Source organism: Durio zibethinus, chromosome 19 (genome assembly GCF_047325235.1).
Source record: "Durio zibethinus cultivar Kanyao isolate XHJ-2024 chromosome 19, ASM4732523v1, whole genome shotgun sequence".
NCBI classification, from domain to species: Eukaryota; Viridiplantae; Streptophyta; class Magnoliopsida; order Malvales; family Malvaceae; genus Durio; species Durio zibethinus.
This window is the reverse complement of record NC_143180.1, coordinates 19,440,339-19,512,427: the sequence shown is the minus strand read 5'-3', so window position 1 is coordinate 19,512,427 and position 72,089 is coordinate 19,440,339. Positions and strand designations below refer to the sequence as shown.

The 72,089-nt window shown below is 28.4% G+C and overlaps 2 protein-coding genes and 2 pseudogenes across 3 annotated transcripts; 3 read left to right on the top strand and 1 right to left on the bottom strand.

The window, feature by feature from the left end:
- Positions 1-19,112: 19,112 nt before the first annotated feature.
- On the top strand, positions 19,113-23,231 carry LOC111309945 (uncharacterized). Of its 2 annotated transcripts, none has more exons than XM_089748185.1 (2): positions 19,113-22,139; positions 22,675-23,231. In XM_089748185.1, the coding sequence occupies exons 1-2, from the start codon at positions 19,214-19,216 to the stop codon at positions 22,932-22,934; spliced, it is 3,186 nt and encodes a 1,061-aa protein (XP_089604311.1). In that variant the 5' UTR covers positions 19,113-19,213; the 3' UTR covers positions 22,935-23,231. The 2 variants fall into 2 exon arrangements, with proteins under 2 accessions (XP_089604311.1, XP_022764703.2); XM_022908968.2 differs by having other exon boundaries at positions 22,627-23,231.
- Positions 23,232-47,990: 24,759 nt separating this feature from the next.
- On the top strand, positions 47,991-52,113 carry LOC111291606 (uncharacterized). Its single transcript, XM_089748786.1, has 2 exons — positions 47,991-51,134; positions 51,571-52,113. Exon 1 carries the CDS (start codon positions 48,074-48,076, stop codon positions 50,768-50,770), a length of 2,697 nt encoding a protein of 898 aa, XP_089604912.1. The 5' UTR covers positions 47,991-48,073; the 3' UTR covers positions 50,771-51,134; positions 51,571-52,113.
- On the top strand, positions 50,873-51,974 carry LOC111307976 (MDIS1-interacting receptor like kinase 2 pseudogene; annotated as a pseudogene).
- Positions 52,114-54,154: 2,041 nt separating the features above from the next.
- Positions 54,155-60,898, bottom strand: LOC149513494 (DNA-directed RNA polymerase V subunit 7 pseudogene; annotated as a pseudogene).
- Between the last annotated feature and the right edge of the window lie 11,191 nt (positions 60,899-72,089).

Below are 72,089 nucleotides of genomic sequence, written 5' to 3'. Positions count from 1 at the left end.
AAGCTTTTTCAAAAATTAAATGAATCTGATGATGAAGTTTCTTCAGAGTCAGACACTAGTCTTTATTAATACTCTTGAGGTAAAGAAATTATTTTAAATGACTAACAAACTATTGGAGTAATTTTAAGATCATTTTCAATAAGAAAATTACTTGGTAAAATTATAAAAATATTTTAAGGCCTGAATAATTTGAAATCAAACCGTTACTATTCTTTGGATGGGCATTGTGAAGGTACCATAACATTTCTTACATGTAACCACACTCTTGGACCTAAATCTAGTTTCATAGATTAAACTCTACCATTTAAAGATACACAAGTCAAACTTAGGACTTCTCTTTTAAATGAGATAGATTCAATTAGGTGATCAATCGCATCTAAATAAAAAATATTTGTAACAACTCCTTAAAGTCTATGTCTAGCAATAGGTTCACAGATCTATACATTATGACAAGGGGTGTAGGGTAGTGGTTGCTAGCAGTGCTATCTTCAGTTTGCGTTCTTGCTTCTTTTTTTGGTCTAATTTCTCATTTAATTAAAATAGTTAAATAAAATTGAGCCTTTTGAATTGTTGAGCTTTAAAATGTATTCAAAGCCTTCACTATCAACTTTGGGTTTTAAATTTTGCTTTTAGAGTTTAGGCTTTTAAGGCCTTATGACCTAATTTCAAATTGTCCCAAATTGAATTGGACTAAACTTTGGTCCATGTAAAATAAAAGAAATAATTAATCCGAAATAAACCCACACAAAGTAAATTTAATTTAAATGCTTAAGTTACCCCAAATAAGAATGTTGACATCAAACATTAAAAATCAAACAAATTTGAATCGACCCAAATAAAATTAAATGTATATGCACTTATTATTAGCTAAATGTTTATGTTTAAAAGTTTTGTTTTCTTGTAATTATTAAAATTGTGTAATAATCCTAAACAAAGGAATTGCGTAAATTAACACTAACAATGAACCTACTATATTAAAATATTAAAATTTTAGTTTGAGCCTGGTAAATGTTGAAATTTTGTTAAGTTTTCATGTAAATTAAGGTATTATTAAATAAAAAATAATATTTTATAATTTCATTTAGATAAACATAAGATGGCTGAACCGACACAAGCATGAGAAAAACAAGACTTGGAATGATATTAAGAAAGAAGCCATAATTTGGATAGTTCAAAGGAATATATATTTGTTCAAAGGAATATATAAGAAAAAAGCCATGATTTGGATAGTTCAAAGGAATATATATTTTATTAATTATTTAAGTATAAATTACTTTGGCTAGCATGGATAACATGGCTAAACCCGTTTCCGGTTAATTTCCACAAAGACTAATATATGAGTAAATGGGGTACACGCGCGAGTCAACTCAAGACTATAAGTCATGAATGTGGTGAAAACATGTCGGCATTGATTGATTACAGATTAGGGTGTGATCAAATCATTGAAAAAACATGTAAATCATGAATGATGTAAAACACTCCTTGAAAGACTTCTCAAGTCTTCCTCCAATGGACATTGGTATAAAAGATGGTTCTACTTTTTCTTGTCTTTTCCTTACGTTTTTCTTTCTTTATTATGGTGGGAAAAGGAGAAAGGCAATTAACTGGGATGGGGCAAGTAGGGTGTGAGGGATACATATTTTACTCTTATTCCGGTTTTAAATTAGTGCTATGCGCATAATGAATAAATCAACTATAATTTTCATGACATTTATATAATAATGTTTAAAAATTAAATGTATTTTATTAGGATTTAACTCTTCAATAAATAATTTAAATAGATAATTGATTAATGAAAAATAAAAAATAGAAGGCATGATTTGGATATTTCACAGGAATATTTTGTTAATTATTATGTATAAATTATATTGGCTAACATGAATGTTCAGGCATTTATTCAACCCCTTTCAAGTTAATTTCCACAAAGACTAATAGACTAACGTGTTCATGGCACTAATAGTCTAATAAATGTGGTATACACAGGATTCAACTCAAGACCGCAAGTTATAAATGTGGTAAAAACATGTCGGCATCATCATTGTTAATTCATATCCAAATTCTACCACTAATTTTAATTTTTCTCTTATAATAATCAATTTCGTTAAAACTAATTTTAACGACCAAAATGATCCAAAGTGATTGTTTGACAACGTAAATCATGAATAATGTGAAAGACTTATCGAAAGACTTCTCAAGTCTTCCACCAATTGACATCGACGTCAATTCAGATGTTTCTAATTTTCTTTTCTTTTCGTTTCTTTATTATGGTGGAAAAAGAGGAAAGTTGACCGGGGTGGGGCAGCTAGGGTACTCCAAAAAAAAAAACTTACAGTTTTATAATATTAGATTACGATTTTTTTTTAAAATTGTAATTTTTTAAATATTAGATTGGTTTTTTCAAAAATCAAAGTTTTTAGGCATATTAAACTATATCTATATAGACTATGATTTTATAAAAAAATTGTAGTCCGTTTATATGTTAGATTATAATTTTTTGAAAATCATAATCTTTTTGAATATTAAACTATATTTTCCGTACTAAACTATTATATTAAATTATACTTTTATCTATATGGCACATTTTTATTTATTTAATTTATAATTTTAGGTATGAATTAAATTTATCAAATTATTTATAAAATAAGAATAAATTAAATTTAATTAATTAATTATTAAAAATTAATTATTTTAAAAATAAAATAATAAATTTAAATAATTAAATGTTTAATATATTTTAATTTTAAATAATTAAAAGAATTTTAAAAATATATACAAAAGTTATCATTAATTATTATATTTTATTAAAAAAATTCAAATGAAGTTAAAACATATTCTCAATAGAAATAAAAACTTAAGCAAAATAAATTACTATTACTATGAGCGTAGCCAGATGTCCATTTTTATTACACTTGAATTAATTTTTATTTATATCCTTTTTATGCATATTATTGTACATATATATATTAATTTGTCTTGCCAATTATAATTCCTGGATCCATTATGCATGGCAATGAGCTTAATTCAGTTCCAAGTTTTATTTGCACTAATCCTTCTTAAAATTTTATTTTTCTTTCTTTATGGAAGAGAAATTAGCGGTGGTCACATATTTTGGCAAAACAAATTTATTTGGATTCATGCATATTGTATATTTGGCTATAAAGTGCATTTAAAAGAGCATGCAAAGTAAGAAATATAAAAATTATAAAAATATTTTATTAAGTTCATTGATCTATTATTCCTTCTATAAAATAAAATTTGAATCTATTTTTTTAAATGAAAAAAGAACAATGAAATTTAATTATGAATGTAGCTAGGTGTCAAAAGAGGTTCATGGTTAGAATATTTTTAGGTGTCAATTTAGCTTGTAATTTATTTGATATTGAAGCCCTATTTTAGTATTATTGATAATTTTACATTCTTGATACTCGAAAATATTGTATAACCAAATGTAATAATCAAATAATCAAAAATAAAAATATGATTACTAATCTTCTTTATTTGAATCAAACGCCTTTATAAAAATTATGATTATGATGCAAATTTTCTCAAAGTTGGAAAGTTTGCATTTCTTAAAGCAATTGATTTTGTCTACTTTTTCTTTCTTATTTAGTTTTTTTGAAATGTTGGCTAATTTCTTATTTCTAAACCAATGAGTATTAAGCATAAAGTTATGGCTAAAAGAATTAAAAGAACCTAAAATGTGAAAACACTAATATTTCTCTGCATGATTTTATAAAAGCAATATCACCCGCCATTTCTTGCTGAAACTGGGGTCAAGCCCTTACTAAATTCATTTATTTTGCTAAAAAGAAGAAGGAATTTCAAAATTTTGGCAAATTTCAAATGTCTAATTGAATTCAAAGTTGAATCAAATCCACTAAATCTCTTTTTGCCATCAAGTCAAAATCTCGTTGCAAGAAAATGGGGTTTAAGAGAAGGAAAAGTTTAAGTTTTTGGGTTTTTTTTTTTTTTTGGTGATAGAAAAAGAATAGTGATGAGTGTGTTTTCTCCTTGTCAAAATGACATATTTGTCAAATGCAACCTTTTAAAAAGTTTTTCCTTTATAATCAAAATGATTTTTCCATGAAAATTTATTCATTTTTATATAATTAAATAGCTTTGCATAGTATTTATGTGTCAAAAAATCGCATAAATAAAAATTATAATTGATTATAATATTTAATTGTAAATTAAAATTTAAAATTATCAATTTATCCATTTTTAAATTAATTTAATTTTCTACAGTTTTTTTATTTTTAAAATTAATATTTTGAAATAATTATCTTTCTTTTATTATTGCTACTATTTTTTTCACAAGTAATATTATTTATTTATCATATTATTTAATTTAATTTTCTCATAAATTTCTTTTAAAGAAAGCAACCCTATGCAAAACGGATGCAACATTCTAATATAAATATATACTAAAAACAATTATAGAAACAAAACCAAAAAAAGGAAAAAAGTTTAATGCTTTTATTAAATCAACACTTTACCTAAAATTAAAGTTTATATTCTAAGAATTCTATTGTTAGATATAAAAAAAAAAAAAAGAAAATTCTTTTTTTTTAAATTTACCATTGTTTCACACCCTTAGTTTGATTTGATTAACTAATATTGAGAAGTTAAAAAAAGTAAAAAACTATTTAAGGAAAAATGATTTAATGATTTAAGGAATATTGAAGCAAAGTTAATAAATTTTTATCTTCCACAGAAGTTTCACATCTCTCAAACGCATTATATAAGAAAATTACATTTATCTCATATATAAAATAAATCATAAATAAATGGCACAAGTCATGCTAGGTTATTCTATCACAAGTAAATGGTAACACTCTTTTATCTCATATCTTATTTCAGAATTTGAACTAGAGATGTGCAATTTAGAGTTTCAAATTGTAATTAGAAAGATGTCTTTTGGAACCAATATATTTATTTAATTAATATTACTTTAATTTTTTTATTTTGTTAATTATTTCTTTTATCTAATTAAAATTTATTACATATTTTTTTATTATTAATTAATAACTATAATGATGGAGTAATGAATCTTAATTAGGTTGTAGCTTCAATGAATATATTGATTAACTACTAGTTAAATAATGTGAACCAAAAAATTTATGATTGTTTATTTTAACATAAATACTGAAATTAACATTTCGTAAATATTTTATGTGACTGAGTTAAATTAATATACATAATATTATTGATTATTTGTTAAACTTCAAAAAGATAAGAAATTAAGAAAATAATTTTTTTATTACTTATATTTAAGCTTTTGACAAATTAATTATCTTGGTTTTTCTTTTCTCATTTGTAACTTAATACTTTTGTTAATTTCTTTAAACAAATAAAAACATGTTTGACATATTAAAATAAAATAGATATTTAAGTATTCAACAAATAAAAATAATTAAAAGTTTAAACAATAGTATTGTTGGTATTAGCTTTAGAAAGAGATAATAACAATAATGGTGATTGATTGATGAAAATTTATTTCTTTCAAATATTTTTTTTATGAATTTACTCTTTTTACCAAATTAAATACATTAATGTATTTTTCTATTGCAATTTTATTTGAATGACTGTAGGGGAATGATACATATTAATTCATACAGTGAATGATAAAACATTATCTTATACCTCGTGGGTGGAGTTTTTAATAAATAACCATTTCTATTAAAATTAGCACCTAAGTTCTCTATGTATATGTATGTATATGTATTCCATTGCTTTAGTTTAAAATTACCATTTTAAACTTTATTTTATAAAAAATTCAAACTTTGCATTTTTAAATTATGGGAAGAGATCAACTCGCACATAAAAATTTTCAACTTTTTTTAATCATTAATTTTAATAGATCCAAAGGATAAGATTAAATCATTTTTCTCTTTTTGATTTATTTCTATGATCCCTTGGATCTATTGACATCAATAATTAAAAAAATATAAAAATTTTTAATTTTACATTAGTGTAAGTTGATCTCTCTTCATAAATGATTATATTTGCATATTTAATTCCTACTTATTGTTCAGAGACATTGACACTATAATACTTCTCTATTAATTAAATTGATTACAATTACTTAAATGTATACAAATAATGCTCCTTCATAAGAAAATGAAAATATATTTAATTTAAGAAACAAAAAAAAAAAATAGCGTATAGCAATTTCGTAAACCCTATTAGAGATATACTCCCAATTGGAGCTCAACTTGCAATGTAAATACAAGGAGAGGGAGATGACGCAAAAACAAATTAATTAATTTTGATTAATATATATATATATATGTGTGTGTGTATGTATAAACGAATTTGTTACTTCTTAATCCATTGATTAAACCAACATTGATTTTTTTTAAACAAAAAATCTATGATGAAAAGAGGTTTTCCATTCAAAATCGAAATATATCACAGAAGTCAAAGATAATTTATATTAAATTTACATTGAATAACGTTAGGATTAATTCCTTAAAATTTTGCTAGCTTAGCACTCACTTTGTTTTGGTTTTCCGTTTGCAGCAATTTTATGTATCATTTTGCATTTGTTGAAATTGATAACAATTTTATATGTCATAAAATCAATTATAAATCATAGTATTGTTATAATTTATAAATTTCAAACCAATATTATTATAAAATTATAAGTCATACAATTCATATTTTATATTTTTGTATTTAGTTGCTATTATTGTTTTTATTAATATCACATAATACAACCATTTATTTTATTATGAAAAACTCGTTATTTAAGGTCAATTATTTTTAATTCAGATGCCTTCTAAAACCTTTCTTTATTTTTTGCTTTTATGATTTTATTTTAAAAACTTTCTTAATTTGATATATGTAACAAGATTGTTTTAATTTTTATTTTTATTTAATATTTTTAATAAAAAACTTTACAAATTTCATTTACAAAATTTTATCTAAACCTTAATTTAGAATGAATTGGTACTACTATTCAATGCGTTTTAAATACTTTTTTGTTGCAATTGCAAGGTGTTTTGTTGTTTGGATAGTGAACACGGTATGATTATGTTTATGTGGCTCCACCACACCATACTTTTGGCACTTTAAACATTTTTGCTCTCTTTTTTTTTTAACTTTTTAATTAAAATTTATGAAATAATATTTTAATTTAATATAATGAAAATTTTTATTATATAATAAACTTATAAATAAATAAAATTATAATTATATTATGAACTAAAAATTATTATTGTATAAATTTTATTATTATATAAAAAATTAATTAACTAAAAATAAAATTTAGTGTTATATTATATTATTATTTTAACTAAAAATAGATAACTACATTAATAAAAAAATTAAAGAAAAATATCATTTGACATATTATTGTTTTTATTAGTTTCTAATTATTTATCAAAAATTATTATTTGACATAAAAAAATTTACTGATTTTTAAATTATTTATTAATTTTATAAATATTAAATAATTTAAAATTCTTCTTACATTTAATGGTGAGTTCTTTTCTAATTATAATTTACCTCACTTCTGTCACTTGTTTGCATGGAAACACATGTTTTAACAATTGATTTTAGTCTTACTAATACAGTACCTAATCTAATTGCTATTTTCAATCTCACAGAAGTTAATTTTATCATCTATTCAAGTGAATCATAAATTATTTCCATTACACTGGAGATGTCAATTTTATCCAAATTTGATAAAAATTAGAGTTTTTTATTTGAATGAAAATAAAAAAATTTACTAAATTTAAGAGATGAAGATGTGTATGATTTTAAATTTTTACTTACAAAATTCATTTAATTCATTTAATTCATTTAAGTCTTTCCTATTCAATGTTGACTGATTCTTGCATATCCTCTAACCTATAATTTAATTAGCACCATGAATACGTTAGAAATGAGAGGCCAAAAGAATTGGATAAGACTCCATATCGAATAACGAATAGGCTTAAATCAAGTTAAATGAATACAAATTTATATGTATTTTAGAATTGTTATTTTCTAAATTGACTTAACTGTTGATTTATGGTCTTAAGGATTGGTATGTTCATTTAATATTTGAATTATTATTTTATATATATGATAGAGTTTTAAAAGATTTATTAATTTTTATAACTATATTATTAAAAAATAGATGTCAATTTTTTAATTTTGTTTATAAAATTTAAAAATTTATATTAGATCATTTTTAATTTGTTAATTTGTCTATGTACTTAATTTTTTTAAACGATGTGTAATAATCTTATAACATTTATCGAGTTTAAAATTTTGAATTATGTATCATATAATTTTCATTTACAAAAAATTATTATGAAAATTTTATAACCCATACTTTTGATTAAATAAAGCATGAATTAAATTAGAATATTCTTTTATTATAAAAAAAAAATTGTCATACCATATAGATCTAAAAATCTATAGCTAGATTTAACAAATGAAGTCATCACCAATCTTTTTTAACTAGGTGTGATTGGCCACTTAAGGAATTTATCCTTTTAAGGAGCTCCCAAGCTTGATTAAGGGTCCCTAAAAGAATAAGTTTCGGTCTACTAACCAAAACAAGGTTCGGAAGTTCAATTATATATGGGGAAGGTTATAGCACCCTTACATGCGCATCCGAAAGATGGTATCATTTAATTTTAAATTTATCCTAAAGTCTTGATTCTAATCGTTTTAATTTTATGTTAAATATTGGAAATAATTCTTAAGTTCTCTATCAATCTGGTAGAATTCCTAAAAAGATTTTCTCACCTCAAGAGTATTCAAGAATCCCATTTGATTTCTTGAAGAGGATCCATCATCAGAAAGAGGTTTAATCATTTTTATTTATTTATTTATTTGGTTTTTATGATTGAAAATATATTTAATTATTCCACCATTTGGGCCAAATTAGAAATATTTTCTTTTTTGGAATTTCTAAATTTTTTACCATTTGGGCCTATTTAGAAATTCTTTTTATGTCTCTCTTTCTTTTTTTTTTTTTTTTGGAAAGATAATAATATGACCATTATTTTTCTTGAAATTTCATTTAAATTCTTCCACCATTTAGGACAAATTTAAATAAATTTCTCACCTAGAGATTCCTTAGGAATTTACCATTTGAAATTCCTAAGATTCTCATCCTTGGATAATTATCAAATATTTTAAAACAAAATTTTTTATTTTAGAAAGAATACAATTACTTTTATTGAAATTTCATCTAAATTATTCCATCATTTGGGGCAAATTTAGGGAAATTTCTCACCTAGAGATTTCTTAGAAATTTACAATTTGAAATTTCTAAGAATCTCATCCTTGGGTAATTGGTATCTTCCTAAAAATTTAATATCTTTTTATTTTTTTAATTTTTCCCTTTTTTTTGAAAATAAATATTAATTATTGTTATTGAAACTTTGTCTAAATTATTCCATCATTTGGGACAAATTTAGACAAAATTTCTCACCTAGGAATTTTATAGAAATTTACCATTTGAAATTTCTATAAATTCTATCATTGGATAATTAATACTTATTCTGAAAAATATTTTATTTTTCTATTTTTTTATTGTTTCCCAAATTTAATTATGGAAAAATACTAAGAAAAAAAACACATAAATAAAATACTAAATAAAATAAATAAAAAATACAAAAAATAGAAACAACAGGGCTAGAGCGGCTCGGTGTGGCTTGACTTCACACATAAATAATAGCTCAGAGACTCAACTCGGAGGATTAGCTCGGCTTGATTCTGCTAAAGGGTTTGGTTTGGAACGCAATTCAGCAGAACGGGTTGTGCTCAGGTTGAGTTGCTTAAATAAAAATACGCGGATCCTAATGGGTTTCTTAATGTCAAAACGACATCATTCTAGGAGTGATATAAAAGCCTAAATTCGGTCTTTTTCCTTAGATTTCTCCTTTCACCTCTCTCTGTTCCCCTTTCTTTTCTCTTCCTCTCTCTTTAGAACTAGATGAACTCCAATTGAATCTTCACTAGGTTCTAAAAAATGTTGCCAGAATTTGAGTTGATTCGCCAGAAGTTCGCTAGAAAATTCAATCGATGTCAAAAAATTTCATCAGAATCTAAAATTTCCAGAAAATTTCCAAAAAAAATATTTTTTTAACCTAAAAAATTCCCCAACAAATTTCTTATTGGCTTTTTTGCATGTGATTTTTTTTTTCGAGTTCTCTATTTTTGTGATTTTTTTTTCGAGTTCTCTATTTTTGTATTTTTCTTTGTGTCTTCCTAATCTGTGTGATCTGTGGATATTTTTAGGCTTAATCAAAAGAGCTTATGATCAACTCTAATTCCCACTTTAACTAAGATTTATCCTAAGGAAATTAAAACCAATTGCAATTCTGCCAACACCCAATACACAGTAGAATTTGTATTTTTTTATTTTTTTCCTGTTTTTTAGCTATTATCCCATTATTATCTAAAAACTAACGATAAATCAAAAAAATGAAAGAAAAAATCACAAATAATCATCAAAATAAAATAAAATTAAAAATACATAAACAATAAACAGTTTGGACCTAACTACTTGGACCCTATTGAGCCAAGCATGATGGGTTTGGGCCCAAACCAATTAGGGTGTCTACAAAATTAATAATCAATATTTATGAGAAAATTTAAAATTTAATTCACTTAATTTAAATATTAGTATTTAAAATATTTTTATGTTACCATTTTTTATAAAAAAATTCAATGAAATTAATTTAAATGTAAAAGATCCGTCGATATTAAAGTTTCATTTTTACACTTAATGTGAATGTTTCATAAAAAGGGAAATAGTCTAAAATGGAAAGCTAGAGTTGACGACAACACCCTAACTTTGCTCTCTTCTTTGTGGGTTGGAGACAGTCACTGCAATTGGGTCAAAATTACACACAAAAATTAAATAACAACTATTTATTAAATATAAAAAATATTTAAATAAAAAATAAAAACAAATTAAAAGAAATGAATGCCACGTGGCACCTTAAGGAAAGGCCATGCCTTATGAAAATTAATTGTTTATATACTTATCTAATTAAGTTAATCATTTAAAAAATTATTCAAAACTTAAAAATGTATATTATTGATGAATTTGGAAATTTTTAAAGTTTTTTTTTGCTTTTAACGGATAAGTTTATAAAATTGATCAATAATTGTTCATATATTCATTTAAATAGTTTAATTAATCATTTAAAATTATAGCAATTTGATAATATTTGGCACATAAACATATAACATTTATAAACATAGTAAGTAGTGAAAATATAAACATAAAAAATCAAATCCAAAAATGGATCTATTTGTTATGAACATCACAATTGGTATACATATGATTTTCAAACATGATGTTCATACCTCAAATTATTGATTGTCAAAAGTCTAAGAATTACCTGCGATAAGGCTGGAAGCATCACCAACCTAAGCCTTCTAGATTATGGGTCTACACGTAAAAAATTAAATAAAAATATTTATTAAATATAAAAAATCATTAAATAAAAAATGATAATGCCACGTGGCACCTTAAAGGAAGGCCGTACATTATAAAAAATTTATTGTTTAGATACTCATCTAATTAACTTAATCATTTAAAATTTATTCAAAAATTTAAAAAGGATATTATTGGTGAATTGAAAATTTTTTAAAAGATTTTTTATGCTTTTAAAGGGCACTTATATAAAATTGATCAATAATTGTTCATATGTTCATCTAATTAGCTTAAATTAATCATTTAAAATTGTAGCAATTTGGCAATATTTGCCACACAAATATATATAACATCTATAAATATAGTGAGTAGCGAAATTTTAAGCATAGAAAACCGAATCCAAAAATAAATCTATTTATTGTGAACATCATAATTGGTATGCATATGATTTCCAAACATGAGTTTGGTTCATATCTCAAGTTATGGATTGTCAAAAATTTAAGAACTCATGGTACGTTTGATTTGCAGAATGAAATAAATGAGAAATGAAATTGGCATTTTGTGAGAATAAAAAATAAAATAAACAATATAATATTTATTATGAAATTTAGTTATAACAATAGAACAGAAGAGGAATTAGTATTAATACATTTGATTAGTTAAAACAATATGATAGAATAAGTTCAAAAGACCACTTTACCCTTATAATTTATTATAAAAATTATCAATTAAAAAATAAATAAACAATTAATAGTAATCTAATTTAACAAAATTAAATATGAATTAATATTAAATTAGCAATATTAAATATTAATTTAATAGTCTTAAATATTATTAATAATATTGAAAGTGATTGATAAATATTAAAAATTTTAAAAAAGAGTGATTGAGAATGAAGTAATCTGTTATAAAAGTAAAAAAAAAAAAAAGTAATGTGATATTTTTAATTGGAAGATGTAAAAGTATGTTTTTATGTAAATTCTCATAGAATTTTAACTCTTCTAGACAAAAATTGAATCTATAAAATGACTTAAATTTTGAACTATTTAATTTTTAAAATTTAAATTAGAAATAATCTAATTTAATCATCAATTTTTCTTGTACTTAAGTCTATTTAAGAAAATATGAAATATTGAGTTAATATTTATTTTAAAGTTTGTAATTAATTAAAAATAATTTTTTAGACATGAGATTGCCGATGATCGATCCATGACCACTCAAACTAAGAATCCAATTCCACCAACAGACTACATAATTATTGACAAACTAAATTCTTTTTTCGTGCAAATACTTAAAATAAAAAATTATTCTACATATTGATAGTAGAATTAGAGTGTTGATAAGTATTCTACTAAAATGTATTTATTAAATTAAATAAATTAATTATTAAATTAAATAAATTCTTGTCAACTCCTTAATTTCTTTTTTAAAATATCATTATCAATATATAAAATTATCGCTGACTATAAAATGATAATCCTAAACTTTTTACTTCTTTGCATTTATGTCTTCTAAAGGAAGAAGAATATTGCATATTGTGTAAAATGTAAATAAAGTTTTTTTTAAGTGAAATTCATAAAGTTTTTTAACAAAAATAATTTAATAAAAATGTTTAAAAAATTTAAATTAATAGAGTGACAGAATTCATCTATCTAAAAAATATATCAATTTTATTTTAAAATTTTTAAAATTTTACACATTTATATATAATAAGATCTTCCAATTTATGCCATTTATGGTTCCATCAAGGAAACAATTTAATTAAAAATTAGAAACTAACTTTCAGTTCATATTTGTTTTAAAGATCGGGCTGTGTGCAATTCTTGGGGCCTTGAAATCATTTAAATTTATTGTGGTTAAGTATTTTTGGTTAAACTCTTGTAATCTTTAAACTGATTGTTCTTGTTTTTTTTTAAGTAGACTTGATTTGTTTCTTTTGGATGAATAAATTATTCATTTATCAAAGAACCTTTTAATTTATCAGTTTAAAATTTTAATTTTATTTAATTACTTTTAATAAAAAATTTAATAAACTTTACCTTCACAATTTCATTTAACTCATTTAAGTCGTTCCTATTGCACCATAATGTTAACAGCTATTGCATATCCTTCGGCCAATAATTTAATTAGCACCACAAACTCTGGCCAATAATTTAATTAGCCCCATGAACACATTAGAAATAAAGGGCCAAAATAAATGGTTACTGTCATAACGTATAGATCCATGATCTACCAGTAGACATCGATTTTAGAGAGTCGCCACCAATCTTTTTTATTTAGATGTGATTGGCCACCTGATCAAATTTGTCCTATTTAAAAGAGGAGTATCAAGATTGACTTAGGTGTCTTTAAATAGTAGATTCTAATCCACAAAATCAGATTTTAGGTTCAAGAATATGGTTATGTGTAAGGAAGGTTATATCATCCCCATAGCACAATTTAAATGATGGTACCGATTTAATTTCAGATTATCTAAGCCTTAAACATGTTTGTAATTTATCAAAAGATTTAATATTGAAAATTAGTCTTAAATTATCCTAATAATTTAGTAGCAATTTAAGATAATACTTTCACCTCAGAAGTATTTATAGAGATTAGTATCCCACTCTGAAGAGTCTCCGTCATTGGATTTATTACTATATTTTGTTTAGAAAAATTAGTAAAGTCCTCTAATAGTTTGGTAAGATTTACTTTAAGGCAGATATCTCAATAGTTTGGTGAGATTTTATTGAAAGATATTTATAAAATTTTATTTTTTTGAGAAAATTCATTAAATATTCCAATAGTTTGGTAAGACATAATTTAGGAAATAATCTTCTAATAGTTTGGTAGGATAAAAATTATTTTTCATTTTTTTAAAATTTATTTATGAAATTTTCCAATAGTTTGGTAGATTCCATAAATTTAAATCCATGAAAATTCTCCAATAGTTTGGTAGGATTCATGAATTTATTTGAAAAAAATTTTTTATTTTATTTTATTCCTTTTTTTATTATTTTCCAAAAATAAAAGAATTTTTGCAAAATATTTAATAAATAATAAAAATCAGTAAAATAAAATAATAAATAAATAAATAATCAAATCAAAAAATAAATTTAAAATAGAAAAAAGAAAACCTATGATCGGGTTTGGTTGAACCATAGGTGGCGTATGGATCCTAGTCGGGTTACGCGTGGATCTCAGCACTCAGAAACAATGTTGCATAAGGATAGTATAAAAGTCAAGGTCTTCGGTTTTTCCTCAAAAATTCTCTACTCTCTTTCTCTAACTGAAAATTTTCTGACTTCTCTCTAAGAAAGACGAGCTTTCAACTAGAAATTGAAAAGCTCACCGATTTTTAAAAAATAGCCAAAAAGTGGTCAGAAAACTCAAATTTTACCAAAAAATTTAACTGAAAAATTCAAAATTTCATCCCCAAACCCATTTTTTAAAGATTTTTTTCAAATTCTTCAAATTTTTTCAAAAACCAACCTTAATCCTAGAAATCCAAAATCTCAATTCCAACACTCCAGAATGAGAACTAGAAATCCAAACCCCTCTTTAGCACCAAAACCTTGAATCTAGATACTCTAAAACAAAAATCTCATAAACCCAGCACCCAAAAATTTTTTTCAGAATTTTAAACACCAAGCCTCTTCTCTTTTAAAACCAATCCTATCCTGTTCTTAGAAATCTTGTCCAATTTATAGGCAATCCTCAGTAGGGATTTTAGGGATAAGATAGAACCAATCCAGGTTTAAATCTTGCAATTGGATTCTACTCGAGCATGATTTTAGGCTATGTCCTTGCTGATTTGTCTGGGTTGAATCAAAACCTCTAATTTGATTCTTTGACTATACCGATGGGATTCCTCTTATTTGGTTGATTCAAGATTTCAATTACCTTATTCAATCGTGAATCGAAAAAGAAAAAGGAAAGAAAAATGATAAAAATATAATATATAATAATAGAATAAAATATAATAATAGAATAGAATATAATATAATATACCATAATAATATATTATACTATAATAATATAATAATATATTATAACAATATACTATACTATAATAATATACTATAATATAAGAATAGGGTATGCTATAATAATAATAATAATAATACTACGAAAAAAGTCATCGGTTGACCCCAAATACAAATGGGTGTCTACAAATACAACTATTACGTATCTTTCGACCAATAATTTAATTAGCACCTTGGATATGTTAGAAATGAGAGGCCAAAAGAAATGGATGACTCCATATTAGATAAAACATCAGCTTGAACTGAATAAAAATTTATACGTATTTTAGAATTGTTATTTTATATATTGACTTGACTGTTTATTTATGGTCTATAGAGTTGGTATCTTTATTTAATAATGGAATTATTTTATATATATATATCTAGACAATAGAGTTTTTTAAAACTTTATTAATTTTTATAAATGTTATTACAAAATACATGTTAATTTTTTATAAAATTTAAAAATTTTATATTATATAAAATTTAATTTGTTAATTTCTCTATGTACTTAATTTTGTAATTATTACCTATTGATATGTAGTAATCTTATAAACTCATTTATTGAGTTTAAAATTTTAGTTGCTATATCAGATAATTTTCATTTAAAATATTTATCACAAAAAATTTTTAACTTGTACTTTTGATTAAAGTAAGCACAAACTAAACTAATTTTTTTTATTTACTTTGTAAAAGGAAAAGAAAAGAATATCAATAATTAATATTTATGAAAGAATTAAAATTTTAATTTAATTAATTCATATAATTACAATAAATTTAAATTTTAGATATCAGTATTGACAATTTTTTTTATATTGCAACTTTTTTTCCAAAAAATATCCAACAAAATTAATTAAAATGCAAAAGACCCGCCGGTCTTGAAATTGCATTTTTCCACTTGGTGTGGATATTTCATAGAAAGTGAAATGGTCTTGTATTTATCATAAATTGAGTTAAAATAATATGTAATTGGATCCATTATAAAAATAACATGATAAACCCAATAAAAAAGTTCAAACACGTTGGAACAAAATTTAGAATCATTTCAAATTTATTTCAAAATAAATTTATTTTTTCAGACAAAATCTGCTTCTATAGGTATTTTTAATGGAAAAATACTTATATAAAGTTATGGTAAAGTTTATAAAGTTTTTTTTTTACTGAAAATAATTTTAAAAAATAAAATTAAAAATCAAAATCGATAAATTAAAATATTTTATTTCATAGATTGAGTGTACAAAATTGAAAATAATTTGATTTGTTCTTTAGATAGACATTTTTACTGTCGAATAAATATCGATTAAAATTGAACAATAAATGATATGTTTTGTATTTGTTTACATTCTTATTTATTTTTTTGAGCTCTATTAGTTTATCAATTTAAATTTTTTATTAAATTAGTAGTAAAGAATTTTTTAAATTTCATTTTAAAATGTTCATCTAAATTTGTTATGTTTAGCATGTTGGTGAAACTTCTAATAAGTTAGTGTTAAAATTAATAATTTGATTAAAATTTTTCAAAATTTATTTATATTTTAAAAATCGATATGGCTTTTAAAGTTATAATTTCGTTTTAATTATCGAATAACTTGATTGCAAGATATTAAATAAAATATCATAAGAATCAAAACTCCAAATCTTATGTGAAACAAATTCAATTCTAACTTTTTCACTTCATCTGGATTTAGCTTACAAATTAAAGAATATATTTTCAAATAATAAATAAAAAATTATTTTTAAATAAAATAACATAAGAATATATTATGAAAAAGCTCTTTATTTAAGGTCAATTATTTTTAAATCATATGCCTTCTAAAAATTTCTTTATTTTATGCTTTTATACTTTTATTCTAAATGCTCAATTCGATTTATGTAACACAATTTTTTTAATTTATTAATTTAAATTAATTAAATTTAGTTTTTATTTAATATTTTTAATAAAAAATTCACAAATTTTGCTTACAAAATTTCATCTAAAACCTCATTTAAAATGAATTGTGTCACTGTTTAATGCATTTAAGCACTTTTTGATACAATTACACTGTGCTTTGCTATTTGGATCACAAAGGTGTGATTTGATTATGTTTACGTAGCTTCGGTGTAAGACTTAAACTGCATTGATCGGAAAGGGGTACAGGGAGCTTTAGACATTGTTGACATTTTTGCTCTCTTTTTATTTTTAATTAATAAATTATGAAATAGTTTTTTAATTTAATATAATGAAAATTTTTATTATATAATAAACTTATAAATATATAAAATTATTGTTATATATATTCATTAAAAATTATTATTTAATAAATTTTATTATTATATAAAAAAATTAATAACTAACTATAAATTTAATATTATATTATATTATTATTTTAACTAAAAATAGATAACTACATCATTAATAAAAAATTAAAGAAAAAAATCATTTGATATTTTATTATTTTTATTAGTTTTTAATTATTTATCAATAAAATTATTATTTGATAAAAAATAATTTAATGAATTTTTAATTATTTATTAATTTTATAAATGTTAAATAATTTAAAATTTTTATTACATATAAATTTTAATTTAATATATTTAACAATTATTTCTTTTCTAACTATAATTCAACTCACTTGCATCATTTATTTGCGTCGAAATATATATATTCACAATTGATTTTAATATCATAGATATAGTATCCAATCTCATAGCTATTTTTAATCTTACCTAAATCAATCTTATTACCAATTTAATTGGACTTTAAATGATTCCCATTGCATTAGGGATGTTAATTTTATCCAAATTCGATGAAAATTTTAGTTTTTTACCTAAATAGAAATAAAAAGATATTAAATTTTAAAAATTAAGACTAAAATGTGTATGATATTAACTTCATTTATAAAATTTCATTTAATTCATTTAAGTCTTTTCTGTTGCATTGTAATGTTGATGATTCTTATATATCTTCTGATATATAATTTAATTGCTACCATGAACACATTAGAAATGGGTGGCCAAAAGAATTATATAAGACTTTATATTAGATAAAAAGATTGGCTTGAACCAAATTAAATGTAAAAATTTACACATATTTTAGAATTATTATTTTATATATTAACTTGACTGTTGATTTATGGTTTATAGAATTGGTATTTTCATTTAATAATTGAATTATTATTTTATATAGATATATAGACAATAGAGCTTTTAAAAATTTATTAATTTTTATAAATATATTATTATAAAATACATGTAATTTTTTAATTTTGTTTATAAAATTTATAAAATTTATATTAGATAATTTTTAATTCATTAATTTCTCCACATACTTATTTTTTTTAATTATGACCTAATGATATGTCGTAATCTTATAAACTCATTTTTCTAAGTTTAAAAATTTTATTGATGTATATAAAATTTTCATTGAAATTAATTATCATGAAAATTATTTTAACCTTTACTTTTGATTAAAATAAACGTAAATTAACCAAAATAAAATCATCTTTTATTTACTTTATAAAAGAAAATAAAGAAATCAGTAATCAATATCTATAATTTTTTTTTAATTTAATTTAATTAATTTATATAATCACAATAGGTCTGAAATTTAAATATCAATATTTATAATTTTTTTCTATATTGGAATTTTTTTTTATAAAAAACTTCCAAGGAAATTGATTTAAACGGAAAAGACCAGTAGGTCTTAAAATTGTATTTTTCCACTTGACGTGGATGTTTTGTAGTGGCTGAAATGCTCTAGTATTTTGCATAAATACCTGACCATGCCAGCCAATGTAATTTACAACAATTAACAAACAATACTTTTTGAACCATCCAAATCATGGCATCTTTCATGATACCATTCAAAGCCCTGTTCTTCCTCATGCTCGTCCTGCATCAGTCTCCCCCTGTTTTTGCTTCTTCATCCTCCATTGCTGCAAATGAAACAGAAACTCTTCTAAAATGGAAAGCTAGCCTTGACAACAACACCCAAACTTTGCTCTCTTCGTGGGTTGGAGGCAGCCATTGCAACTGGGTCGGAATCACTTGCGACATGGCTGGAACCATCACCAATCTAAGCCTTGCAGATCATATGTTGAACTTGAAAGGTACACTTCATAGTCTTAACTTTTTTTTCTTCCCTAACCTGGTGTGGCTTAACCTTCATAATAACTCACTGTATGGGTCCATTCCCTCACATATTGGGAACCTTTCCAAGCTCACCCACCTTGACTTGTCATACAATACTTTTTCTGGGAATATTCCATTGGAAATTTCCTTATTGAAAAGTCTTGAGTTCATTTCCTTGGCAAATAATGAGATCAATGGTTCCATTCCACAAGAAATAGGGAGTTTGAGTTCAATTTCCTACATCAATTTCCGTGATAACCATCTACGTGGTTCTATACCTGAAGAGGTTTGCAACCTTTCCACGCTCACTTGGCTTGACTTGTCACTGAATAATTTCTTTGGAAGTATTCCTTCTAAAATCGGAAGGTTGAGTTCACTTTCTATACTTACCCTTAATGCGAACAATCTCACCGGTCCAATACCTATTTCTGTTGGAGGCTTGCACAATTTGTCCCGACTTGTCCTCGTTGAAAACAGGCTCAATGGTTCCATACCTAAAGAAGTTGGAATGATGAAGTCACTTAATATGCTTGATCTTTCAGCCAACCAACTAACTGGTCCTATCCCAACATCTATAGGAAACTTAAGTAACATGGTATGGCTCTATCTGTATGAAAATCAGCTCTCTGGTTCTATCCCCAATGAAATAGGATTGCTTCAATCTCTTAACACGTTGCAGTTGTTAAGTAATAATCTCACCGGTGTCATCCCTGCTTCCATAGGAAACTTGACCAGCTTATCTACTCTCTACCTTCATCAAAATATGTTTTATGGTTCAATCCCTGCTTCCATAGGAAAATTGACCAGCTTATCTACTCTCGACCTTGATCAAAATATGTTCTCTGGTTCAATCCCTGCTTCAATTGGAAACATGACGAAGCTTATGGAGTTAAATCTTCAAATTAATCATTTATCAGGGCCAATTCCTTCGTTCAGCAATCTTACTCATTTGGAATCATTCCAAATATCGGACAACCATTTCAGTGGTCCATTACCAGAGAATGTATGCCACGGTGGACAACTCGAAAAGCTTGGGGCTGTTAACAACAATTTGAGGGGTCTGATCCCATCAAGTTTAAGAAACTGCAAAAGCTTATACAGAGTTAGGCTTGAAGGAAACCAGTTGACAGGAAATATATCAGAAGCTTTCGGTATATATCCTAATTTGAATTATATTGCATTAAGCAACAACAAATTTTATGGTGAACTTTCGCCAAACTGGGGGCAATGCCATAGTCTAGCAAGCCTACAGATCTCCAATAATAACATTTCTGGAAAGATACCACCTGAGCTGAAGCATGCAACTCAATTACAGGAACTCGATGTCTCTTCAAATCATCTCATTGGTGAGATTCCCAAGGAATTGGAAACATTGAAACTAATGTACAAACTTTTGCTAAGTGGTAATCAACTTTCAGGCAAAATTCCACCAGAGATTGGAGTTCTTTCAAATCTACAACATCTTAACTTGGCATCAAATAATTTGAGTGGACCGATTCCTATTCGACTTGGAGACTGCTCAAAGTTATTGGACCTGAACTTGAGCAAGAATAAACTTGAAGAAAGCATTCCATTTTCAATAAGCTACATAAATGGTCTTCAAAATCTAGATTTAAGTCAGAATTTACTTATTGGAGAGATACCACAACAGCTTGCAAAATTACATTCCTTGGAAATATTGAACATATCTCACAATATGCTCAATGGTTCCATCCCAAATTCTTTTAATTATTTGCAAAGCTTGACAGTTGTGAATATATCTTACAATCAATTAGAAGGTCCTATTCCGAACATTAAGGCATTTCATGAGGCTTCCTTTGATGCCTTAAGAAACAATAAGGGCCTATGTGGTAACGCCACTGGACTAATGCCTTGTGCTGTCGCTGCTGCTAGCAACGGTCATAGAAAAAGCACCAAAGTCATCATTTTCATTGTGATTCCATTCTTTGGTCTTCTTTTTCTCTTTATCATGGCTAGAAGTTTCCTTACTCTTTGCCAAAAGAATCGAACCAGAAAATCTGAGTCAATGGAGGCACAACTTGGAAATTTTTTCACATTGTGGGGATATAATGGAAGAATACTTTATGAGAACATTATTGAAGCCACCGAAGATTTCAGCTCCAACAATTGCATTGGTTCAGGAGGCTATGGAACAGTTTATAAAGCTGCGCTACCCAATGGTGAGGTGGTTGCTGTGAAGAAACTTCACCAATCTGAAGATAGCATGATTTCCATCAACTTGAAAGCCTTTGAAAGCGAGATTCACGCTTTATCAGAAATAAGACATCGTAACATTGTGAAGCTATATGGCTTTTGTTCACATCCAAAGAACTCATTTTTGGTTTATGAGTTTGTAGAGAGGGGAAGTTTGAGAATGGTGTTAAGCAACAAGGACGAGGCAATGGAGTTGGATTGGGAGAAGAGGCTAAATGTTGTAAAAGGAGTGGCCAATGCCTTGTCTTATATGCATCATGACCATTCACCACCTATAATTCATCGAGACATTTCCAGCAACAATGTTCTTCTGGATTTGGATTATGAGGCTCATATCTCAGATTTTGGCACAGCCAGGCTTTTAAAATCCGACTCTTCTAATTGGACCTCACTTGTTGGCACTTTCGGGTACATAGCTCCAGGTATTTATTGATCTCTTTTCTTAAGATGCTTTAAACATGTCATCATTCAATTAAAGTGTTAGTTTTGTATGCAAATTGATGCGTTAAAACAAAGTGCAGGTAGTACTAAGATTGTAACTTTTTAAATTTAAGTATCAAAGAATTTTACTCCAATTCAAGCATCAAATGTGTAATTAATCTTTTAAGTTTAACACTTAATTTTTCAATATTCAATATATCAAATTGATGAACTAAGTATAAAATCTTATTTAAATCTCTGAATTTCATTTTTCATGTAATCTTCTAAACATTCGAAATATCTTTTCAACATTATTTTATAGTATTCTCAATATTCTTGCATAATAGGGTATTGATTAGATATATTTATTGCTTAATAGGGCACATTAATTAGACATATTTTTCTATGTAGAGTTGGCTTATACAATGAAAGTAGACGAGAAATGTGATGTTTACAGTTTTGGGGTGCTATCAATGGAAATACTTATAGGGAGGTATGATGGTGATTTGATTTCATCTTTGTCATCGTTGTCATTAGCATCGGCATCGGCATCGGCATCAACATCACTTCCAAATGACAACCAACAAATTTTACTTAAAGATGTCATAGACCAACGTCTTTCACCACCAGTAAGGCAAGTTGCAAAGAATGTTGTCTCTATTACAAAGCTAGCATGTGCGTGCTTGAATGGCAATCCCCAACTTCGACCAACCATGCAACAAGTTGCTCAAGGCCTTACCCGTCAATCGCTTCCATTGCCCAATCCTTTCTCAGTCATAAAATTAGGAGAATTGTGAGATCATGAAGTCTGCAGTGGCTAATATTAAGGTGCTAATAATTTGAATAATAATTCTTTGTATTGAAAATGTTTAAGCACTCTAGTAAAGCTTTTGTAGTGAATTGGATGTCATATAGAACAACTGTGTTTAAGCACTTATTTTGTATGTTCAACATTTTTTATTTCTGAAATGTAACTAATGGCCAGACGTAGAATTTTGACTTTCAGTGTCAATTGTAATATTCTGCCATAGTATCGATTTGCACAATACTTTTGCTTTGGAAAGCTACAGCAATTCTGATATCACTTTTTTATTTGTTTGAACAAACAAAGAATACAATTGGTGAGTACACCAAATCACAATAAACACAATTTCACACAATAATTTTTTGATTTTACTATTTACTCACCCTTTAGTCTTATACACATTGATACACATTATTTCTCACAATTTCATCTTTCTAACCTTTCTTCATTCCCTAATTTTTAAATCATTCAAAATTTAATTGTAATTGTATTAAGTATACTTAAAACGGATTTGAGTGATGATTTTAAAGTATATACCTTTAATTTGTAATTTTGTTTTACTAAAATGCTAAAAAATGTTATACTTCTCAAAAATTTCTCAAATAAATTTTTTTATCTAATTAAAAACGTAAAACATTATTTTTATTTAATTAAGTCTTATTTTACATAAAAACCATTAAAATTTGCTATTTTTACCATGTTAACAGTAATAATTGTATTTGTTAAATCTAACATTACAAAATAAAATATTTGAGTTATTGTTTACGAATGACTCATAGAATAGGCCACGTTAGCATCCAAAGAGCTTTTATATTTTCAAATATATGCTATGTAAATGTTGGCATCATTGAAGGAACTATGACATGTATGCTGATTTGGCAAGAAATAATATTTTTTTTTTGCAATTTTCATCTGAAAAAAAGAGTTTAATGGAACAAAATTATATTTTAAAGACTTAATTAGACAAAAATAAAATTTTAAGGACTTAATTGAATATAATAGAAGGATGGAGGCTTATATGAAAAATTCAAGGGCTTATCATCACAAAATATTTTTCCTTTTTACTATTTAATTAAAGCTAGGGTTTGACTGTAATTAAATTTAATCCAAAATTTTAATAATAATAATATATAGCCAATAAATAACAATACATAATTATTAACAAAAATAAAAAAACATTTTTTCCCAAACTAAAATTATAGTTGAATTTAGTCCAACATGTTTTCAAATTAAATATCAATGACTTTTCATAACTTTTTCTCCGGCTTTTCTTTATGATATGGTGAAGAGTACTCTTGTTTTATTTATTTGGAGAAACGATAGGCTTTGAACAAAATTAATGGCAAAAAAAAAAAAAAAGGCTAATTTCATCTACAAGTTTTATTTCAATTTTGTAATTAGCCAATTAAAAAAATTTGTGTAAGAGACTACCACTCCAAAGTGTAGGCTCTACATAATTTTTTTTTATAAACTCTACACAATATTAAAAAAAAAAATTATACATGTTTTGCAATTACTATGGTAATTTTTAATTATACAAATTATTTTTAAAGTTGTTATATCCAGTTAATATTTGGATTGTTATTTATATAGTGTTATTTAAAAACTCATTATATCTATTTAAATAATTAATCAAGTTTGTTAATTTTTTATAAATATACTCGAATAAGACAAGTGTTAAGTTTTTAAAAAACTTTGTTAATCAATATAATCAACCTCAAAGCGCTATTCTATTTTCAAAGCCCAATCCTTGAAATCATGACCAGCTTACATGAATGAGAAACGAAGTACTTAGGTTGATCTAAAAGTGAAGAACTGTTGAGCATCGTTTCACCAGAGGAAGGTTTGTCTGTATCACAATCAGGCTCTATCCCCTACTTCCTCTATGTTTTGCTAACGGAGACTAAGTCTCGCTCTTGCTTGTTAGACATCGAGCTACCATCATTAGGAGCCATGTCCAACAACTTTTTCAAATGTTCTAGTAGCTTATTTTGCACAACTCCAAACATTTGTTCCATCTTGACATCTATCTCCCCAAATTTCTTCATCTTTGCATCGATCTGCCGGATTTCATTTTAAAGCTTAGTGATTTCCTGTTCATTTTGTTGGATTCCCTTTTGCATCCTAGTAGAGACCCCATCTGTCCCTATTCCAAACATCAAGGAATTTCATGAGGCTTCATTTGATGCCTTAAGCAACAATAAGGGCCTATGTGGTAATGCCACTGGACTAATGCCTTGTGTTGTCGTTCATAGAAAAAGCACCAAAGTCATCATTTTCATTATGCTTCCACTTTTTGGTCTAATTCTTTTGCTCTTTATCATGGTTGGAAGTTTCCTTATTCTTTGCCAAAAGAAACGAACTAGAAAATCTGAGTCAATGGAGGCAAAACTTGGAGATATTTTCACAGTATGGGGATATAATGGAAGAATACTCTATGAGAACATTATTGAAGCCACTGAAGATTTTAGCTCTAACAATTGCATTGGTTCAGGAGGCTATGGAGCTGTTTATAAAGCTGTGTTACCCATTGGTGAGGTGGTTGCTGCGAAGAAACTTCACCAATCTGAAGATAGCATGATTTCCAACAACTTGATAGCCTTTGAAAGTGAGATTCATGCTTTATCAGAAATAAGGCATCGTAATTTTTTTTTTTTATTTTCACTTTTATTTTGTTTTATTATTCTATTTTCTTTAAATAAAAATAAAAAAAATATTTTTGGGGAAAAGTTGAAAGTATCAATTTTTCTTAAAAATAAATTTTTTAAAAAGGATTTTTGAGAAAAAGTTGAAAGTATCAATTTTCCTCGAAATTAAAGCTTCAAAAGAATATTTTTGGGGAAAAGTTGAAAGTATCAATTTTCCCTGCACAAAAACAATCATTCTTTTCTTTCTTTTTATTTTGATTTTGATTTTGATTTTTCTTTAAATAATCCGACGATGGAGCCTCTGTAAGTGAAACAATAGTTTTCCTTGCATACTCTTGAGGTGAGGGAATTTTCTCAATTTTCTGCTAAAAGTATTAGAGTTAATTGAGAATAATTTCTAATAACTAATTACTTGGTAAAATTTTAAGGCTCATTGGATAACATAAATTTTAGCTGGTACTATCTTTTGATGGGCGTTGTGAGGGTGCTATAACCTTCCTCACACGTAACCGAACTCTTGAACCCTGTTCTGGTTAGTAGACCTGAACCTATTCTTTTAAGGACCCTTAAACTTAGGTGTCCCCTGAAAGGATAGATTCTTTAGGTAGCCAATCGCACCTAGATAAAAAAGATTGTTGGCGACTCCCTTAAGTCAATGTCTAGCGATAGATCTTCGGATCTAGACGTTATGACACACCCTGATACTAACTTACTACATATTGAATGTGCATATTTGTATTTATAAGCTAAGCTCATATAAGTAATGATTTTCAGCAGTTGATAATTCATCCATTTCACAAAAATCTTTCACGTATTGTTTATCAAATACGTCTTCCTCAGACTCAATGGATATGAAGTTTTCGTCGGTACAATTCTTCAGCAAATATTTTGTTAACTCATCCATGAAAGCCTAGGCAAGGGTCAGACTTTGAGTCTGAACATCCTCTTACAATATTTAATGAAATATAAGTATTAAAACCAAATCAATCAATATAATAAACAAATTAATATTCAAATTATAAACAATATCATACTTCTTGGGTGGTAGCGGATGATGGGATGACTTCCTTACTTACAACGAAAGCTTTTCGTACGGGGACAATGCTATCAGGCTGGGGTATTGGCATTACTTGCTGTATTGCTACCAACATGGACTCTAAAGCAGCGAGTTTTTGCTATTGGTCATTGAGGTATTGCTCTTGGTCATTAATTTGTTACCGTTGTTGCTTAATTATTGCTTTATATTGTGCATTTCTTATTTATGGGATTTTTGGTTGTTTACAAAAATACGTTAATGGTAAGACAAATTTACCAACCTTACGAACTTGACCAAGCCTTTTTTTAGTGCCTAATACTAAAGACAAAGGATCTTCACCATACTGGGTTACTAGTTCACCAGATTTTACTTTAGCAGATAATCATCCTGAAAGACAATAATAAGTTAGGCTATTAGAATAAATCTACACAAGCTAGTATACATTCATGCATACAACCACAAATGCCAATCATACATTATATCAAAAAAGTAGTTATACATACAATCTTTTTTGTCATTTCCTCGGTTGTTTTATCTATAAAGGATCCATCATTTCGTAGATGTCCTTGTTTCTAGACATCCCATCTGGAAACTTTTATGTTTAAGCTCACCGATTCCTATTAAATTACCACAATAAAAGAATCAAAATGTATGAAATTAATGTTCATAAATATTCATTAATGAGTATAAAACAAGTGTGCGAATATATAAAAGCTCATACTTCACAATTGCATATCCTTTTCTTGCTATCCGATGGTGATATTGTTGTTTGGCCCGAATGTCCCGATGTTGTTCTTTGATTTTCTAAAAAATCAAGAAATTACGTCAATCACATATGAAAATCAAAAGCTATATTACATAAAGACTTATAAACTTGGACTAATTTGGTAATGGGTTTGCATACCGAAAAATCTTCTAAAAGCTGATATTGAACAAAATTTGTCCAATCTTCAACATTTATGACATCTGTATATGATGTAGGTGGAACAACCAAAACATCATATTCACCAGCCATCGATAAAATATATTGGATTGTCAATATGCTTTTAAAGTCTCTAAAACCTTTCCTAACAGATTGCAACATAATCTTTTTACACTCAATTGGGATGTCGAACTGTTCTTAAATAAGTTAACACAAATAGTATCAACACATTGAATTTCAATTAAATGACCATATAACAAATTTTACAAAATAGTTATATAAACATATTACAACGGACTGCCATATCTCATTCTTTAGATCATCAGGAACTTGTCGTCAATTGGTGTATGTAATTGAAATCCTTTGACAGACGATGGCTCCAATATGAGTAGCCATCTTGGTATCTCCTTCCGACATAGGCTGCCCATTTTGATTGAAGTCAACATGAATTTTTTTGTCAGTCACTTTGATTTATTTATTTGGGCCCTTTCCTTTTCTTTTTTGGCCTACACTTCTTTCTTTTGCATGTTTATTAGAAGGAGAATGATGTTGTTCGGAGTCCATATTACCTGTAATATTGATCATAATTATACGAATTATATAATATGACCATTTAAATTGATCATTGTACTTAATTTAATACAACCAATACCATACTATGTACAGAAATAGCATTTAGCACACCATTCAGCAATGTGCTCATACACACCCTTCAGCAAACCACTTAGAAATACCATTCAGCCCTCATTCAAACCCATTCAGCAAAACAATATCAGACAATAAGTTTCAGCAAGCCATTCAGCATGAAATATTATTTAGACCTCCAATATCATACAATACCATTCGGTAATACAATATCAGTCAACAAGGTTCAACAAACCATAATTTTAATGCATACTACATAGAAATAATATATTTGCAATATGAATAGAATCTTGGATAACTGTGTTGACGGTGATGTTAATGAAAATATAAAAACGCATATGTCAATATTAAGGAATTGAAAAAACAAAAATTCTCTATTGAAGGGTAAATAATACGTAAACTAAAAAAAAAAAGACTTACCGGTTAAAATAGAAGTTTGCATCGATGATTTGTGGAAGGTCGATGGTGAGGAATGGGAGAAAGAAAGCAATGGTCTACTAGAAATGTGTTTAAGGGTTTAGTTTGTTTAGGTGAATAACACAGCTTTTAATCATTCTATGTGCCAGACCTCTGCAAATTCTATGTTCAAGGCAAGGAAATGAATATAAAATTAATCATTAAAGGCATTTCCATGGAATAACGCCTTCAATAATTACCTGAAAATTTTATTAGAGATTATTGAAGATGTTTTTTACAAAAAGATGCCTTTAATTATAAACCTTTAAAATTGTTCAACCAACTTATTAAAGGCATTTTTATTAAAAAAATGCCTTTTCTATTTCTTAAAAATTATAAAAGGCATTTTTAGTAAAAAATTGGCTTCAATAATTATGGATTTCCAAAGTTTATAACAAATTATTGAAGGTGGTTTATAATAAAAGACGCCTTTAATAATCCGAAAAAAATTTTTTTAGGGAAATTATTAAAGGCGTTGTTATTTGAAATCGCATTCAGTAATTATATACAAACTATGATAAAAATTATTAAAGGCGTCTATCTTAAATATACGCCTTCAATAATAGTGTTAAAATTTGTGTGGTGGTATATAGAAGGTATTTTACGATAAAAGACACCTTTAATAACTACCAAAATATTTAGTGGGAAAATTTTGAAGGCGTCTATTATTAACAAATGCTTTCAGTAATGGATTACTAAGTTTAAACGTATATTGAAAGTGCTTCTTCTAATAAATGCCTTTCATTACCATCGTGGTATATTGAAGGCATGTCATAATAAAAGACACCTTTAATAATCCGAGAAAATTTTTGTAGGGAAATTATTGAAGGCATTGTTTTCTGTAACCGCCTTCAGTAATTAACTACAAACTATGAAAAGAATTATTAAAGGCATCTTTCTTGGATATACGCCTTCAATAACAGTGTTAGAATTTGTGTGGCAGTATATAGAAAGCATTTTACAATAGAAGACACCTTTAATAATTCCTAAAATATTTAGTGGAAAATTTTTGAAGGCATCTGTTATTAACAAATGCCTGCAGTAATGGATTACTAAGTTTAAAGGTATATTGAAGGTGCCTTTTCTAATAAACGCCTTCCATTACCATTGTGATATATTGAAGGTGTTTTATAATAAAAGATGCCTTTAATAATCTGAAAAAAGTTTTTTAGGAAAATTATTGAAGGTGTTGTTTGCCAAAATTGCCTTCAGTAATTATATATAAACTGTGATAAGAATTGTTAAAGGCATCTATCTTAAATATACGCCTTCAATAATAGTGTTACAATTTGTGTGGCGATATATAGAAGACATTTTACAATAAAAGATGCCTTTAATAATTCTCAAACTATTTAGTGAGAAAATTTTGAAGGCGTTTGTTATTAACAAATGCCTTCAGTAATGGATTACTAAGTTTAAAGGTATATTGAAGGCACCTTTTCTAATAAACACCTTCCATTAACATCATGGTATATTGAAGACGTTTTATAATAAAAAACGCCTTTAATAATTCAAAAAAATTTTTTTAGGAAAATTATTAAAGATGTTGTTTTCTAAAATTACCTTCAGTAATTGTATACAAACTGTGATAGGAATTATTAAAGGCATCTATCTTAAATATAGGCCTTCAATAATGGTATTAAAATTTATGTGACGGTATATAGAAAGTATTTTACAATAAAAGATGCTTTTAATAATTCCCAAAATATTTAGTGGGAAAATTTTGAAGGCGTCTATTATTAACAAACGCCTTTAGTAATGATTACTAAGTTTAAAGGTATATTAAAGGCACCTTTTCTAATAAACACCTTTCATTACCGTCGTGGTATATTGAAGGTGTGTCATAATAAAATATGCTTTTAATAATCTGAGAAAATTTTTTTAGAGAAATTATTAAAAGCGTTGTTTTTTGCAACTGCCTTTAGTAATTAACTACAAACTGTGATAGGAATTATTAAAGGTGTCTTGGATAAATGCTTTCAATAATGGTGTTAGAATTTATGTGGCAATATTTTGAAGATGCCTATAATATATTCAAAAAATATTTATGAGGGAATTATTGTTGGTGTTTATTGTTAGTAGATGGCTTCTATAATCCTATCCAATAAAAATCTTCCCAAACTTAGCACATCCAATCACCAACTTCAAGCTTTATCTTCATTATTATACTATTTCTCTTTCTAAACCAAGTACAATTTACTTTCCCTTTCCTTCCGCTTTTAGTATTTGAGCATTGTCTTTTAAAACCCTATTTTGACTATTCATAACTTATTAACTTTAGCTTTTACTTCATTTCACTATTTTTTCAGCTCTTGCAATTCTTGATTTTTTTTTTTGGTGAAATTTTTTTTTTATAAAACCCACCTTATTTCACCTTATGTCAACCCTAACTACAAATACTCTTGGGTACTATCTACGTTAGCAGCATAGTTTTAACAATTATAATATCTAGTAGCTAATAAATTACTTCACAACAAGGAGTTATCATTTTGTGTAAGTACTGTTCTTGTTATTATCTTTTGTTTAAAACATAGTAAATTATGCAATTATACATGTTCGTTTTCATATTAATTATTTATATACATTTGGTCTGATAATGTCGCAACTAATAAATGGATGAGAGTTAAATGCAAAAGTCAAGTTTAAGTCAAGAGTATAGAGATGGAGTGGAAAATTTTCTTAATTTTGCATTTGAGAATACAATTGAAGATAACATGATATTATGCCCATGTGTGAAATGTGCTAATATCAAGTGGTAAATGCATAAAGTTGTTTATGAGCATTTAATTTGTATTGGATTTCTATCAGGATATGTTAATTGGTATTTTCATGGAAAGTCTGTACCATCAAGGTCTTCCACTATAGTTCTTTCAACATCAAGGGCTCCCTATCACCAACATCATACCTTTATAGTAGATGACATTAAAGGTATGTTGCAAGATGCTTTTAACATTCATAACCAAAATTTTCATAATCTTTCTCCCCAAAATAAAGGATTTAATCAGTCCAATGTTGAAATGCATGAATATGGTGAACCTTGGATAGGTGTACGTGACCAACAACCTAGAGGAAAAGCATCAAAGTTTTATAGGTTACTTGAAGAGATGAACGAAAAACTTTTTAAGGGATCAAAGCATTCAAGGTTATCTTTTTGTGTTCGTCTTTTTCACTTGAAATGCTTATGTGGATGGATGAAAAACTCTCTAACTTTATTATTACAATTTATGAAAAAAATGTTTTCTTTTGCAAAAATCCTTAAATCTTGTAAGGAATCAAAGAAGATGATCAAGGATTTAGGTCTCGGATATGAAAAAATTCATAGTTGTCCCAATGATTGCATGTTGTATTGGGGGGATAGAAAAAATCAAGAATCTTATCATTTGTGTGGTATTTTTCGTTGGGTTAACAAAAACTTGGATAAAAGATTGAATGATGATGATGATGAAGTATGTGTCAAAAAAAAGCTTGTTAAGATTTTATGTTATTTTTCATTAATACAATGACTTTAATGACTCTACATGTCTTCCAAAACTACAGATTCAATGAGGTGGCATCATGAGAAGCAGATGGATGATGGATCATTGTGGCATCCTATAGATTCTTTGGCATGAAAGTCATTTCATTCTAGGTTTCTAAACTTTGCATCTGATCCTTGAAATGTTATGCTTGGACTGGCATCTGATGGATTCAACTCGTTTCAAATGATGAGTACTTTTTATAGTACTTGGCCAATTATATTGATTCCTTACAATTTGCCACCATGGATTACTATTAAGCAATAGTCATTTATATTGTCTATGATAATTCCTAGGGAAAAGGTCTAGGTAATGATATAGACATCTACTTACAATCTCTTATTAAAGAGTTAAAGTAATTATAGAAAGAAGTTGAGACCTATAATGTATCAAAAGTATAGAACTTTAATATGCATGCTGCTTTATTATGGACTATAAATGATTTTCTTGCGTATGCGAATTTATTTGGTTGGAGTACAAAAGGTCATTATGCTTGTCCATGTTGTGCTGCACAGACATGTACGACGTGGTTACATAATGGTAGGAAGTTCTGTTATATGGGATATCATCGATGGTTAGATGATAATCATCGATTTAGATTCTAAAAACATCTCTTTGATGGAACTGAAAAGTTGAAGAGATCACCTTTACCCATTAGTGAGTCTAATATCTTGTTAAAGTTAAAAGATATCAATTTCACATATGAAAAAATGACTCCATTAAGGAAAAGAGTGAAGGACATCTTTGAAGGTGTCTGGCCTCGTATTACACAAGTTGGTGATAGTCATACAGAAGTTGGTGATAGTCATACAGAAGTTGGTGATCTTGATGTTCAAAGTGATGAAGAGGATGATGAAGGAGATGACCCCAATGAGTATGAGTTGTGAAAAAAAAAGTATATTTTTTGAGTTGCCTTATTGGGAATATAATTTATTATGTCATAACCTTGATTTGATGTACATAGAGAAAAATATTTGCGAAAATTTTATTAGGACAATTCTCAATGTGAATAGAAGGTCTAAAGATGACTTAAAGAGTCAGCTTGACCTAGTTGATATGGGGATTCGTCTAGACCTTCATCCAATATTGCTTTCTAATGGCAAATATCGATTGCCTACTACTTGTTTTGGGATTTCTAAAGTAAAAAAAGATGTGTTTTGCAAGGTTTTAAAAAATGTCAAAGTTTTGGATGGCTATGCATCAAATATATCAAGATGTGTGAATATGAAAGAGCGAAAACTTTCTTCATTGAAGTCACATGATTATCACATTTTGATGCAGGACTTACTTCCAATTGCTTTACGCTCATCAATGTCAAAGCAAGTGACTTCTGTAGTAATTGGATTGAGTAACATATTTAAATCTCTATGCTAGAAATGTATGAATGTGGAAGAGCTTGACAAAGTTCAAGATCAAGTCGCGATTACTTTATGCCATTTAAAGAAGATTTTTCCTCCAAACTTCTTCACTATTATGATGCATTTGGTTATCCACCTTCGATGTGAAGCAAAGGTCGATGGGCCAGTTTATTATCGATGGATGTATCCTATTGAAAGGTATTATTTGTTAATAGATTGATTACATTTTTATTGATTATCAAGCCAATCTACTTAAAATAACATATGACTAATGGTTTATGCTATAGGTTTTTGGGGAGGCTAAAGTCTTATTGTTGTAACAAACATTATCCGAAAAATTCTATTGCTGAAGGATATATAGTAGAACAGAGTATGACATTTTGTTCTTGTTATTTGGAAGATGTTGAAATGAGATTTAATAGACCTTTGAGAAATGTTGGTATGCAACATATAGACTCGGCCTACAATTATTTTTCTCAAAGTTTTGGACAACCCATAAGCAAAGCTGAATTGGTGGAGTTAAATGATAAATCTTGTGCATAAGCACATCAATATGTTCTTTTTCATTATGACTCAATTGAATCATTTTGCATGTAAGTTGTTTAGCAAGAAAATTATTCATTACATTAGGCATAATTTATTGTGTTTTTTTAGTGTTAATACTTTATCATAATGCTTTATAGTGAGTATAGAAATAATTTGAGAGATCCTATACATTATTGACAATCAAACCCTCGAAAGGTTGATAAGTTGTTCATTGAAAATTTCATGAATGGTTAGGAGCAACTGTAAGTAATGCCATACTTTCCATTATTTTTTATCTATATAGAATGCTTACGGTAAAAATAAGATTAATAACATATATATTTATTCCACTTTTATAGGTTTAGAGTGGAAGGCTTGTTAGTGAGAAGGTGAAGTGTCTTAAACATGGTCTAAATTGGATTGTGAAATGATCCAAAGGTTTCATCATCAATGGATTTAGATTTCACACAAAATCCCATGAGAGATTTAAAAGTACACAAAATTCAAGAGTTGTTGTGACTTCATCAATTACTAGCTATGCTAATGTTAGGGATGCAAACCCTTTAGAGGGAAATGTTGACTATTATGGCATGATTAATGACATCATTGAGTTGGATTATTATGGCAAGTGAAAAGTTATCTTATTTTAGTGTGATTGGACAAATGTGAATAGTGCAAAAGGTCTTAAGAAAGATCAGTACGGATTTACACTTGTGAATTTTTCTCGATTAATTCACACTAGACAATAACTCATTGATGAACTTTATGTATTTTCATCTCAAGTCAAATAAGTATTTTACTTTGTAAATCCGAAAGAATTGGGTTGTTTGTTGTTCTTCGAAACACACCTAGAGACTTTTTTGATATGGGGTTAGAGACAAAAGATGATGTTGAACATGGAACTGAATGTTATCCTTTTGCTGAACAAAACTTCGATGAGAATATCTCTAGTACCTACACTCAGTAGGTCCGTAAAAATATTACTGAAGACATTTACAAACCATGATTTTGTGCACCTAAAATTTGTAATTCAAGTGTTTAAGACATAATGTAGTAAATAATAGTATGTAAATAATGTCATATTCGCTATTGTATAATTATTGTCTTCTAAATCATACATTATATTTTGATTTAATTAAATCGATATGTTCTTTATATATCATAGGTTTTGATTTCTTAAATTGAAAATATCTTTATATATCTTCTGAACTAACATTTTTTTATATTCATTAATATGATGTAGGTAAGCTATAATGTGGAGAAGTAGGTTGAAAGGAAAACATATCAGACATATTAGTTCAAAACCATCTACGGCACCTGTAGATATTGGCTATGGACTAAATCCTTCAGAGGTAAATGAATGTACTGTTAGATCTAACTCCATCACTTCTAACCCTTCAATTGATATTGGATCTGGCAATACGAGAGGTCCAAGTTTAGATAGTACCCCATCGATTGATTATACTTTAAATTTGAATGCATATATGTTATACTCCAATTTTAGAATTTGCGTATAATGATAAAAGTATTGCAATTTTACAAATATATTTTATATTTGTTGTAGTTGATAACAATGGTCAACGAAGGACCAGAGGCCAGACAACTTTGAAGGAATTGTTTGCACTATGTCCTAATGAGCATATTATAGTGTCTGAAACTCTAATAGGCAACCAATTGGTGAAGAGGCTCAACTATTGGCTGGATTTCTAAACATGCTAGCCCGTAATGGAATGAAATTGCCTATTCATTATGAAACATGGCATAATATTCTAGAAGAAGTTAAGGCCGATGTGTTAAACTTTATTGAGGTATTAGTATAATTAATTAGATACATTCGAATTTTTATTTTACATTTTGTTTACTTATTCAAACTTTTCTTATTGTATTATTATAGTTAAGATTTGTACTTGAAATACCAACTTCATTTGTGCTTAAGTCATTAGGAAAGAAATGGAAAGATTGTAAGCAAAGTTTGAAGAATAAGTATTTCAATCGAAATACTACTATAGAGACAATGATGCAAAATCTACCCCGTAATGTGATTAGGTGGCAATATGAACAACTTGTTAGATTTTGGTTCTCAAGAAAATGAGAGATACTAGTTTATAACTTTGTATAATAAAATGAAATGATGAAAGTGTTTAATGGTTTCAGTTGGTAATATTTATATTTCTATCATATACGCAATTATTTTTTATGACAAGAAAGAGAACGGATTGGGATAGTTGTATATGAAAAATTCACAAGAAAAAGTGAAAGAAAAAATGGCTGCTGAGATTGAAGTAGCATCTGAAGGTTCTCTCAACATGCAAGAAATGAAAAATCGAATATTTATAGAAGTAGTTGGAAAATAAAGGCATGGACGGGTCCAAGGCCTGGGATTGGGTCCAACACTATTTGCCTACTATGGACATAACTCTCCGTAATTTACACTCTCATCAAGTCAATCTTCACGAGACATTTCAATATTGAGAGGGGAGTTGCAAACTATGCAACGACGTTTTCAGCAAATGAAAGCAGAAAGAGAATAGAAGCGTGCCAAAATTGAATAAGAACGTGCTAGAATGGAGCTAGAGCATGCAAAATTTTAGCAGTTGTATGATTGATTCGATCATTTTATGAATTTTGTGCAACAATAATTTCTAGGAAATAATCTTGGTGCTCCATCAACTCAGGTATTGTATTTAGTAAATATTAAAATTTTTAAATAAAAAATAAGCATACAATGAAATGTTAAAAATTGTATGGTATTATTCAATAGATTGTTGAGCATGCTAGTGAATAAGGTGGAAAATTTTCTTCATCAATTGACAGCCAACAAAATGTATGTAGTCATCCATTTCATACATTTTAATTTTTTATTTGGTTAATGTATTTACAATATTTGAATGTTATTATACTAATTATTAAACTTTGTATTAATTAGATGTATATTTAAATGTGAATGAAGTTAATATTAATTTCAGTTTATGAATTTAAGCTCTTTACTGAAAATAAAATTTATTATAAGAAATTAAAAAAAAATACATTTTTACATAATGGCAGTGTTTGCGTTGGGCAATGCCGCTAAATGAATAATTTAGTGGCCTTTGTAGCATAAAATGCCACAATATTAGCTGTGCTCTTTCCAACAAACACTGCTAGTTAGGTGGCGTTTATTACAAAAATGTCACTAAAGCAATGATGTTTTTCTCATAACAACACCACTGAATTAGCATTGCCTAAAAAATACAAACGCTGCAAATATTGAAGCATTTTCAGATTCAAAAACCATGCAAAGTAGCAGCATTTTCTATTATAAACGCCATCAATGCAACGATGTTTTTCTTATAAAAATGCCATTGAAATAGCGGCGACTAAAAGTTACAAACACCACCAATATTAAGCCATTTTCAGATTCAAATGCCTCTAAAAGTAGCGGCATCTCAAAGATATAAATGCCGCTAAAATGACGACGCTTTAGATATAAACGCTACTAATATTGAGGCATTTTTTCGAAAACGTCGCTATTTACTGCGATGCTTATATAGGTGGCACTTTGTGTGACGTTTTTTTGCAAATGCCGCAACCTGATAATGGCATCAATAAACACCGCTAAACGGTAAAAAAAACGCCACTAAAAACCAAAACTCCTATAGTGCTCCCACATATAATTTAATTAGCACCATGAACACGTTAGAAATGAGAGGCCAAAATCAGAGGCCAAATGAATTGGATAAGACTCCATATTAAATAAAAGATAGACTTGAACCAAATTAAATGAATAGAAATTTATATAATTATATATTTAAGAATTGTTACTTATAAATTAATTTGACTGTTGGTTTACGATCTGTAGGGTTGGTATCTTCATTTAATAATTGAATTATTATATATATGTACATGATAGAGTTTTTTAAAAATTTATTAATTTTTGCAAATATATTATTATAAAATACATGTCAATTTTTTAATTTTTTTCATAAAATTTTAAAAATTTATATTAGATAATTTTTAATTCATTATTTGTCTATTTACTTTTTTTTTTTTAATTATGACCTAATGATATGTATTAATCTTATAAACTCATTTACCGAGTTTAAAATTTTCAATGATGTATCATATAATTTTCATTTAAAAAAATTATCATGAAAATTTTATAACCCATACTTTTTATTAAAATAAGCATGAATTAAATTAGAATATTATTTTATTACAAAAAAAAGAAAAATACAAATAATCAATATTTATGAGAATTTAAAATTTAATTTACTTAATATAAATGTCAGTATTTAAAATTTTTTTATGTTGCAATTTTTTTATAAAAAAATCCAACAAAATTAATTTAAATATAAAAGACCCATCGGTATTAAAGTTGCATTTTGATATGAATGTTTCATAGAAAGTGAAATGATCTAAAATGGAAAGCGAGAGTTGACAACACCACTAAAACTTTGCTACGTTCTTTGTGGGTTGGAGACAGCCATTGCAATTGGGATAGAATTACCTGCAATAAGACTACAAGCATCACCAATCTAAGCCTTCTAGATTATGGGTCCACACACAAAATAATTAAATAAAAATATTTATTAAATTTAAAATAATATTAAATAAAAAAAATAAATAAAAAGAGATGAATGCCATGTGGCACCTTAAAGAAAGGCCATACATTATCAAAATTTATTGTTTAGATACTCATTTAAGTTAATCATTTAAAAGTGATTCAAAACTTAAAAATGTATATTGTTGCTTAATTTAGAATTTTTTGAAAGATTTTTTTATGCTTTTAAAGGATAATTTTATAAAATTGATCAATAATTGTTTATATGTTCATTTAAATAGTTTAAATTAATCATTTAAAATTGTAGCGATTTGACAATATTTATCACACAGACATACATGTATGAACATAACAAGTAGCGAAAATTAAACATAGAAAATTGAATCCAAAATCGAATCTATTTGTTGTGAACATCATAATTGGTATGCATATGATTTTCAAACATGAGTTTAGTTCATACCTTAAGTTATGGATTAGTATGACGTGATTTCCACCGTTCAATGGAGTTTTGAGTTCTAGTCCTCAATTGTCCCTTTATTTTATTTTATTTTATTTTTTTGTTTTCTCTTTCAAGTTAATCACTTTTTTTTTCTATTTCTTTTTTTTCTTTACTTAAAATTAGAAAATAATTTTGGAAATTTAATATAAAAATTTATTACACAATAAATTAATAAATAACTTTTAATTATTTATTAATGAAATCATTATTTGACATAAAATAATTTTATAATAATTTTATAATTTTATAAATATTAAATAATTTAAATTTTTTATTACATATAGTTTTAGTCCAACGTCTTTAATGATTTTTTTTTAATTATATTTCATTTCATTATCATCATTGGTTTTGTATTCAAATACATTCTACCACTAATTTTAATTTTTTATTATAATAATTTATTTTATATCTATCACTGATTTTAATTTCATTAAAACTAATTTTAACATCCAACCAAATATATCCAAAGTGATTGTAAGATCACGTAAATCATGAACAACGTGAAAGACTTATGAAGTCTTCCTCCAAGTAAGATGTTTCTAATCTTTTTTTTTCTTTTCATTCTTTCCTAATATATTTTAATTTTAAACAATTAAAAAAATTTTATAAATATATGAATATGTTATCATTAATTATTATATTTTATTAAAAAATTCAAATGAAGTAAAAACATATACTCAATAGAAATAAAAACTTAAGTAAAATAAATTACCATAAGTGTAACTAGATGTCCTTTTTTATTACACTTGAATTAATTTTTAATTCTCTACATCTTTTTTAATGCATAATATTATACATATATATTAATTTGCCTCACCAATTATAATTCCTGGATCAGTTATGCAAGACAGTGAGTTTATTTCAGTTTCAAGCACTAATCCTTGTTAAAATTTTATTTTTCCTTTTTTATGGAAGGCAAATTAGCGGTGGCCACGTATTTTGGCAAAACAAATTTATTCATATTCATGTATATTGCGTATTTGGCTATAAAGTGCATTTAAAAAGGCATGCAAAGTAAGAAAAATAAAAATTGTTGAAATATTTTACTAAGTTGATTGATGCATTATTTTTTCTGAAATAAAATTTAAATTTATTTTCTTAAAAAAGGAAAAACAAAGAAATTTAACTATAAGCGTAATTAAGTGTTAAAAGAAATCAATAATTGGAATTTTTTTTGTGTCGATTTAGCATGTAATTTGTTTGATATTGAAGCACTATTTTGGTATTACTGATTATCTTACATTCTCTTTATTCAAAAATATTGTATAACTAAATGTAATAATAAAAATAACAATATATTAAGTCTTATATTCTATAATATGAGATAATAATCTTCTTTCTTTAGTCAAAAAACCAAATGTAATGCTAAATATTAGAAATAATTCTTAAGATTCTTTCATCAATCTATTAGAATTTTTAAAAATATTTCTTCATCTCAACAGTATTCAAAAATTTTATTTATTTTTTTGAAGAGGCTCTATCGTCAAAAAAAGATTTAATTACTTTTTTTCTTTGTCTTTATTGAAAATATATCTAATTATTCCACCATTTGGGCTAAATTAGAAATATCTTCTCTTTTTAATTTCTAAATTTTTCACCATTTAGGCCTATTTAAAATTTTTTTTTGGTTTTTTTATTTTTGGAAACAAATAATAGGATAATTATTTTTATTGAAATTTCATTTAAATTCTTGCATTATTTGGGACAAATTTAAAGAAATTTCTCACCTAAACAATGCTTAAGAATTTACCATTTGAAATTTCTAATATTCTAATCCTTGGATAATTGTCAAATATTTTTAACCAAAAATTTTTTTGTTTGGAAAAGAATACAATTACTTTTATTGAAATTTCATCCAAATTATTCCACCATTTGAGACAAATTTAGAGAAATTTCTCACTTGGAGATTTCTTAAAAAAGTTACCATTTGAAATTTCTAAGAATCTCATCTTTGGGTAATTTATATTTAATTCCAAAATTTTTATTAATATTTTTATTTATTATTTTTTAATTGAAAATAAATATTAATTATTATTATTGAAACTTTATCTAAATTATTTCACAATTTGGGATAAATTTTAAAAAAATTTATCACTGAAGAATTTTATTAAAAATTTATCATTTGAAATTTTTAAAAATTTCATCATTTAATAATTATTATTTATTCTAAAAAAATATTTTATTTTATTTTTTTATATTTTTTTTCTAAAATTTAATCACGTAAAAATACTTTAAAAATAAACTAAAAAAAAAACCAAAATAGGAAAATAATTTGGCTTGGCTACAGATAAGGAAAGGGAAGCCACTAGAATGGTGCAGCTTGTGGCTCAGCTCGACTGGAGCCAAGGACAAAGACAAAGGTCGAAAGTGGTTTAAGTCATCTGCTAGAAAACATGCAGACTTTGGATTTTTTTAGATGCCTAAAACGACTTCGTTTAACAACAGTATAAAAGGCTAAATTCCTTTTTTTCTCAGATTTTTCTTTCCCTTCTCTCTTTCCTCTTCTTTTTCTTTCCCTTTCTTTCTAAAACCCAAAAAACGCAGGCTGAATCTTCACTGGATTCTAAAATATCTCATCAAAATCTAGGTTGGTTCACTAAAAATTCTTCGAAAGTTCATCAGTTTCTAAAAAACTAATGCTGAAAATTGAAAAACTCACCAGAATCTAGAAATCTCACTAAACATTCGTTGAAAATTTCAAATATCATTGAAAAATTCAACTGAAAATTGAAAATTTTCTAGAAAAAACCCAAAAAATCTTCAAAATTTTTTTTTAACTGGTTTATGCTTTTCTATGTTTATTTTCCCCTCTACTTTTTTTTATCTATGTATCTATCTGATCTTTGTCTTTCTCTCTATCCTTGATTCGTTGTGTGTTGAGGCTTGATTAAGGATTGTGTTTATAGGGTTATGATCCAAAGAATCTTATATCAATAGAATTTCAATTCATCTTTTCAATTCCTACTTCAATTCTGATTTTAACCCAGATTTAACAACCACAGAGAAACAATCCTAAACGGATCCAACCTCTTTAAAGTTTTCCTATTTTTTGTTTTTTTTCATTTTTTATTATTTATTTTTTAATTAACAGAAACAAGTAGAACCCTATACAAATTGAGGTGTTTACGTACTTTTAAGCCATGGTTGTTGCCAGAATTGACTCTTTGTAACATGTATTTTATAATCTTCTCAATATTCTTACATAATAGTGTATTGATTAGATATATTTCTTACTTAATAGAGCACATTGATTAGATATATTTTTTTGAGCATAGTTGGCTTATACATGAAGTTTATACATGAAGTTAGATGAAAAATGCAACGCTTATAGTTTTGGGGTTCTAATAATGGAAGTTCTTATGGGCAGGCATCCCAGTGATCTTTTTTTCATGTTTATCATCATCGGCACCAACATTGGTATCAACATCGATACCTAATGACCAACATATTTTACTTAAAAATGTGATAGATCAACGTCTCCCACCACTAGTAAACCAAGTTGTAGAGGATGTAATCTACAAAAGTAGCATTTGCATGCTTGAATGGCAATCCCAAACTTCGGCCAACCATACAACAGGTTGCTTAAGCCCTTACCTATCAATCGTTTCCATTGCCCAATCTTTTCATGATCATCAAATTGGGAGAACTCTTGGTCATGGAGTTTGTTTCTAATTAAATGCTAACAATTTGGATTATAATTCTAGGTACGTGTATAATTTGCTTTCTCAATCTTCTTCTTTCTCTCCTTTGTAATCAAATGTTTAAGCACTCTAATATATACATATATATATATATATATTTGATTCACAAATAATGACACTTTGTTAATAAATAAAATTAAAATTATTTACACCGTTAAAAATAAATTATTTTTATATATATGCAACATTGATAGGTTAATAATAACGAATCACTTATATATAGTAGATGGAGAATTTAATGAGAAACTAACATAAAAAGAAAGAGAGATTAGGGAAATTTTTTTGAGTTTTAGTTTCTCAGTATTATTGGATAGTAACATCGTTGTTTAGAAACTTTTGGTTGAAAGCTTCTTTTCCATTTGTATCAAACATTTTTTATTTTTGTTTTTGTTTTTTTGAATTGGAGGTAGGTCAGTCATTTTAATGTTACTTTTTGACAGAAAAATAGATGCACTTATTATTAACTAAATGTTTATGTTCAAAAGTTTTGTTTTCTTGCAATTATTTATTGAATAAAAAATAATATTTTTATGATTTCATTTGGATAAACATAAGATGACTGAACCTACACAAGCATGAAAAACAACAGGACTTGGAATGATATTAAGAAAGAAGCCATGATTTGGATAGTTTAAATGGAATACATATTTTGTTAATTATTTAAGTATAAATTACATTGGCCAGCATGGATGATCATGCATTTTTTCACCCCTTTCCAGTTAATTTCCATGAAGAGTAGTAAATGAGTCAATGTGGTACATCCACGAGTCAACTCAAGACCGCAAGTCAGGAATGTGATGAAAACATACCGGCATTGATTGAGTGTGATCAAATCATGAATGACGTGAAACACACCCTGAAAGACTTCTCAAGTCTTCCTCCAATTGACATTGGTGTTAATTTTATATGTTTCTACTTTTTCTTCTTTGTCTTTTTTTTTTATGTTTTTTTTTTCTTTATTAAGGTGGAAAATTGATGAACATTTTAGATACAGAGGGTCTGGAAAAGAGAGAAAAAAAATAAAAAATAAAATTGATCATTTTATGGGTCATTCAAAACAACGCACCCGTACGCAGACCCGTGTGTCGACTCATGTATGGCCCGACCTTTATTTAAGTTTTTTTTTTTTAATTTTGATTTTTTTGATTTTATCTATTTTTTATTTTTATTTAATTATTATTTTTTAAATTATAGAAAAAATAAATGATTATTTTTTTCCTTTCTAAAGAAATAAGTAATAATTTTAATAAAATATAAAATCAAACCAAATGGTAATTTTTATCTAAAATAAAAAAATAAAAAAAAAGATTAAATTCCCAAAAAATAATTATTAAGGAAAATAAAAAAATTCTATTTTTACTTAATTTACAAGCAAAATTATTTCCTAAATTTTGCTAAACTATTGAGATAATTCACGAATTTATTTTTTCATAAAAAATAAAAATGCTACAAATAATAAATAAAATAAATAATTGATTATTTGAATAAATCTATTAAGATGTAATTTAAAAAAAAATTGAAAGAGTTTAGTTTTTCTTAATTATTGTAAGTAAAAGCATTTTTAGATTTCACCAAAGAGAGGAGATAATCTAAAAACTTGTTTTTACTAAATAAAGGTTAATTTAAATAATAAAAAAAATAAAAATAATGATAAAATAGAAATAATAAAAAAACAAAAAATATTAATTATGCATTTAATTCGGTTAAATCTTTTAAGTAAGAATTTTTAAAAAAATTGAAAGAGTCTTATTTTTTAAAATTTTTCTAAGAAAAATAATTTTTTGAAATTTTCCAAATAGTTAAGATAATTTTGAAATTAATTTTAAAAATGAAATATATATATATATCTTATGATGAAAATTTATGAATTTTGTAAATGGTTAATTTTTTCAAAAATTTAATAAATAAAAATATTTTTTATAGAATCCATCAAAGTGTTGGAAAATTTATAGAAGACAAAAATAATAATTTTTCACAAAATGATAATAAAAACTGCTTTTCATAAATAATTTTTAAGGAATTAACTTTAAATATTAAAAAAACTGCAGTACCAAAATTAAAAGATAATACGTATTTAATTGATACCATTCTTTAAATGGATGATGTGAGGGTATTAATATATTCCTCACTCGTAATAGTACTTTCAGGCTCAATCCTAATTTCACAAACTAAAATCTAATTTAATAAATCTTAATTAACTTTAAGATTTTTTTAATTAAAAAAATGATATTTTAATTAATCAATCATATCTAATTAAAAAAAATTGATAATCACGTTATAAATTTTTATCAAATTTAACAATCGAGTTTTCGCACAAAATATTGTTATTACAGTTGAAATTTTATTAAGTTTTCATGTAAAATAAGGTTTAATTAAAAATAATATTTTATGATACCATTTGGATAAACATAAGATAACTGAACCGACACAAGCATGAGAAATAAAAGGACCTTGGAATTATATGCAGAAAGAAGCCATGGTTTGGAATATTTTGTTGATTATTAGGTATAAATTACATTGGCTAGCATGGATGGTTAGATATTTATTCAGCCCCTCTCCAGTTAAAGACTCGTAAACTAACTTGTTCATGGCAATAATAAATTAGTAAATGTGTTACACGAACGAGTCAACTCGAGATCGCAAGTTATGAATGTGGTGAAAACATGTCGGCATAGATTAAGAACATATTAGGGTGTGATCAAATCATTGCAAATGCACGTCATGAATGACGTAAAACACTCCTTGAAAGACTTCCCAAGTCTTCCTCCAATTGACGTTGGCGTCGATTTTAGATGTTTCTACTTTTTCTTCTCTTTTCCTTCCTTTCGCTTTTTCTTTTTTTTTTTTCCTTTATTAGGGTGGGAAAAGGAGAAAGGCAGTTAACTAGGTGGGCAGGTAGGGTCTGAGTGGTACATATTTTGCTCTTATTCTAATTTTAAATCAGTGCTATGCACAAGATGAATAAATTAATTATAATTTTTATGGCATTTATATAACAATATTTAAAAATTAAATGCAATTTATTAGGACTTAATTCTTCAATAAATAATTTAAATAAACAATTGGTCAATGAAAAATAAAAATAAAAACATATTTCACTTTTATTATTTTGATAAATGAGAAAACTTAAAATATATAATCTTGTATTAACTAGTATATGTCATCGAATTTATTTGCCCAAGAAAGTAAATGAACTTTGAACATGTAGGTATCCTTAATAAAGATACATAAACTCCATTCAAACCTCCATAATTGATGCAGTTGTCATATACTTGCTAATAGAGATGCAGTTGCCATTAAAAATTGTCACCCGTAACTTTGCAATCCAAATAATTTTTTAGTGTGACGTGGTTTCCACCGTTCAATGGAGTTTTGAGTTCTAGTCCTCAATTGTCCCTTTATTTTATATTTTTTTTGTTTTCTCTTTCAAGTTAATCACTTTTTTTTTTATTTCTTTTTTTTTCTTTACTTAAAATTAGAAAATAATTTTGTAAATTTAATATAAAAATTTATTATACAATAAATTAATAAATAACTTTTAATTATTTATTAATGAAATCATTATTTGACATAAAATAATTTAATAATAATTTAATAAATTTATAAATATTAAATAATTTAAATTTTTTATTACATATAGCTTTAATCTGATGTCTTTAATGATTTTTTTTTTTTCATTATCATCATTGGTTTTGTATTCAAATACATTCTACCACTAATTTTAATTTTTTATTATAATAATTTGTTTTATTTGTATCACTAATTTTAACGGCCAACCAAATAGATCCAAAGTGATTGTAAGACCACGTAAATCATGAATAACGTGAAAGACATATGAAGGGTTCCTCCAATTGAGATGTTTCTAATCTTTTTTTCTTTTCTTTTCATTCTTTTCTAATATATTTTAATTTTAAATAATTAAAAAATTTTATAAATATATAAATATGTTATCATTAATTATAATATTTTATTAAAAAATTCAAGTGAAGTAAAAACATATACTCAGTAGAAATAAAAAATTAAGTAAAATAAATTACCTTAAGTGTAACTAGATGTCCATTTTTATTACACTTGAATTAATTTTTAATTCTTTACATCTTTTTTTATGCATAATATTATACATATATATATATTAATTTGCCTCACCAATTATAATTCCTGGATCCGTTATGCATGACAGTGAGTTTATTTCAGTTTCAAGCACTAATCCTCGTTAAAATTTTATTTTTCTTTCTTTATGGAAGGTAAATTAGCGGTGGTCATGTATTTTGGCAAAACAAATTTATTCGGATTCATGCATACTGCATATTTGGTTATAAAGTGCATTTAAAAGGGCATGCAAAGTAAGAAAAATAAAAATTGTCGAAATATTTTATTAAGTTGATTGATGCATTATTCCTTTTCTGAAATAAAATCTGAATTTATTTTTTTAAAAAAAGAAAAACAAAGAAATTTAACTATAAGCGTAATTAGGTGTTAAAAGAGATTCAATGATTTGAATATTTTTTGGCGTCGATTTAGCATGTAATTTGTTTGATATTGAAGCTCTATTTTGGTATTACTGATTATCTTACATTTTCACTATTCAAAAATATTGTATAACTAAATGTAATAATAAAAATAACAACATATTAAGTCTTATATTCTATAATATGAGATAATAATCTTCTTTCTTTAATCAAATAATCAAATGTAATAACCAAATAATCAAAAATAAAAATACTATTAATAATTTTCTTTCTTTCCAATCAAACGCCTTTATAAAAAATATGATTATGATGCAAATTTACTCAAAGTTGGAAAGTTTGCATTTTTTAAAGCAATGGATTTGTTTTTTAGCACCTTTTCTTTTCTTTTGAAAAAGTAGAAAGATCTGCGTCATTCTGTCTGCTTTTTTTTTCTTTTTGAAATGTTGGCTACTTTTTTATTACTGAACCAATGAATGTTAAGCATAAAGTTATGGCTAAAAAATTAAAAGAACCTAAAATGTGAAAACACTAATATTTCTCAGCATGATTTTGCGAAAGCGATATCAGCCTCTGTTTCTTTCTGAAACTGGGATCAAGCCCTTACTAAATTTCTTCTTCTAGGCTATGGTTGGATGAAGTACTTGAAGGGTGTTATGTATTTCAAGCAAGCTTTCCGAAAGTCAAAAAATAAATTCGTTTCCACATGATGTGGATGTTTCATAGTGACTGAAACACTCTAGTTTTTTGCATAAATACCTGACCATGCCAATTTAATTTACAACAACTAACAAACAATCTTTTTTGAACCATCCAAATTATGGCATCCTTCATAATACCATTCAAAGCCCTTTTCTTCCTTATAGTGGTCCTGCATTGGTCTCCCTCTGTTCTTGCTTCTTCATCCTCCATTGCTGCAAATGAAAAAGAAACTCTTCTAAAATGGAAAGCTAGCCTTGACAACAACACCCAAACTTTGCTCTCTTCTTTGTGGGTTGGAGACAGCCATTGCAATTGGGTCGGAATCACTTGCAACAAGGCTGGAAGCATCACCAATCTAAGCCTTCCAGATTATGGGTTCAAAGGTACACTTCATAGTCTCAACTTCTTGTCCTTCCCCAACCTCATGGGTCTTCACCTTCCTAACAACTCACTGTATGGGCCCATTCCCTCACACATTGGAAATCTTTCCAAGCTCACCAAACTTGACTTGTCCAAGAATCATTTCTCCGGAAATATTCCATCAAACATAGGAAGGTTATTAAGTTCACTTTCTATACTCTATCTCCATGAAAACGATCTCACTGGTCCAATAACTATTTCTATTGGAAGCTTGCACAATTTGTCCCGACTTGTCCTCTTTGACAATAGGCTCAGTGGTTCTATACCTAAAGAAGTTGGAATGATGAGGTCACTTGTTATGCTTGATCTTTCAGTGAACTACTTAACTGGTCCTATCCCAGCATCTCTGGGAAACCTAAGTAACTTGGTATGGCTTTATCTGTATGGTAATAACCTCTCTGGTTCTATTCCCAATGAAATAGGACAGCTTGGATCTCTTACCACAATGCAACTGTTAAGAAATAATCTCACTGGTGTCATCCCTAATTCCATAGGAAACTTAACCAATTTGTTAAGTCTTAAACTCTTTGAAAATAAGCTTTGCGGGTCAATACCTCAAGAGATAGGGATGCTTGTATCTCTTACAGAACTTATTTTATCGGATAACAATTTCTCTGGTTCAATCCCCGCTCCCATAGGAAACTTAACCAAATTGTCTAGTCTTTACCTTTCTGAAAATAAGCTTTCCGGGTCAATACCTCAAGAGATGGGGATGCTTGTATCTCTTACAGAACTTATTTTATCGGATAACAATTTCTCTGGTTCAATCCCCGCTCCCATAGGAAACTTAACCAAATTGTCTAGTCTTTACCTTCCTGAAAATAAGCTTTCCGGGTCAATACCCCAAGAGATGGGGATCCTTGTATCTCTTACAGAACTTATTTTATCGGATAACAATTTCTCTGGTTCAATCCCCGCTCCCATAGGAAACTTAACCAAATTGTCTAGTCTCTACCTTCCTAAAAATAAGCTTTCCGGGTCAATACCTCAAGAGATAGGGATGCTTGTATCTCTTACAGAACTTACTTTATCTCAGAACAGTTTGTCTGGCTTCCTTCCTCCAACACTTAGCAATGTTACTCATTTGGAATCATTACAATTATCAGACAACCATCTTTGTGGTCCATTACCTGAGAATGTATGCCTCGGTGGACAACTCGTATATCTTGGGGCTAATAACAACAATTTGAGGGGTCCGACCCCATCAAGTTTAGGAAACTGCAAAAGCTTGTACAGAGTTAGGCTTGACGGAAACCAGTTGACAGGAAATATATCAGAAGCTTTTGGTATATATCCTAATTTGACTTATATTGCATTAAGCAACAACAAATTTTATGGTGAACTTTCGCCAAACTGGGGGCAATGCCATAATCTAACAAGCCTACGAATCTCCAATAATAACATTTCTGGAAAGATACCACCTCAGCTGAAGCATGCAACTCAATTACGCGAACTCGATGTCTCTTCAAATCATCTCATTGGTGAGATTCCCAAGGAATTGGGAGCATTGACATTGATGTACAAACTTTTGCTAAGTGGTAACCAACTTTCAGGCAAAATTCCACCAGAGATTGGAGTTCTTCCAAATCTAGAACATCTTAACTTGGCATCAAACAATTTGAGTGGACCGATTCCTATTCAACTTGGAGAGTGCTCAAAGTTATTGAACTTGAATTTGAGCAAGAATAAACTTGGAGAAAGCATTCCACTTTCAGTAAGCTACATAAATGGCCTTCAAAATCTAGATTTAAGTCAGAATTTACTTATTGGGGAGATACCACAACAGCTTGCAAAATTACATTCCTTGGAAACATTGGACCTTTCTCACAATATGCTCAATGGTTCCATCCCAAATTCTTTTAATAATTTGCAAAGTCTGACTGTTGTGAATATATCTTACAATCAATTAGAAGGCCCTATTCCTAACATTAAGGCATTTCATGAGGCTTCATTTGATGCCTTCAGAAACAATAAGGGACTATGTGGTAATGCCACTGGACTAATGCCTTGTGCTGTCGCTGCTAGAAAAAGCACCAAAGTCATCATTTTCATTGTGCTTCCACTCTTTGGTCTTCTTCTTTTGCTCTTTATCATAGCTGGAAGTTTCCTTATTCTTCGCCGAAAGAACCAAACCAGAAAATCCGAGTCAATCGAGGCAAAACTTGGAGATTTTTTCACATTGTGGGGATATAATGGAAGAATACTCTATGAGAACATTATTGAAGCCACTGAAGATTTCAGCTCCAACAATTGCATTGGTTCAGGAGGCTATGGAGCTGTTTATAAAGCTGCGCTACCCATTGGTGAGGTGGTTGCGGTGAAGAAACTTCACCAATCTGAAGATAGCATGATTTCCAACAACTTGAAAGCCTTTGAAAGCGAGATTTATGCTTGATCAGAAATAAGGCATCGTAACATTGTGAAGCTGTATGGCTTTTGTTCACATCCAAAGAACTCATTTTTGGTTTATGAGTTTGTAGAAAGGGGAAGTTTGAGAATGGTGTTAAGCAACAAGGACGAGGCAATGAAGTTGGATTGGGAGAAGAGGCTAAATGCTGTAAAAGGAGTGGCCAATGCCTTGTCTTATATGCATCATGACCATTCACCACCGATAATTCATCGAGACATTTCCAGCGACAATGTTCTTCTGGATTTGGACTATGAGGCTCATGTCTCAGATTTCGGCACAGCCAGGCTTTTAAAACCTGACTCTTCCAATTGGACCTCACTTGCTGGCACTTTCGGGTACATAGCTCCAGGTATTTATTGATATCTTTTTTTTTTTTAAAGATACTTTAAACATGTCATCGTTCAATTAAAAGTATTAGTTTTGTGTGTAAATTGATGCGTTAAAACAAAGTTCAAGTAGTATTATATATGATTGTAATTTTTCAAATTTTAAGTATCAAATTAAGAATTTTACTACAATTCAAGTATCAAATGTATAATTAATCTTTGAAGTTTAACACTTAATTTTTTAATATTTAATAGATCAAAACTGATGAACCAAATGTAAAATTTTGTTAGAACCTATGAATGTCAATTTTAAAGTAATCTTCTAAACATTTACAATTTTTTTTCAACATTATTTAATAATCTTCGCAATATTCTTTATTCTTACATAATAGTGTATTATTGATAAGATATATTTCTTGCTTAATAGAACATATTGATTAGATATATTTTTCTAAACAGAGTTGGCTTATTCATTGAAAGTAGACGAGAGATGTGATGTTTATAGTTTTGGGGTGCTAACAATGGAAATATTTATGGGGAGGCATCCTGGTGATTTGATTTCATGTTTACCATCATCGTCATCGGCACTGGCATCAACATCGACATCAATACCAAATGACAACCAACTGATTTTACTTAAAGATGTGATAGACCAACGCCTCTCACCACCGGTAAGGCAAGTTGCAAAGGATGTTGTCTCTACTACAAAGCTAGCATTTGCATGCTTGAATGGCAGTCCCCAACTTCGGCCAACCATGAGACAAGTTGCTCAAGCCCTTACCCATCAATCGCTTCCATTGCCCAATCCTTTCTCAATCATAAAATTGGGAGAATTGTGGGATCATGAAGTTTGCAGTGACTAATATTAAGGTGCTAACAATTTGAATAATAATTCTACGCATGTCTATTTGCTTTCCATCTATTTCTTTTTCTCTTATTTGTATTGAAATGTTTAAGCACTTTATAATAAAGCTTTTGTAGTGAATCAGCTATGACATAGAATAGTTGTGTTTAAGCACTCAATTTGTATGTTCAAAATTTCTTATTTTTGAAATATAACTAATGGCCAGACTTAGAATTTCGACTTGCAATATCAGTTGTAATATTCTACTGAAGTACCGATTTGCTACAGTACTTTCATTTTGGAATACTATTGCAATTCTAATATGACTTTTTTATTTGTTTGAACAAACAAAGAATACAATTGGTGAGCATACCAAATTACAATAAACACAACTTCACACAATAATCTTTTGATTTTATTATTTATTCACCATTTATTCTTATACATACTCATACACATTATTTCTCACAATTTCATTTTTTTAACCTTTAATCATTCACTGCCTTTGAAATCATTCAAAATTTAATTGTAATTATATTGAGTACACTTGAAATGGATTTGAGTGACGATTTTGAAGAATATATTTTTAACTTGTACTATTTTTACTAAAATGCTAAAAATGTTGTACTTTTCTTTCTCAAATAAACTTTTATCTATTTTTTATCCAATTGAAAGCATAAAACATTATTTTTATTTAATTAAGTCTTATTTTACATGAAAATCACTAAAATTTATTATTTTTACCATATCAATGACAATAATTATCTTTGTTACATCAATTTATGCATTTCAAAACATAAAAATTTAAGTTGAACTGTCATTTACATAATATCTAACGAATGGCTTATGTAATAGGCCACGTTAGCATCTAAAGAGTTTTTTTATTTTTAATATATGTTATGTAGATGTTGGCATCATAAAAAGAAATATGGCATATATGTTGATTTAGCTAGAAATAATATTATTTTTTTCAATTTTCATCCTAGACAAAGAGCTTAATGAAACCAAATTATACTCAAATTGAATTAGACAAATATAATTTTTTTAAAGACTTAATTAGATATAATAGAAGGATGAAGGCTTATATGAAAAATTCATGTGATTGACGAGTCATTGATGACATTGAATTTCAAGCCTGCTAGTTAGTCTTCTATTCAGATTTTGAAAAAAAAAAAATTTGGTGATACGATAAGATAGTCTTTTACTCATGAAGAAAAGGAGAAGACTTGAGGATTTGAGTTCCAAGAAACAATGTACCATTTGTTTGGAGGAGTTCTTGGTTGGAGACAAAGTTGCCTTTGATGCCTTGTAGGCATGTTTTCCATAATGATTGCATTGTTAGGGGGAATTTTCAAAAATTTTGCAAACTTCTTTATAGTGTTTAAAATGAGGAGATAATACAATAAACAATCTTGCTTTGATATAATTGCATAAAATCCACGGCAATCGATGGATGAATACATTTTACCCAAATTTCTTGGAATGTTGCCAGTTATCTCTACGTTAATTAGTCACACATCAGAATTGACATTTTTTGAAATATTGAATTTATTTGTATAAATAATTTTTGGAAAAGATTTATAGATATGGTGGTGGCAATTTTATGTGTTATTTTACTTCATATTGAAGTATTAGAGTAAAAAAAATTTTGGATGATTGTGGGTACAGATCATTCGGATGATACTCATATTATTTGAAATTAAGATTATTGGATTGTATTATTTTGAGTTTAAATTATTATATTTTAAAATCAAATCAATTTATTTTAAATAATAATTTCAAATCAATTTTCGAATTATTTGAGTTCGAATCATTTCAAAGTCATATTAATTCAAGTTTAAATAATTTTGAATTTGAGTTGAACAAATTTAAATTGTTAATTTTTTTTTAACCAAATTACATAGAATCAGGTCCATATCTAGACAGATTTAATGTTATATATTATTATAATTATTATTGTAAAATAAAAATATTAATGTTATTTTGAAAAATTATTAAAATTTTATTTATTGATTGCTATCCAAATTGAATTAACTAAATATAGAAAGAAGTTTGATTGAGAAACAAAGAATGATCTTAGAAGCAAAAGTACTAAAACATGAGAAATGAAATGGATTCTACAAACAATTAACTAAATCATAGCAATTACTTCCATTAATTCTTCTCTTTAACAAATGTAGAAATGTGAAACCAATTTGATTTTGATTCTAAATAAATAAATATATTTACCTTCACTACTTTATATTCACAGCTTACATCTATAGCTGTGTGTGCAACAAAGCCTTTTCGATCAATCTAATAATGGTATCATCTCTTCTATGTCCCAACTTTTCTTCTTTCTCATCCTTGCATTGCTTCAATCTACACTAGTCTTTGCCTTTGGTATCCTTTCAAATTACTTCTTTAGCTACTGCTCCATCCATTGAAACAAAAACCCTTCGAAATGGAAAGCTAGACTTGCCTAGGGGTGAGCAATTGTTCAGTTGTCGATTCAAATCAGTTTTAAAAAACTTCAAAATCCAGAAACCAATTTAACCGAACCAAGTTATACAAAGCTAACATCATAAGTAAGCTCTAGAATTCAACATCTTTGTCCAATCGAATTTACAACAACTAGAATAGTTCAACATCTAACACTCTTACTGTCAACTACTTCCTAAGAAAGCAGTAACAAGTACATCCGAATCATACAAAGATGAAACAAAAGTTATATTCAGGAAACTGGTCCTAAGTAGTCACCTTCCAAACTTACCAATGCCTGAAATTCCCTCTCTGCTTCCATCCACTTTGTTCCAATAAATCAGATGACAACATCCTTATCAATCTTTGAGTGCTTGTCATTCATGAAGATAGCGTTCTCTCCAGGCACATAATTGTAGTCGGGCATTTTTACGTGAGACAGATAGATGTTTTGGATTGGTCCACACTTAAAGAATACTCCATGTTTTAGTACCTTGTGTACAACTCCTTCCAAAATCTATCCTCTGAACATCTTGAAGGTGATTCCACTGAAGACAACAGGGAAAAGCACATCCCCAGTGTTCTGTCTAACTCTGCCCTCTCCAATGCTCTCCAGAGTTGTTACAGCCATGACATATCCAAGATCCTTGGTGGCCTTCTTCCGAGCAAATTCATCCAAATGGCGGACCACTATAGCCTTTTGGAGCATCAAACCTTTGGCATCCAAGCTGTCAGCAAGAATTATGACATTCCATGGCAACTGCACCTTGACAAATATTCTGCAACTGCAATTAACATGGAAATGTAAAAAAAAAAGAAAAAGAAAAAAGGTAATTCGCAATGAAACGAATGTCCTTAGAGTAAAACGGAAACAGTATATTAATCTTGAAGAACTCAAAAATTGATTTAGTCCTATCCCAATATCAAGTATGTTAAAGCCAAATTTCAACAATCCAAACATAAAAGATTGAAAAAGATTAGTTTTTAACTTTTGAAAATTTACCAGATTGTAATGAAATAGAACCATACAATGCCCATTTCACATGATCAGCAATACATAGCAGCAAACCCAGAATCAAAATAAAGCAATAATAAACAGATAGTACCATAGGAAAACTGTAGCATTTCCTTCAAGAACAGTCAAAACATTTCTATCATCTTATTCAATACAAGCCGGTCAAACAAAATCCAATTGAAAATCATATCTTTTAAACTACAAATGCATACTAGTTTAAACCAACCAATGTCATAACGTCTAGATCCAGGGATCTATCGCTAGACATTGACTTGAAGGAGTCACCACCAATCTTTTTTATTTAGGTGCGATTGACCACCTAAGGAATTTATCCTTTTAAAGAACACTTAAGCTTAAGGGTCCCTAAAAGAATAGGTTCAGGTCTACTAACCAGAACAGGGTTCGGGAGTTTGGTTACGTGTAAGGAAGGTTATAGCACCCTCACAACGCCCATCAAAAGATGATACCAGCTTAATTTTGTGTTATCAAATAAGCCTTAAAATTTATCAAGTAATTAATTATTGAAAATTATTCTCAATTGACTCTAATACTTTTAGCAGAAAGTTGAGAAAATTCCCTCACCTCAAGAGAATGCAAGAAAACTACTGTTTCACTTGCAGAGGCTCCATCGTCGGATTATTTAACATTAAAGAAAATCCAAGAAAATAAAAAGGAAAAAAAATGATTGCTTTAAATATAAATCCTTTCCTCTTAAAAAATCCATTGCTTTTGTTACAAGAAAAAATGATACTTTCAACTTTTCCCCAAAATATTTTTTAGAAACTTATTTTTAAGGAAAATTGATACTTTCAACTTTTCCTCAAAAATATTTTTTTTGAAAAACTTAGTTTCAAGAAAAATTGATACTTTCAATTTTTCCTCGAAAATATATTTTTTTTAATTTTATTTAAAGAAAAGAAAATAAATAAAATAAAATAAAAATTGAAAATAAAAATAAAGAAAAATAAAATAAAATAAAAAGTATTAAACAATTCTAATCTAATCAATAAATAATAATAATAAATAATAAAAAAATGAAAAAAAAAACTAGGAACGGCTCTGCTCGGCTTGGCTTTGCACTCGGGTCACACGCGGGTCACATGCAGGTTGGCGCTCAGGTCGGATATTGGCAAAACGCGCGGAACCTATGGGTTTACTAACGCAAAAACGACGTCATTTTTGGGAGGGTATATAAGGCTGAAGGTCGGTTATGTAAGGCTAAAGGTAGGGCTTTTTTTAGAATTTCCTTCTCTTCTTCTCTCTCTTCCCTCATTTTCCTTTCCCCTCTCTCTAAACAGATGAAGAACTCCAGTTGAATCTCGTCGAATTTTGGAAATTTTCATCGGAATCTGAGTTTTTCGTCGAAAGTTCACCGAAAAGCTAATCGGTTTCTGGAAATAGTCACCGAAAACTGGGTAGCTGGCCAAAAAATTCAAACTTTGTTGAAAAAGTCATCGAAAAATTCAAACTTCGCAGGAAAATTCAACTGAAATCTAAAAAATTTTCAAAAATTTCTAGAAAAAAATTTGCCAAAATTTCTAAAAAATCCTGAAATTGCCTCTGACCCTTCTAGACGCCTTTTTTCTTTCTCTTTTCACTCTTTCTCAATCAGTGTCTGCGTTTCTGTGTTCTGGTCCTTTGATTCGTGGATCTATTTATAGGGATTGATCAGAAGAGTTTCTGATCAATCCCAACTCCTCCTTGGATTAGGATTCAATCCTTGAATCCAATATGGACTCTGATTGAATCCCAAATCCACAGTAGAATTCTCAAATTGCATCTCAATCTCAGTCGAATAAAAAGAAAAAAAAATCAAATCAAATAAAAAATGTTAATAAATAATTAAAAGAAAATAATTAGATAAATAAAATATAAATAGATAAATAATAATAAATACATACATATACTAACAGATAAATAATAAAAATAAATATATATATTAATAAATAGTAATAATAAATAAATAAATACATAAGATACAAAAAAATATAAATAAATAAATAAAAATATAAAATACAAAAATAAAAAAAATAAAATGGGCCTACCCATTTGGACCAAGCCCAATTGATCCGAGCCTGGACCAAATTGGGTGTCTACAGCTGCCCCTCTTTGCACATTTTCTGTGAAACAGAAATTACGCAAAGATGTAGACACCCATTCAAGACTCTACTCGACCCTTTTATTTTTTTCATTTTTTTCGTTAAAATTCTGATCAAAGCTCTTCTAAGTAGAGGCTTAATGACTTTGAAAAACATATACAAAGCTCCTCTAAGCAGAGGCTCAATGACTTTGAAAAACATAAGCAAAGCTTCTCTAATCAGAGGCTCAAAAACTTTGAAAAATAAATAAAACTCCTCTAAACAGAGGCTCAATGACTTTGAAAATAAATAAAGCTCCTCTAATAAGAGGATCAATGACTTTAAAAATAAATAAACAAAGCTCCTCTAATCAGAGGCTCAACGACTTTGAAAATAAATTAATCTCCTCTAAATAGAGGCTCAACGACTTTTGGAAAGTAAATTGCTCCTCTAATAAGAGGCATCACAACTTTAAAAATAAATGGCTCCTCTAAACAGAGGCATCACAACTTCAAAAAATAGATTGCCCCTTGACAAACATGTCCAAAAGAGTTGAAAATCATGTTTGCAAGAATTTTAGGAGATTATGCCCAAAGGTCTTACAAATCAGCCTTGATACCGAGAGACATCCTATTCCAAGGATTAGAAACTTACTTGATAAGCTTTTTATCAAATTTGAAAATATCTTCACATTTGTCTTCTTTATGTGGGATGTTGGAATACCCTTAATTCTTGAATTTATGCACTATATTTTCTTAAATGTAGTATATGCTATGCAATGCATATGAAATTCAATGCATGCTATGCAAATGTTGGCTAACTAATTCCTATTCAATTGTGGTACTCAAGTTTCTCAAGCTCTTTTCTTGGGCATCGAACCCTTTGATTCTTCAAAAACCAAGTTACGTTATTCTTTCAAGATCGAGCTAGTGTAACTCTAAACTATCTCTTCCATCTCTTTCCAAATTCAATGTCTTTATCAAGAAATGAACATCTCGATTTTGCCTTTATCACTATTGACTTATTCAATGTAATGTAAAAATCTTTCATGCCATTATTCATTCATCAATCATTATTTCAAACTCAAAAAGTAATAATGCATTTGCACATTTCTTCCATTGTAGGGTATTAAGAAGAAAAGAATAAGAATGGTTGAGAAACAATCACCAGAAGAAGCACACAAAGAGTGAAATAGAATGTCTTTTATTAGCAAAATGTTGGCAAACTTTGGCCAAGGAAGAATTACAAGGATAAGTATGGGGGACAAAGCTCAAAAATGAACAATTGGATAATCATGATAACATATCTCAAGGTTTTTCTAAAAACCCAACCATTTGATATATTTAACAACTTAGAGCTCCTCCGAATTTGCTAGTCTCCATGCCAACGAATTTTCAAATTTGATACTGTATTCTCTTTATCTAAGCTACCTTTCAGGTTTTTAACTTAGATAAACCCCCTATGACTTAAACCGCCCTTTTAGGGTTTTCGTCTTGAGTCCTCCTTTTTCATTCATTTTTTTTTTCATTTTTCCTTTTTTTCATTTTTTCTTTTTCATTTTCTTTTTTCATTTTTTTCTTTTTTTTTTCAAGCATAGTATTTCTTTACAGCATCAGAATTTATAGGATAGGGTAAATCATTTCCATCCATCTCAGTAAGTATCAACGCTTCAACCGAGAAAGCCTGTTTCACCACATACAGTCTTTCCCAATTCGGAGTCCATTTTTCTCTATTATCGTGCTGGATTGAGAGAATTTTCTTCAAGACCAACTCTCCTTCTCGAAAGCAACGGGGTCGAATCTTTTTGTCATGAGCCCTCACCATTCTTTTTTGATATAGCTGACCATGGCACAATGCAGTCAATCTTTTTTCTTCTATGAAACTTAACTGTTCATAGCGTTCTTGAATCCATTTAGCTTCTTCTAACTCAATTTCTTTTAGGACCCTCAAGGATAGGATCTCCACTTCCACTAGTAGTACAGCTTTCATCTCATAAACTAGAAAAAAGGGGGTTGCCCTAATAGAAGTGCGCACTGATGTTCGATATGCATGCAATGCAAATGGTAACTTCTTATGCCAATTTTTATAAGTCTTGATCATCTTCTCAAGAATTCTTTTTATGTTCTTGTTGGCTACCTCAACTGCCCCATTCATTTTTGGACGATATTGTGCTGAGTTATGATGCTTGATTTTGTATTGAGCACATATTTCTTGTATCATCTTACTATTTAGATTCTTGGCATTATTTGAAATAATTCTCTCCGGTAGTCCATATCTACAGATGATCTCTCTCTTTATGAACTTGCAAACCATAGATCGTGTTACATTTGCATATGATGTTGCCTCCACCCACTTTGTGAAGTAATCTATCATCACAAAAATAAATCTATGCCCATTAAAAGCCTTTGGGGTGATAAGACCAATGACATCTATGCCCCACATTGAGAATGGCCAATGTGGTGCCATAACATGTAAAGCAGATGGCAGAGCATGGATCTTATCAGCATATATTTGCCATTTATGGCATTTACGAGCATAGTCAATACAATCACTTTCCATTGTCAACTACTAATATCTTGCTCTCATAATCTATCTCATCATCATATGTCCATTGGTATGTGCCCCACATATTCCATCATGCATCTCTTCAATGATTTTCCTCCCTTCAGCCTTAGTTACGCATCTTAGTAATACCTAATCACGGTTTCTTTTGTACAAAATACCCCCATCCAGGAAAAAGCTTATAGCCAATCTTCGGGTGACCCTTTTATCATTTTTTATTGCTTGAACTGGGTATTGCTGATCCTTAATATACTGTAAGATATCATAATACTAGGGCTTCTTATCTTTCTTCTCTTATACATTGGAACAATGAGCTAGCATATCCTTAACATCTAGCCTGATGCGCTGAATGTCAGTATTGTTATTAATTCGAATCATTGCAGCCAGAGTAGCCAATGCATCGATAATCAGATTCTCTTCTCGAGGTAAATGGTCAAACTGGATATCTTCAAATTATTTTATCAACTCTAAAATATACTCATGATATGGAATGAGTTTTGAATCTCTCATCTCCCATTCTCCTTTCAACTGATATATAACTAGAGCTGAGTCCCCAAACACTTTTAATGCTTTCACTCTTCTATCTGTAGCAGCTTGTAAGCCCATGACACATGCCTCATATTCAGCAATGTTATTTATGCAATTAAAATTTAACCTAGCTGTTACAGGACAGTATTCTTCTTTTAGAGAGATCAGAATTACCCTAATTTCATGTCCTAAGGCATTGGCAGCTCCATCAAAATACATTCTCCAACACTTTTTTTCATGCTCCCCTTTCTCCAGTTGGGAAATAGTCATTAGATCTTCATCAGGGAATTTCAATGTCATTGGTTCATATTCTTCAGTAGCACGATCTGCAAGAAACTCCGCTATAGTGCCTCTTTTTATTGCTTTTTGGCTTACATATATAATATCATATTTCGAGAGAATTACTTGCCATCTAGTAATTCTTCCAGACAAAGAAGGCTTCTTGAAGATATATTTAATTGGATCCAATTTTGCTATGAGCCATGTGGTATGATAGATCATATACTGTCTAAGTCTTTTGGCAGTCCACGCTAATACACAACACATTTTCTCCAATGAGCAATACTTGGATTCGTATTCTGTGAACTTTTTATTCAGATAGTAAATAGCTCTCTCTTTTCGACTAGACTCGTCTTGCTGCCCCAGCACACATCCCATTGAATTTTCACATACTGTCAAGTATAGAATTAAAGGTTTCCCTGAAACAGGTGGCACCAACACTGAAAGATTTGACAAGTATTGCTTAATTTTATCAAAAACTACTTGACATTTCTCATTCCATTTTTCAGGATTATTCTTGCGGAGAAGCTTAAATATGGGATCACATTTGTAGGTAAGCTGAGAGATAAACCGAGAAATGTAATTCAATCTTCCCAAAAAACCTCAAACTTCTTTTGGTGTACTAGAAGGTGACAAGTTCTGAATGGCCTGTATCTTGTCTAGATCAACTTCAATTCCTCTTTCATTGACCACAAAGCCTAGTAACTTCTCTGACTTTACCCTAAAAGTGCACTTGGCTAGGTATAACTTGAGCTAAAACCTTCTCAATCTCTCAAATAACTTTCTGAGGCTGGGGACATGATCTTCATTCTCGCAAGATTTTGCAATCATATCATCTACATACACCTCGATCTCTTTATGCATCATGTCATGGAAAAGTGTTACCATGGCCCTTTGATATATCGCCCCGACATTCTTTAACCTAAAAGACATGACTTTGTAACAAAAAGTTCCCCACATGGTCACGAAAGTGGTTTTTTTCATATCATGTGCAGCCATTTTTATCTAATTATACCTTGAGAAACCATCCATAAAGGAGAAAATTGAATGCCTAGCTGTGTTATCTATCAGTGTATCGATATGAGGCAAAAAAAAGTTATCCTTTGGACTAGCTTTATTCAAATCACGATAGTCTACACATATTCGTACCTTTCCATCTTTCTTAGGAATGGGTACTATATTAGCTACCCATTATGGATACTTAACCACTTGTAAAAAATCTACATCAAACTGTTTCTTCACCTCTTCTTTGATCTTTAGCAGCATTTTAGGCTTTATTCTTCTTAGTTTTTGCTGGACTAACTTACATTCTGGCTTTAGGGGTAATCTGTGCTCTACTATCTCTATGCTCAGCCCTGGCATATCCTGGTAAGACCAAGCAAATACATTTATGAATTTTCGAAGTAGATCTGCCAAACGTTGTCTATCTCCTGATGAAAGTGACATGCCAATTCTGACATCTTTCTTATTCTCTTCATCTCTCAGATTCATTAAGTCAACTCCTGATGAGGCTCAATTGGCTTATTTTCTTGTTCAATCAATCTCATTAGGTCCGGAGGCATAACATATTCCTCAGAATTCTCTTCATTGTCAAGTTTATCAGTGTTAATTGAATTCTCAAAGCTAACCTCTTAATTGTTATCATAATTATCTTCATGTTCATTTAAAGACCTGAAATTGAATGAAATGGGATATGTTGGCAAGATGTGCTTGGAAAAATGGCAATAATGAAGACACAAGAAAAATGAATGAAAATGCATCCTTCCTAATTTTTATTAAAATAATAAAAGATAAATAGCCCAAACAAGAAAGATCACCCCAATGCCTTGGGCAATAGCTATTGGGATGTTACAATTACATTGCATTAGTTTCAAAAGTCACAGGCACTTTAATGGCACTCCAATTGTTCAGCTCATAATCTGGTGGACAAAGGCAGACCCACCCCTCTTTATTAAGCCCTATTTAATCTTCAAAAGCATTAATGGTTAATTGGGCAAAAGCTCTTTCCACATTTTTTCTTGTATCTAGGTACATGAATCCTCAAGGTTTGAAAGTCTCGTACAAGTGTGGGATAACCATTAGTCTTGCTGTTTTTCCTGCTGGCCTTCTCTTGATCTCCCATTCTACTATCTTATAGCCTAGGCCTAACCTTTCACTATTGTCTATCACTATCGGGGGTTCTTTTATTCCCTGCAAGTTCTTGCCCAGCCCTAAGCCTAGATACTAGCCCTTATTGATGACTTGACTCATCACTATTCTTGAAAAAGGTTGATTTTTAAGTTCCTCACCTACAGAATTAACTAGCTCAAAATATCGATAGGAGCATTCTACAACTTTTTTGGTAGCCTTTACATATGGAGCATCAACGGTTAGGTCACTAACATGTCTTTTTCCCCAACTACCACTACTAATTGACCTTCTATATTAAACTTGATCTTTTGGTGCAAGGTAGAGGGCACAACTCCTGCCATGTAAATTTGTGGCCTTCCCAATAGATAGCTATAGGATAAAGAGATATCCATCACTTGAAACTTCACATTAAAAATGCACGGCCCAATTTGCAAGGGCATCCTGATATCCCCCAGAACTTCCCTTCTGGTCCCATCAAAAGCTCTCATGATCATCCAACTATCTTTCATATGAGAGTAGTCAATGGGTAACCTTGCCAAAGTTGACGTAGGTATGACGTTGATAGCAGAGCCATTATCGATAAGGACTTTGGCTATGATATGGCTTTTGCACTTGATTGTGATATACAAAGCCTTAGCATTTCCCTTTCCCCCCAAGAGAATCTCATCATCATTGAATGAAATATGATTCGGCATGACTAGATTTCCAGCTAAGTGGTTCAGATATTCAACAGATACATTATGTGCCACACATGCCTGGTTCAATACTTTTAGCAGGGCGTTTCGGTGTGGCTCTGAGTTTAACAGTAGTGATAATAATGAGATTTGTGCTGGCATTTTGTTCAACTGTTCAACCACTAAATACTCACTATGTTTTACCAATTTCAAAAATTCACAAGCCTCTTTTTTTGACACCAGCTTCGGGCAATTTTCTTTAGGTTCTATTTCAGGATTATTTCATCCTTCTCCTTCCTTGGCTTTCTCTTTGCTAGCCTTCTCCAATATTTCTAGAGTGTAACACCTTTCACATTGGGTAATGCCTTCTACACCAGTTATATTGGAGGTGTCAGTTTTAGAGATATCACTTTCTTGCCCCTGAACTACTGTATCGCAGCCATATTTCTAGGGTACAACTTTATCATCCTTATATGGGAAGGGAGTTAGAACTTTAAAAGTTATCGGCCTGAGAATGAGTTTGTCTATGATTGACTTGGGCTTGTTCCCATAATGAATTGTCACTGGCTTTGGAAACAGCTTTGCAGGCTTATCAGTCATGGACACTTCAACACTTTCTAAGCTTTTTCCTTTTTCGTAGACCTCCATCTGGTAAGAATCTAAGAGCTTTTGTACCTCTTGGTGAAACTTTTCACAAGTTTCGATAGAGTGACTCATTGCTCCACTATGATATTTACAACTAGTACCAGCTATATATACTCCATGATAGCTATGTGGACTCACTGATTGTATCATGTCGACTTTTCATAAAATATCAAATAGATAACTAATAGGTGTCTTAATATCTGTCACTTTTTTTTCAAATGGCGCTCTTGTTCTTCACTTAAAGCATTTACATTATGATTAGGCAAAAGATTGCCACTAACATTTGGTGCAGTCACCCCTCATGTATCAAAGCTAATCATTTCATCCTTGATCAATCATTGCACTTTATGTTTTAAGACAGTGCAATTTTCGGTAGAGCGACCAGCAATCCCATAGTGATAGTCACAATGGGCTGTGGGATTGTACCACTTAACGTAAGGCGGCTTGAGGGGTTCTAACTTACTATGAGCAATCAAATGACTATTGTAAAGCTCCCGATATAATTCTATATAAGTCATTAGGATTGGGTCAAATACAAGTTTTTCACGAGTAGTTTGTTGCTCCCACGAATCACTCATTGGGTTAGCTAGACAAGTTTGGGGTCTTGGGGTAGGTTGAGTGTTAGGACTATATGTGGTATTCTGAGGCCTAAGAGGAGGTTGATATGTTTGGGGATAAGGTGACTGTACAAATGGTTGGTATGGGTAAGAGGAAGTGTTATTTATAGTAGGGTAATATGGAAGGTATCCTTGTGGTGAATAGGGTTGATAACTCCCAAATTACTGTCTATCAAAGCTCATAGCCTGAGCTTCAATCTCTTTCTTCTTCGGGACTCTTTTGCTAGATGCTTCACTTTCTTCTAACTTGCCATTCTTGATGGCACTCTCGATAATTTCTCTCGAAATTACCATATCAGTAAAATTTTTGATTGCATTCCCTATCATCTTTTCATATTAGGTAGGTTTCAAAGTGCTAACAAACAGTACTGTAGTGTCTTTTTCAGTCAAAAGAGGTTGTACCTAAGAAGCTACATCTCTCTATCTCTAGGCGTATTCTTTAAAAGACTCATTTGCCTTTTTTTCTAGGTTTTATAAAGACAAACAATCAGGAGCCAAATCGATAATATATCGATATTGCTTAATGAAGTCATGAGCCATATCGCTCTAAGAGCAAATGCGAGTTTTGTCTAGCTGGACATACCATCTAGCAGCAGAGCCTGTAAGGCTATCTTGAAAAATATGCATTAAGAGTTTTTCATTATGGGCATGAGCTGCCATCTTTCGGCAATACATGGTGATATGAGTTGTTGGGCACTTCGTACCATCATATTTCTCAAATTTTGGTACTTTAAACTTTGGTGAAATGACTACATCTTGGACTAAGCACAGCCCAGTAGCATCAACAGAACCATAAAATCCAATCCTTTCTACGGCCCGTAATCTTTGTTCAAGCATACTAATCTTTGGATCTTTCTGAGGCTCCGCTACTTTTGCTTTCTCTTTATTTTTCAAGTCATCTAGATTAAGAACCAGTTCTACTACCTTTTCAGTAAAGACAGGATTTATATAGCTATGGTAAGCGAGTAGTCCACCGTGGCATACATTCTCAGGTTAAGTCCTAATCATTAGTATTGTTTATCAATTGTTGTAAATTACATTGGCTAACCTAGCATGGCCAGGTATTTATGCAAAATACTAGAGTGTTTCGGTTGTTATAACATTTAGATTTGGGGATCTATTGCATGACATTGATTTGAAGGAGTCGCCACCAATCTTTTTTATCTAGGTGCGATTGATCACCTAAGGAATCTATCATTTTAAGGAACACCCAAGCTTAAGGGTCCCTAAAAGAATAGGTTCAAGTCTAATAACTAGAACAAGGTTCAAAAATTCGATTACATGTGCGGAAGGTTATAGCACCGTCACAACACCCATCGAAAGATGGTACCAGCTTAATTTTGTATTATCCAATAAGCCTTAAAAATTTACCAAGTAATTAATTATTGGAAATTATTCTCAATTGACTCTAATACTTTTAGCAGAAAATTGAGAAAATTCCCTCACCTCAAGAGAATGCAAGAAAACTACTGTTTCACTTGCAGAAGCTCCATCGTCGGATTATTTAACATTAAAGAAAATCCAAGAAAATAAAAAGGAAAAAGAAAAAAGAAAAAAAAACATGATTACTTTAAATATGAATCCTTTCCTCTTCAAAAATTCATCGCTTTTGTTACAAGGAAAATTGATACTTTCAACTTTTCCCCAAAATATTTTTTTGAAACTTATTTTTAAGGAAAATTGATATTTTCAACTTTTCTTCAAAAATATATTTTAGAAACTTATTTTTAAGAAAAATTGATACTTTCAACTTTTCCTCAAAAATATTTTTTTTTGAAAAACTTATTTTCAAGGAAAATTGATACTTTCAACTTTTCTTCAAAAATATATATTTTTTAATTTTATTTAAAGAAAATAAAATTAAAAAAATAAAATAAAAATAAAATAAAATAAAAAGTATTAAACAATTCTAATCTAATCAATAAATAATAATAACAATAATAACAATAATAATAATAAATAAATAAATAATAAAAAAAACTGGGAATGGCTCAGCTTAGCGGCTCGGCTCGTCTCGACTTGACGAAGAAAGGATGGCTCGAAGATGCGGCTCAGGTGTAGGCGGCTCGACTCAGCTCGGCTTTGCACTCGGGTCACAAGCGGGTCACAAGTGGTTTGACGCTCAAGTCGGGTTGGATCTTGGCAAAACGCATGGATCCTGTGGGTTTACTAACACAAAAATAACGTCATTTTGGGGAGAGTATATAACGCTGAAGGTCGATTTTTTTTTTCTTCAGAATTCCCTTCTCTTCTTCTCTCTCTTCCCTTCTTTTCCTCTCCTATTTCTCTAAATAGACAAAGAACTCCAGTTGAATCTCGTCAAATTCTAAAAATTTTTGTCAGAATCTGGGTTTTTTATCGGAAGTTCACCGAAAAACAGATCGATTTTTGAAAATAGTCACCGAAAACTGAGTAACTGGTTGAAAAATACAAACTTGGTCGTGTGGACATCAATTTTGTCCCAAAAAAATAAAAACAATAATATTATTAAATACAAAATACGAAATACACAAAAAAATATACCAAAAATAATACAAAATACATAAAAAATATAAAACAAAAAATACAAAAATAAGAACAAAAAAAAAATCAAGGATGGCAATGGTGCCATCCCCGGCACCACTACCACCATGCCCTACACCCATCCCTCACCATGCCCTACCCCCACCCCTCTGATCACCTAACCCTATCACTGCCAGATGTGGCCAAAAAAAAATTAAAAGAGGCATGGGGCTTGTGCTTACACCCTATGCCCGTCCCTCAAACACGCATGGTCGGAGCTCTATAAATAGAGCTCCTAGCCAAACCAGAAAAAAAGGAGAGAAACGGAGAGAATGAGATGCTGCCAAAGGGCTAAAAAAATAAAAAAAATCAAACAGTCATCCTTGTAAGGAGGAACCCAGCGCCGAGCTTCCTGTACGAAGAAGAAAAAAAAGGGTTAGTTTCATAAAAAAAAAAAGAAGGAGTCAGAATACAAAAAAAAAAGTTTCATTGAAACTTTGAAAGCAGATCTAGGGAAGTGGAGACTCTTTTTAATGAAAGGACCTCGGATTTGAACTCAGGAGATCGAGAGAAACATTTTGGTGTTTTTTAGGAATTTTTTGACCACCGGCGACAAAGGCGGTGGCCAATCACACCCTAACAAAGATTGGTGGCGACTCTCCCATTTACTTCAATTTTAAAACTCTTTTACATCTGACGGTCCCAAAACCATAACGACAAGCCGAAAAAGTTACCGAAAAATTCAAACTTCGCTTGAAAATTCTACCGAAATCTGGAAATTTCAAATGATAAATTCCTAAGAAATCTCTAGGTGAGAAATTTCCTCTAAATTTGGCCCAAATGGTGGAATGATTTAGATGAAATTTCAATACAAGTAATTGTATTCTTTTCCAAATAAAAATTTGGATTGATAATATTTGATGATTATCTAAAGATGAGATTCTTAGAAATTCTAATGGTAAATTTTTAAGAAATCTCTATGTGAGAAATTTTCTCTAAATTTGACCCAAATGGTGGAATAATTTAGATGAAATTTCAATAAAAATAATTGTCATATTATTTTCTTTCCAAGAAAAAAAAAAGAATTTCTAAATAGACTCAAATGGTGGAAATTTTAGAAATTCAAAAGAAAAAATATTTCTAATTTGGCCTAAATGGTAAAATAATTAGATTTATTTTCAACAAAAATGGTAATAATAAAAAATAATAAATAAATCTTTTTCTGACAATGGAGCCTCTTCAAGAAATCAAATGGGATTCTTGAATACTCTTGAAGTGAAGAAGAATTTTTTTTAGAGTACTACCAGATTGATGGAGAATCTTAAAAATTGTTTCCAATATTTAACAAAAAATTTGAAGCCATAAGATTCTAAACCTTAGGATAAATTCGAAATAATATGGTACCATCCTTTGAATGGGCATGTGGGGGGGCTATAACCTACCCTATATGTAACCAAACTCCCGAACCCTATTCTAGTTCGTAGACTTGAACCTATTCTTTTAGAGACCCATAGTCAAGCTTAGGAGTTCCTTAAAAGGATAGATTCCCTAGGTGATCAATCACACCTAATAAATGATTGGTGGCGACTCCTTCAAGTCAATGTCTAGCTATAGATCCCTAGATCTAGACGTTATGATAGTAAGGTTGCACTTTGTTTTGGTTTTTCCATTAGTAACAACAACTTATGTATCTTTTTGCATTTATTGAAATTGATAATAATTTTCCATGTCATAAAATCAATTATAAATCATATCATTGTTATAATTTAAAAAATTCTAACCAAATTATTATAAAATTATGTCATACAATTCATACTATATATTTTTTATCTAGTTGCTATTGTTGTTTTTATTGATACCACATACTATAATAATTTATTTTATTATAAAAAAACTCTTTATTTGAGGTCAATTATTTTTAAAATGGATGCCTTACAAAAATTTCTTTATTTTATGCCTTTACACTTTTATTTTAGATGCTTAATTTAAATTATGTAACATGATTTTTTTAATTCATCAATTTAAATTTTTAATATAAATTTTTATTTAATATTTTTAATAAAAAAATCACAAATTTGACTTACAAAAGTTCATCTAAAACCTCATTCAAAATGAATTGGTGTCATTATTGCACTGTGCTTAACCGTTTGGATCACGAAGGCACGATCTGATTACATTTACGTGGCTTCAATGGAATACTTAAACTCAATTGATGGAAAAAAGGTGTGGTGGCGATTGACATTTTTGCTTTTTTTTTTAATTTTTAATTAATAAATTATGAAATAATTTTTTAATTTAATAAAATGCAAAATTTTATTATATAATGAGCTTATAAATAAATAAAATTATTATTATATTATGAATTAAAAATGATTATTTTATAAATTTTATTATTATATAAAAAATTAATAACTAAATATAATATTATAAACTAAAAATAAAATTTAGTATTATATTATATTATATTATTATTTTAACTAAAAATAGATAACTAAATCATTAATAAAAAATTAAGGAAAAAATCATTTGGTATATTATTATTTTTATTAGTTTTTAACTATTTATCAATAAAATTATTATTTGATATAAAAATAATTTAATGAATTTTCAATTATTTATTAATTTTATAAATATTAAATATTTTAAAATTTTTATTGCATACAAATTTTAATTTAATATCCTTAATAATTATTTCTTTTCTAATTATAATTCAACTTTTACCACTTATTTGCATCGAACTAAATGTATTCACAATTGATTTTAATCTAGCAGATATAGTATGCAATCTCATTACTATTTTTAATCTCACCTAAATCAATCTTATTATCCATTTAAATTGATGCTAAATCATTCTCATTGCACTAAAGATGTCAATTTTATTCCAATTTGATAAAAAAATCTAATTTTTTATTTGAATAAAAATAAAATAGATATTAAAATTTTAAAAATTGAGACTGAAACGTGTATAATTTTAAAACTTCACTTATAAAATTTCATTTATTTCATTTAATTCATTTAAGTCTTTTCAATTGCACCACAATGTTGACAATTCTTGCGTATCTTTCTACTTATAATTTAATTGGTACCATGAACATATAAGAAATGGATGACGAAAAGATTTCGATAAGAGTCCATATTTGATAAAAGATTTGCTTGAGCCAAATTAAATGAATAAAAATTTACACGTATTTTAGAATTATTATTTTATAAATTGACTTCACTGTTGATTTATGAACGTTTATAGCATTGGTATCTTCATTTAATAATTCAATTATTATTTTATATAGATATATGTAGAGACCATAGACTTTTAAAATTTTATTAATTTTAAAAAATATATTATTATAAAATACATGTTAATTTTTTAATTTTTTATAAAATTAAAAAAATTTGCATTAGATAATTTTTAATTTGTTAATTTCTCTATATATGTACTTATTTTTTTAATTATGACCTAATGATATGTAGTAATCTTATAAATTCATTTATCAAGTTTACAATTGGATTGATGTATCAGATAATTTTCATTTAAATTAATTATCATGAGATTTTTTTTAACCTCTACTTTTGATTAAAATAAGTGCTAGTTAACTAAACTAAAATCATCTTTTATTTACTTTATAAAATAAAAATAAAAATATCAATAACCAATATCTACGAAAAAATTTAAAATTTGATTCAATTAATTTATTCTATCACAATAAATTAGATATGTATTTATAATTTTTTTCATTAGACGTGGATGTTTCATAGTGACTAATGTAGACACTAAATTTGGTCTAGGCCAGGATCAATCGGGCCTAGTCCAAATGGGTAAGTCCATTTGTTTATTTTTATTTTTATTTTTTATTTTTATCTATTTATAAATATATATTTATTATTATTTATCTATTAATCTTTTTTTATTTATCTATTAATATATATATGTTTTTATTATTTATTAATATATATTTTTTATTATCAATGTATATTTATCTTTTTTTTTTTTTGAGTTTATCTGTTCTAAATTTTGTTTGAATTATTATTTGATAGATATAATTTTTGGTTCTAGAAGGAAGTTCTACCATGAATCAGGGGATTGAAAGAGTTTGAATTGGATTCAAAGAATGAATCCTAATCCTAGAAGGAATTGGGATTGATCAGAAACTCTTCTGATCAATTCCTATAAATGGGTGTTGGAACATACGGGAAAGAATAGACATAGATAGGGAGAAAAACACAATAGAGAGGAAACAGAAACAAAAGGTGTTTAGAGGCAGTTTAGGATTTTTAGAAGATTTTTTCATTTTTTTTAAAGTTTTTTTTTGGAAAATTTCCAAAAAATTTCCAAAATCCGGTGAAATTTTCAACGAACCTTGAATTTTCTGATGAGTTTTTCGGCCAACTTTGAAGTTTCCAGCATTATTTTCCATAATTCGATGGAAATTCAACCAGATTCTGGGTTGGTTCTTCGAGTAGAGAGAAAAAGGAGAAAGTTGAGGGGAAGAGAGAGAAGGGGAAGGTGCATCTGAAGAAAAAAACCCATTCTTTGCCTTTTATACCTGCATAAAACGACGTTGTTTTAGTGTTAATACATTACCAAGATCTGCGTGTTTTTGTTTGGGCTGACCCGACCCAATCGCGACCCAATTCGTTAACCTACGT

Bases quoted from the DNA above. Each gene is read 5' to 3' on its own strand.
- LOC111309945 (XM_022908968.2), top strand. From the start codon at position 19,214: ATGGCATCTTTCATGATACCATTCAAAGCCCTGTTCTTCCTCATGCTC. The intron at 22,140-22,626 runs GTATTTATTGAT...AAATACTTATAG, and splicing joins TTTCGGGTACATAGCTCCAG to GGAGGTATGATGGTGATTTG.
- LOC111291606 (XM_089748786.1), top strand. From the start codon at position 48,074: ATGGCATCCTTCATAATACCATTCAAAGCCCTTTTCTTCCTTATAGTG.